At 37.8% G+C, this 72,089-nt stretch overlaps 1 protein-coding gene across 2 annotated transcripts; it reads left to right on the top strand.

The window, feature by feature from the left end:
- The first annotated feature begins 27,095 nt into the window (after positions 1-27,095).
- LOC131067366 (microtubule-associated protein TORTIFOLIA1) lies at positions 27,096-62,698 on the top strand. Of its 2 annotated transcripts, none has more exons than XM_058002333.2 (6): positions 27,096-28,029; positions 46,359-46,550; positions 47,010-47,115; positions 47,209-47,879; positions 59,388-60,293; positions 62,249-62,698. In XM_058002333.2, exons 1-6 carry the CDS (start codon positions 27,328-27,330, stop codon positions 62,447-62,449), a joined length of 2,778 nt encoding a protein of 925 aa, XP_057858316.2. In that variant the 5' UTR covers positions 27,096-27,327; the 3' UTR covers positions 62,450-62,698. The 2 variants fall into 2 exon arrangements, with proteins under 2 accessions (XP_057858316.2, XP_057858317.2); XM_058002334.2 differs by having other exon boundaries at positions 27,097-28,029; positions 47,212-47,879.
- Positions 62,699-72,089: the final 9,391 nt, after the last annotated feature.

Genomic DNA, 72,089 nt, shown 5'->3' with positions numbered 1-72,089 from the left:
TGACTCCTTGCTCAATTAGGACCTTTTTTGTTGCTAAGCCTTTTTCAATGACGTCCTTGAAGGTGGACAAACAAGCTTTCCTTAGATCATAGCCAATGTCTTTGTTAACATTTTGGGTGAACATTTCTACCATTTGTTTTTGTGGAATTTCGCAAGAGCATCTGCTGGCTAGATTTCTCCATCTTTGTAAAAATGATGCAAAAGATTCTCCCTCTTTTTGCTTGGTGTTGCACAAAGTAGTGACTGATATGTCTATCTCTATGTTATAGGAGAAATGTTGAATAAATGCCTCTGCTAAGTCACCCCATGACTTAATACCAGGTGGGAGTTGGGAGAACCATTCCATAGCTTGATCACCTAAGCTTTGTGGGAATAATCTCATCAAATATGTCTCCTCTGAAGCTACTTCAATGCAAGCTGTGAAAAATTGTCTTATCTGTGCCTTAGGATCCCCTTTTTCTCTATACTTGTCAAATTTAGGCATCACAAAGTGTGTAGGAAAAGGAGGCATTGGAATGCTCTTGTCAAATGGATAAGGACATATGTCTCGCATTGTGTAAGTTGGCTTTGGTGTATTTATGTCCTCCATTTTCTTTTGTAAGTCCCTGATTTGTTGCTCCAAACTGCTCTTAGGTGGAGATCAACTCCTTGGACCATATCCTATGTTTGAGGTACCCATTGGAGGAGGTACATGTTGCATATATGGATGATATTGATCATACACATGTTCATATGGAGGAGGTCTATAGTGATGCTGCGTATATGGACCACTTGGTATAGTTTCATGTTGAGGAATACCATATCGATTTTGCGCATGTATACCATATTCTACAGGCATGTCATGTTCTATTGTGTTGCCCCCAAATTTGACATGAGGTTTCCTTGTGTCCAAATTTTGAGCATGCCTTGGAATATCCCATTGCTTTGGTGGTTGTTCCTTAGCATTAGTATGTGATTGAGCATATTTGTCTGTATAAGACTTCCATAATGGTCTACGAAGGTAAGTATCATATGTTTGACCATGTGTATGTGGGACCTCTGGTTTTTGAAGCAAAGCTGATGGTGATTCAGGTACCATGTGTGGTCCTCTATTTCCTCCACTATTAGGTCTCCTTTGATGCATGTTGGAGTGAGGTTGTTGCAAAGGTCTATGTTCCATTATTTGAGACATGTCAAAATCATGAGGTATCTTGGCTCCACTTTGTGCCATCATGTGTAAGAAGTATTGTCTATCCCTCCTCATTATTTCCTCAACCAATCGATTGAAATGGGGATCCATAATGGATTCTTCCACATCTACTGAATGTACTGAAAAATTGTCCATATTGTCATTGTGTGTAGCATTGTTGTTTGTAGTGTCCATGTTCTCAACATTTGGAATGTTTCTATAAGCCTCCATGTCAGGTAATTTAGTGTGATCAGTATTGAAAAATAAATCATTGTCATACTCATAAGAACTCATGTTTGCGGACTCTTGAGCTTCTTTAGTTTCTCTCCTAGATTTTTGAAGACGGGTTTCAACCATGAACTAGGTATTGACCAAGATGTGTGAGACTAGATGAAAAATGGAAAGAGTATGGAAGACCAAGAGTTGGATGAAATGTAAATGAGTCTAAAGTGTACTTGCAATGTCCAAAGTGTAAGACCAAGTATGTATGTAGTAGAGTAGGTGTGACTTCCAAAGAGAGGATAGTTTCTCTTGATGAGGTAAGCTGACCTTGACCCTAAGTAAGACAAATGAGACCCAAAGGTAAGAAACCTTGATGAGGGACCACTTAGCAAAGTGTTGTTGTATGTAGTGTGTTGACAAAGTATGATGAGGACAAGAAAGTGACCTTTTGACTCAAGTTTAGACAAATGTGAATGTAATGTGAGATGTGAAGCAATGATGGACTTTGTGAGACCCAAGGACAGGTTGAATGCTAAATGAAACCTTAGAGAGATGACCTAGAAAGCTCAAGATTTTCGAAACTGACTGTATTTGCTCGCTGGACTGTAACAGTTTTTTTCAATTCTGGACACAGATGCGACTGTATACTTCACAGACGCGGTTTCTTGACATAGACGCTACTCTGTTTAACACAGACGCGCTTCTGAGATTCTCCTGTTTATGTTTGCTGGACTGTAACAGTTTTTCAATTCTGGACACAGAGACGACTGTATACTGCACAGACGCGGTTACCCGACACAAACGTGCTTATATTCAACACAGACGTTGTTATAAACACAGACGCTGTTATAAACATAGACGCTATTCTGCCCTTCACAGACGTGCTTAGACAACACAGACGTGGTTAAAACAGACACAGACGCATTTCTGTAAGTTTTGTGCAATTTTTCCAATCTGTGAAGTTGTTTTGTTGTGACCCAATCTGACTGTTTGACTGATTTTCGTGACAAGAGGACACAATGTTGATGAGGACCCAATGTTTGCAAGTGTTTAGACTGACAATGACTCCAAGAAAAGTGTGTTGTTTGATGTAAAATGTTTTGCATACACTTGAAGACACAAAAGACACAATGTTTTGTTGTTTGGTCTTGAATGTTTTGAATGTTTAACATAAGTCAAGCACAATTCTTATGGCTGGCCAAGACAATAGTTGTTGATCCCACATGGGGTTTTACCCCCGAGGCTACGCTATTCAGAGCGAATACTTAGATGCTTGACCTCACTGGCTCCACCCTCGGCACTCACTTCTTGGGTCGGCCAAGCATCAGTCCCCATGAAAACTCCCCATGGCGAACTTTGTATCTCTACTAAGAACCGTATGTGTGTGGGCCGCTACCAGAGGTCCGACCTCCTGCCCCAACAACTAGAAGGATTTGGGCCTCTAAAACAAAAAGGTGCTAGTAAGGGCATCCGCTTGTGTGGCCATACATGCGGCACTTTCAGCTCTGTAAATACAGAAGGCTCCCAGCCGGTAGGGGTTACGCCCTACAACTGATCAAATAAATTTGATCAAACGGGTTTATGGGGAGACATAGTGTCGGTATGAACTAATCAGCACACGTTATTCATAGTTTTCACCATGAATACATTTGATTATAGTGGTTCGGATGAGGTGGGTTTTCCTCGCTACCACTTGGGTCATCCTCTTCTCACTAGTAGTCCTAATGACCACACGGGAAGACAGGCCCTCTAAAGATTAAACAAAAAGAGCCTATTGCTCAAGACACAAAAGACAATGATTCAATTTTAGTGCACCAATGGAAGTGTTTGCTAGTCTATGAAAACAAGGCACACAATAAAAATCCAAAAAAAAACCTTGCCAAGGACCTGCACCAAAGATTTGTTAGTAGTTTGGGTTGTTTTCAAATGATCACCCCTCCCTGCAAGCACACAAGTTAGGTAAATTTTTAAAACCCAAAAGACTTTGTGAAAATAGGGGCCTTCAACCAAACGATTTTGCTTCCAAGGCAAGCTGCACCAATTTTGTTAGCTAGATCTGAAAATGTTAGTCCAAAAGTAAACCAGATCTGAAACCCTAAATGCAAAATCCGAAAATTGAATCAATAAAATTTTCAAAATTTTGAAACAAGCTATACACAGACACGATTACCTCCTACGCAGACGCGACTCCGAAACAGAAACGCGGTTCTGTGAGACACAGACGCGATTAAAAACAACAGACGCGCTTTCTGCATGCAGACACGGGTGAATACGACACAGACGCACTTATGTAACACAGACACGCTTCTGTAACACAGATGCGGATAAAAAAGACACAGACGCACCTATCCCGGAACCTGCAAAACGAAATATTGACAAAACACAGACGCGCCTGAAAATCAAAAACGCGATCCGAAAGTGCGCAGACGCGAAAATACCAAAAATGCTGCCAAAAATGTCCGATCTGCAACTTCAAAACACAAGATCTGCAACAAGGAGGTTAAATGCAAAGGGACAAGAGTCCCACCGGGCATGCCAAAATGTATATGGTGAAAATGGATAACAATAATAACAATATTGAAAGGCTAAATGAATTCAACCACAAAATCCTAGCCTAACAATCAACAAAGATCCACCATAACATATGAAGATTACCTAAGACAATGCAAATCATATGAAATCACAAAGATTATACCATCACATGTCCAATAGGGTTTTGATCTCCATTCTTCCTATCTCCATTGATCTTGCTTGATATATTTGCTCTCAGATTTTATGTGCACAAGAGCTCAACAAAGAACGGAATGTGGTTGCAAGTAGGATCGAAGTGTAGTCAAGTCCTCCAAATTGTCGATTAGGGTTCATAGAATGGTTAGGGTTTGATAATAAAGGAAGCATCTCTTTATATAGAAGACACTATATGAAATGGAGGGATAAGATTGAGAGGTGTAAAAGGAGGTCGGCTAAGATTAGAGGGTAGGTAGAAGAAATAATAAAATAATGAAAGGGGTAGGTAGTGTATGAATTAAGAGATGAGTGACATGTGTCATGCGTAGAAAAAGCTAATGAATTAATTAAATAAATAAAGATTTATTTAATTAATAGAAGAAGTGGGATCAATTAAATAAATAAGATATTTATTTAATTTAGGAAAAGGATAATTTAAATAAATAAATGTATTTATTTAAATGAGAAATAAGGCTAGAAGAGGATAAATGAATTAATTAAATAAATAAAGATTTATTTAATTAATAGAAGAATTAGGCTTAGATAATTAAATAAATAAAATATTTATTTAATTAGACATGACAATTTTAGGTGTCTACATGTGTATTTGACATTCTTGAGGCTTTCTTATTGTTATAATTTGGCATTTTGAGCTTATGGTTTGGTTCTTGATAAGTGGCTCTTGGATTGCACGTTGATGAGTATCTTTGAGATTCAGTTATATCAATTTTGTAATGAGTATTGGATGCATTTCGTGTTGAGATTTGCGTTGTTATTATGATAAATCTTGTTATGTTTTACCATATGGTTATGGTCCATGGTAGGGAGAGTGGGCTCTTGCATGTGTAGGACCAAGGTCATGAGCATTAGATCTCTAGGAGGGGGTCTAGACCTATGGAGCCATATGAAGAGTTTATGTTATAATTTCAAGTGATGACAATAATAATAATTGGTTAGTGGCTTTGGGTACTTAGTAAATTCACTAAACAAGATAATAACTGGTTTTGTGGCCCCACCTCATAGCCCTAGAAGCAGTGTATGCTCAGGATGAGCTTGGGAAGACCGATGGAGCGGTAAACTGATCTCCCTTGAATGACTCCAAGGTTCGGATGGTTCCACATGTCTATTAGGGTGAGGCTTGGACCCTTCTTTGTGAGGGTAGCATGTGATGACACTCTTTCCCTACATGTGTCCATTATCCATATGCCTTGATTTGTTGATTGTGCCTCTAGAGGTTGATTGTTTGATTTAGCCATGTGATGTGATTTGATGTTGTATTCTTATGTTGGAGTCTTGTGTTGTCATGTTGTATCCTATGGTTTCTAGGTGTCAGCTTAGGTCTTGAGTGTGAGTTGGAACCTTATGTCATCTCCTAGCATAGGGGGTGGTTCCTATTTCATTCCACATAGTCGGGTGGTTTGATGCCTTCTTCCATTGGGATATTTTTCTTGAATGCTGGCATGCGTGGACTGGATTCTTGGATTCCTCATTATGTGGATATTCTATGGAGCTGATTTCTATGTAATTGGACTAGAAAGCAATGTATCATGATATTTGTATATTTAAAAAAGATTATGTATTCTTGAGACATGTATCTTCATGTATTTGTAAATGTAATTGAAAAGGAATATGAGATAGTAGTTTAGGAGTGGTCCTCATTGTACATTCATTGATGTATTGGATATTCGTTATGTAATGTTATATTATAAGTTCTATGTGGATAAGAAAGATTTAGTATGTATGCATTTGTATTACATTGAAATTGTAAGATGGGATTGTATGTATAATATTATGGAAGTTAACTTGGAAGAATAGTAGTCGTTGTTATAGATCTTGTTTAAAAAATGGAAGCATCTAGATGAAATGGATTATGTTACTTAGGTAAATGAGCTAGTTATCTTAAGGAAATGTAAAGGATCTTAAAGGATATTCCATTCTTGTTATTGTGAAATGGTTATATAGAATCTATTATATGATGAATGAAAGAATGGATATTAGGAATATTTGATTTGGTAGTTTCTAAAAGAGTCTAAAGAGTGTGCTATGTGACAAAGTTATACAAATGTGTTAAGGATTTATTATAGTTGTATGGAAGGTAAATGGATAGATGGATGATAGAATATGATGTTTTAAGATGGATATATGATGTGTTAGGATTTTGTCAAGAAATGACGTTGAGATACCATAGGGAATGGATTTACATGGTATGAGTTTATATAGAGATTGTGTTAATGATTAAATGGTCATTCTTCTTGAGTAATATGATTCTATGGATATGTTCATGTTGATTTATGCATTCATGTAAATTGTTAACGGTGCATAGATGAATACTGGTAGGTAGTAATGTTGCATTAATGTAATGTTAGAAATAACATAGAAGAGATAGTTACCTTAAATAAAATAAAAATATCTCCTTTTGTTAGTAGATTTCGGGTGTTCTTAGCAATCTTGCATCAACCAAAAACATTTATTTCTAGTTTGTTTTCTATTTTGTAGTTTCAACATTTATTTCTGTATTTTCTTGCTTTGGCTCACCGGATCTTGCGGAGCTTGAATTTGCTTGTAATTATGATTATCTTCCTTGGTCTTGAACTGTGGAATGTTTTGATCATTTCCGGCAAGTTAGTGCTTATGGATTTCGAAACAGTTTTCTGGTTTAGAACATCGAAACCGCTTGGACCTATTTGCTATTGGCGAATCTTGGGAATCCTTTCCATAGCTTACGGAGCCCCAGTTCATTGTTTCCAACATTCCTTGGTGTGTGGTCATCCTTCCCTCCAATCCACACTTCTTCCTTTGGATTCTTATTGGCGGAGGCCAACAAGGTGGTTTTGCACATTTCATCATGTTCATCATTGTTTGATTCTTTTTTAGATGACCTGGATCTCTCTAGACCATATAAATCAATATAAATTAGTTTGTGGTAATCAGTTTTTAGAACTGGGAAAATCTATCTTGAGGTTAAGAGGTTCGGTATTGACCAAGACTGTAATTGAGCATGTTTGTATCAGGATAGAGAGCTGAATCTTGTAGCCCGCATGTTGTCAGCAGATTGTAAATAATTTTTTTTATATAATCAATCAGTTTTGCATTGCCTCCATCATCTTTTCTTGCTTTCGTTGTGTTTTACTCTTGTTGCATGGTCCAGATAGATCTCATTAAGGTCCCTCCTAACTGTGACTACACCAAGTGGTATCAGAGCGAGGTTTCGTTCTGATTGCATTGTCCTAGAGATTTTCTTGTGGGGTGGCAGATTATGGATCTAACCTCCAGCTAAAGGAATGGCGTAAAGATGGCGCAAAGAGGAAATATGAATGGTGGAGCATGTGGGAAAGTAGACCCTGATGTGATGGAAATGTTGAGAGGAATTGCAGCCCGGTTGGAAGCTATTGAAACAACCCAGAGAAGAGGTCTACATATTGAAGATGTGAGTGAAGATGAAGAAGAAGAAGAACCAGTAGAACAACTAGTAGACCTGCCAATGATCGATCCGGATGAAGAGAGGTTCTTGAGGGTTTTGAGTAGAGCGAACACCAAACCACATTTTATCCCACTGGAGTATGATGGTAAGCTGGATTTAGATGAATTAATGGATTATATCTCGAAGATGGAGAAGTATTTTGATTTTGAGAACACCACAGAAGAAAGAAAGGTGAAATATACCTATACTCGATTGAAAGGTCACGCATCTCTTTGGTGGGAACATTTGGAGGTTGATAGACAGAGAAGAGGTAAAGAGAAGATTAAATCATGGGAGCGGATGGTTGCCAAGTTGAGATCAAAGTTCGTGCTAGTTCATTACCAAGTAAATCTGTTCTAGAAGTTACAGAACTTGAAGCAGAAAGAATCAAGTGTGAAGGAGTATACCGAAACATTCTACAAGTTGAATATCAAATCCAGACATGTCGATGATGAGATTGAACAAGTTGCAATATATTTGAATGGATTATGAATGTCTATACAAGATGAACTCGGTTTTATCAAGTTGCAGAGTGTTGAAGAAGCTTATCAATATGCCTTGAAAGAAGAAGAGAAGTTGAACAAAGGACATGAGCAGAGACAGAGAGATAGAGGTGGAAGGTTTTCCGGAGGAAGATTTCAAGGAGGAAGAGGATATTCTAGAGGAAGAGGAACCTGTACAGATCAGAATAAGGACAAGGAAGTAAGAAAAGATGGTGATTCATACCGGAAGGAGGATATAAATTTATACTAGAGAAGAAAACCTGATAGTTACCAGAATGAAAGTTATGGAAAAGATGACAAAATATAAGATAAGAGAGTATTTAGAGGAACTTTCTTTAAGTGTGGAGGAGAAGGACATCATGCTTTTGAGTGTAAGAAGACATAGAAAACTGGGAGAAGAAAACCCTACTGAATCAGCTAACAAATAGAAAGATGGAGAATTGTTGATGATGAGGAGAGCCTTATGTCATACTGGAGAGGATGAAGAACCCTTGTAGAGGGGAAATTTGTTCAAGACTAGATGTAAGGTATCTGGTAAGTATTATAGAGTAGTTATTGATAGTGGTAGTTCGGATAATCTTGTTTTAGAAGAGATGGTGAATAAATTGAAGTTGAAAACATTGAGACACCCTAAGCCTTATCAGATGGCATGGATTCATGATGATCACAAGTTGTTAGTAAGTGAGCAAAGTTTGGTGAAATTAAAAATTGGGAATTATCATGATGAAGTTTTGTCTGATATTATGCCTATGGATATTTGTCACATCTGGTTGGGTAGACCTTGGCAGTTTGATAGATAGGCAATACATGATGAGAGAAAGAACATATACACTATTGTTGTGAATGGGATGAAGCAAACCTTGTTACCCTTGGAGGATCCCCTGAAGAGTGAAGTTTGTACACATGGTAGAATCTATTTGGTGGATGGAAGGAAATTCCTAGATGGAATGAGACATGAGAATGTGTGTTTTGCCTTAGTTCCTAAAAAGACTGGGAACCTGGAGCATGAATAACAACCGGAATAGATAAAGGAGTTGATGAAAGAGTATGAAGACATCATTTCAGATAATGTGTCTGATGGATTACCACCTATAAGGAGTATCAGTCATTGCATGGACTTGATTCCCGGAGCTAGTTTGCCTAACAAAGTAGCACACCGGATGACACCGACAGAGAATGAAGAGTTGAACAGACAAGTGCAGGAGATATTGAAGAAATGTTTGCTTCGATAAAGTTTGAGTCCTTGTGCAGTACCTTGAAGAAATGTTTGCTTCGATAAAGTTTGAGTCCTTGTGCAGTACCAAGCATGTTACCACCTAAGAAGAATGGAGAATCGAGGATGTGTACCGATTCTAGAGCAATAAACAAGATCACAGTGAAGTACCGGTTTCCTTTGCCTAGGATGGATGACATAATGGATTGCTTGAGTGGAGCCAAATACTACACAAAGATAGACTTGAAGAGTGGATATCATTAGATCAGAATCAGAGAAGGAGATGAGTGGAAGACAACATTCAAGACAAATGAGGGATTGTATAAATGGTTGGTGATGCCTTTTGGATTAGCAAATGCACCAAGTACTTTCATGAGATTGATGAATGAGGTATTGAAGAAATTCTTGGGTAAGTTTATTATTGTATATTTGGATGACATTCTGATTTTCAGTAAGACAAAAGAGGAGCATTTGTTGCATTTAAGACAAGTTTTACAGAGGTTGAGAGAAGAGAAGTTGTTGATAAATCTAAAGAATTGTAGTTTCATGAAGGAAGATTTGGGATTTGTGCTATCTGCAGATGGATTGAAGATAGACCCTAAGAAGGTAAGAGCAATTGTTGAATGGCCTACACCAAAAAGAATTAAAGAGGTAAGATCATTTCATGGATTGGCTAGTTTCTACCAGAAGCTTATTAGAAATTTCACTTCAGTTTGTAGCCCTATGACTGAGATAATGAGAGGAGATAGGAAAGAACTCAAATGGACAATCGGAGAAGATAGGAGTTTTGAATTGCTAAAGCAGAAGGTGACTGCGTAGTCTGTGTTAGCTTTACCGGATTTCAACAAAGTATTTCAAGTAGATTGTGATGCAAGTGGGAATGCAATTGGAGTCGTGTTAAGTTAGGAAGGGAGAGCAGTAGCTTATTTCAATGAGAAGTTGAATGATGCAGGAAGGAGATATTCAGTGTATAATTAGGAATTTTATGTCATAGTTCAAGCCTTGAAGAAGTGGATACATTACCTGTTGCTTAAGGAGTTTGTGTTGTATATTGATCATCAAGCCTTGCAGTATTTGAACAGTCAAAGTAAGTTTAATCAGATACATATGAGATGGGTAGAGTTTTTGCAAAGTTACACCTTTGTGTTGAAGCATAGGAGTGGAAAGTCAAACAAAGTTGTTGATGCATTGAGTAGAAGGAGAAATTTGATGATAACGATGAGAGTGACAATATTAGGATTTGAGGAGTTGAAGACCTTGTATGATGATGACTCAGATTTTGTAGAACCTTGGAAAGCATGTAAAGCACCAATTATGGTAGATAGAAGTAAGTGGTTGGATTATTTCATTAAGGATAGGATGTTATTCAGAGGAGTTTAGTTGTGTATACCTAAGAGTTATGTGAGGGAGAATCTAATAAAGGAGAAGCATAGTGGAGGATTAGCCAAACACTTTGGTATTGACAAAATAGTTGCATTGGTGAGTGAACATTACTTTTGGTCTTAGATTCACAAGGATGTCAGGAAATTTGTGCAGAGCTGTAGAGTTTGTCAGGTTGCAAAATGTAGTAGTCAGAATGTGGGATTGTATAATCCTTTGACAGTACCGAAGAGACCTTGGGAGGAAATAATAATGGATTTCATACTTGGATTGCCTAAGACGTAGAGAGGGAATGGTTTTATATTTGTGTTGGTGGATATATTCTTAAAGATGGCTCATTTCATACCTTGTAAGAAGAGATAAAATGTAGTACATATAGCTGACTTATTTTTCAAGGAAGTGGTGCAATTGCATGGATTACCTAAGAGCATAGTTTCAGACAGGGACACTAAGTTTGTTGGTTATTTTTGGAGAACACTTTGGAAGAAGATGAAGACTAATTTAAAATTCAGTTCTACTTTTCACCCATGGACTGATGGATAGACAAAGGTAGTAAACAAGAGTTTGGGAAATTTGTTTAGATGCTTAGTTGGAAAGAAGACTAGAAGTTGGGATTTGATTCTTGCACAAGCAGAGTTTGCCTACAAGAATTCAGTGAACAAGAGTATCGGAATAACACCTTTTGAGATTGTTACCAGAGCACACCCTACAGATATATCGGAAGTGAGGGATATCAGCAATGAAGATAAGCAGAGTGCAGAAGTAGAAGAATTTACAGATCACATGAAGGCCTTACGTATTCAGGTTAAACAACAATTGGAGGATATGAATAATAAATATAAGGAGAAGGCAGATGAGAAGAGAAGACGTAAGGAATTTGAAGTTGGCGATGAAGTAATGGTGTACCTGAGAAAATAAAGATTTCCAGTTGGAACCTATAACAAGTTACAGATGAAGAAGTTTGGACCCTATAAGATTTTGAGGAAATTCAATTCTGAAAATGCATATGAAGTAGAGTTACTGGATATTTTGGGTATTTCACCTATATTAAACATTATAGATCTATATTAGCATCATGAATTAGAATTCAGTGAAGATAGTATTGCAGACTTGGAGAAGCAAATGCCTCGAAAGAAACCAGATCAGATTAAAGACATTTTGGACAATATGATTGGGCACAACACCCAGAGCAATCAATACAAAGAGTGTCTTGTGAAGTGGAAGAACATACCAATGGACGATTCATCTTGGATTTCTCAGGCAGAGGTAGACCGCCTTAGTTTTCCTCTGACCCCAACAAAGTGAGGGACTCACTTTTTTAACAAATCCGGATGTCTAATGCAAGAGCATCCCAAGTTCTTAGCAATCTTGCATCAACCAAAAACATTTCTTTCTAGTTTGTTTTTTGTTTTGCAGTTTCAACATTTCTTTCTACATTTTCTTGTTTTTTTCTCACTGGATCTTTTGGAGTTGGGTTTTTCTTGTAATCATGATTATCCTCCTTGTTCATGAACTGCAAAATGTTTGGATTTTTTTCCGACAAGTAACCGCTTCCGAATTTCGAGACAATTTTCTGGCTTAGAACACCAGAATCACTTGAACCTATTTGCTATTGGCAAATCTTGCGGATCCTTTACATAGCTTGCACCCCAGTTCATTGTTTCCAACATTCCTTGGCATGTGGCCGTCCTTCCTTCCGATCTGCACTTCTTCCTTTGGATTTTCCGGAGGATTCTTATTGGCGGAGGCTGACATGGTGGTTTTGCACGTTTCATCATGTTCATCTTTGTTTGATTCTTCTTGAGCCAACCCAAATCTCTCTAGACCATATGAATCAACGTAATTTAGCTTGTAGTAATCATTTTTTAGAACTGAGAAGATCTATCTTGAGGTTAAGAGGTTTGGTATTGACTGTCTGTAATTGAGCATGTTTGTATCAAGTTAGTGAGTCGAATCTTGTAGCCCGCAAGTTGTCGGTAGATTGTAAACAGTTTTTTCATGATATAATCAATTAGTTCTACATTATCTCCATCATCTTGTCTTTCTTTCGTTGTGTTTTACTCTTGCTGCACGATTTTGATAGATCTCATTGAGGTCCCTCCTAACCATGACTGCACCAATTTCTCTAGGGTATTTTGGCAGGCATTACACTAATGATGGATGGAACTTGCCCCCAAGTATGGTATGCAAGAAGTCCATAGATTACACATGATGCTTGCTTGCCACGTTTTCATCATGGTACTTTCCCAAGGTGCTTGTTTTCCTAGTTTTCACCAGTGGATGAGTTGCTTTTCTTTACTTTTTTTTTTCTCTTTTTTGCTCTTTTTTTTCTATATTTTTTTACATCTAAGCTAAAAATGGACACATGATAGGGGATGGAAGAAGGACACAAGCATCTTGTTGTTTGGATAGTAGCCTTGAAAAATGCACCATGACTATTAAAAGTATGCTCAAAGACGTTGGTAGGGTAATGACTGGAAATGAAATGGGACTAATGTAAGGATTTATATAAAAGATTGGACCAAACGGATGGAAGGATGGACAATATACATTGGACAATGGACAGGGTATTGGAATAATTGGTCTTGAGTAGAGGAAAATGTTAGCAAGATCAACATTGGCACACACCTTAAGGGGCGATGGACTAATGGAGGAAAAGTGGATTTCAAATTTTGAGATTTGGAAGGAGGAATGGCTAGGGATTTTGAGACATAAGGATCCAAAATGGATGAAGGAAGTGATGGAGGAATATATTTGAAAGGTTTGGATGGAGAATAGCAATTTTGGATGCCGATTTTGATACTTCTTTAGACTGTTGTGCTTCAAGGAGCTGCTTAGGAATCCACATTGTTTTTTATTTTTTATGCTTTTGTGGTTCTTTGGATTGCATTGCTTGCACGAGGGATTTAGGAACCCGGATATATTTTGACTTGCATTTATTTTGAGCAATGGGCCTTTGTGGCCTTTTGGACATTTCTTCTTCTTTTTGGGTCATGTTTTTATTTGTTTTGACGTGTCAATTAGATGGCACATATTGATCCTTGAATACATGTGGATTGTTGGACTTATGAATTTTATGCTTGGAATCCAAATTGCTTGGAGAGGGAAATGAATGTATGGGTGGATAGGAATGAAATGGAGGTCTTTTGGATAGATGGAAGGTGCTAAAATATGTGTGCCTTTTTTGATCCTATATAGGGGATGGAGGGATATAATGACTTGAAAGGGATGAAGGGATAGGCATATATTTGGATTTAGGTTGAATAATACAAACATATTAAGGAATACCATTGAAGCCATGACCATTTATATTTTCTTTTATTTGGAGGGGATCCTTCTTGTGAAGGTATACCCCTTTGCCTTTATAACTATTTTAACTTGTAGGATACTCTTTGCTTCGAGAAGGAGATGCGAGTCCATTATGAGGTGGGTATGATATGGAAGAAATGATGGGATCATGAAGTGGATCAGACTAGACCAAAGTGGATAAACCCATTGTGCATGTAAGGGGTTCATGAACATCTTGTACCAACATGTTAGGATCATGAGGGGGATCAGGATCAATCACAGGCTCTTCATGAGATGGAATGGGAGGAATAATGGGATCATCAAAAGAAATGAGATCTTGGAGTGTATATGGAGGATTATGACATGTAGATGGAGGGATGATAGCATCTTGTGGTGGACATGAAGCTAAAAGGATACTTTGATCTTGAAAAGGAGGAAGATCATTGGATTCCTCTTTAAAGGTGCTTTGCTCTTGACTTTCAATGGGATCATTAGGAAGAATGTAAAGGATTTATTGATCTTTCTCAAGGAATGGAATGCCAATATGACTTGAAAAGGTGTTGTGTTCTTAGATAGAATCGACAAGAATAGGGGGATCATCATGAGTGTCTGGGAAGATGGGATCCTGGTCAATAATTGGATGGAATGATAAGGTGCCAAGATCTTGACCTTGATTCATTTTAGGACTCATTTCTTCATGCTCTAAATTATCCTCTTGACGTGGAGTTGGACTTTGAACATTCATGGGGGATTCTAGTAGGAATCAATGCTTTGAAATGAGGGAGATGGACTTTGAATGGGATCCTTTGCAATAGGTTTGATGGGAACTGAAGAACATAGTGGCATTGGTTCTAGCATTTTTGAAACATGGTAGGGACTTGGATCATGAATTAGATTAGCTTGGCAATCAATCCTGGATAGCCCTTGGGGGATTTCATCCTTAGGTGTATCATTTGATGAGGATGGTATGGAAGGTTCTTGTGAAGATCCAAAAGGTGTAGGAATAGAGGCCACCAGAGAGTCAATTTATTTATGAGGGAATGGTGAGCCATTGCTAGACATGGGTATATGATTTTAATCTTTCTCGGAAGAATCATTTAGGATTCTCTTTAAGAGTTGTATAAAAGAGCTACCTTTCTTTGGAGACACATTTGAATCCTTGCAAGGTTTTGACATGGTTGAGTTTTGATTTTGGATTTGTTTGAAGATGATTTGGTTTTGGTTTGGTTTTGTGTTTTTATTTTGAATTGTGTTTTGGTTGATTTGGTCTGACATGTTTAAAATTTGGCTTGGTGTGTGTTGTAACTTTTGTTTTTGAAAATTTGGTTGTAGTTGTTAATACTAAGTTCGTTGTCAATACTTGATAGTTGGTTGAACCAATTGTTGACATTGTATGGTTGGTTGAGTGTATTGTTGAAATTGCACCATTGATTGTGTTGGTTGGATATGTTGGACCATTGACTGTGTATGTTGGATCATTGGTTGTTATTGGATCGTTGGTTGTTATTGGATCATTGGTTGTTGATTCAAGATTTGATTGAATAGAGTTTGATCGAATGAAGCCTGGTTTGGGACTTGATTAAAAATTGTGTTTGTTTCTTGAAATTATTTCATCATCTATATTTGTGAGATGAGATCTAGTATGTTTGATCATCCAATGAGATATTTTACGTCAACGAGCTCAAGATTTGGATTGGACCTTGAAATTTTTGAAACATTTGCATCATTTGGGATCTAGACTTCTCAGTGTTTTTCACTTTTTGTTCAAAGATCGTTGTTTCTCGAGCTAGTTTCTCCTCTAGTTTTCGTATTTGGATACTTGTCTCATCATAAAAAGTTTGATCCAAGTTTTCAGACATGTATAAATTGGGTTGATATGATCGATTGTTCAATTGCAATGACATGGTCTCATAAGAAACTTGGGATCTCATTTCAACAAACATGTCACTATGCAATACAACTAATGGACTTTGCAAATGCATACTAAAAGGATGACAATGCAACTTTTTTTTTTGGTCTTTTGAGTTTTTGGAATGATAATGAAATGCAACTAAGTGCAACCTTAAAAGATGATCATGAAATATAGGACAAGAATGCAATCTATGTTTTGGGACTTTAGAATTTTTGAAATGACAATGACATGCAACTAAGTGCACCTTAATAGATGATCATGCAATCTAGGACAAGAATGCAATCTATGTTTTTGTTGTTTTTCAAGATTTGGACAAAATTTGAAATGCATCCCTAAAGACGCAACCATGTGAAATTGAAATTAAGCCAAGACCTTATTTGACAAAAGGACAAAGGACAAAATGACAATAGGATGACGTTGCACCTAATGCTTGGTTACTAAGCTAGGTTTGACAAATGATGCTGATAAAGAGACAAATTTTTGGACAAGGTCAAGACTTCCCAACAACAACTTACGGTTTAGTCTAAAGTTTTAATTTTTAGAGATTAACAAACCTAATTTTGAGACTAAATGCAAATTGAAAATGACAATGACAAGGACCTAGGGTATGGACCCAAGATATTATATGATCTAAAAATGCGATGCAACCTTATGTTATGATATGGACAAAAGTTATGATTATGATGCAATGATATGATCTAGGGTTATGATATGACCTAATGGTGTGATATGATGTGAACCAATGATATGAATGCAAATGTATGACAATGCCAACTTAAGACAAGACCTAAGGGTTTGGACTATGCAATGATAAACCTAATGCAACAAAGATATATGCAAGGCAACAAGCTGAGATATGCAAAATGCAACTTAAGGCAAGACCTAATTTTGGTATGATAATGATAATGCAATCAAGACTTAGACAAATGATTCTGAACCTAAGTGCAGGGGGTGATTATGACCATACAATGAACCTAATATGAAAGGAGATGAATGTATACCTTAAGACCAAAGTTTGAACTATTGAAAAGCGAACCCTAAGTGATATGAATTTTGAAACAAGGATATCCAATGTTTTGAAAAGCCATGTTTATGAAATATTTTTGAATGTTGGATGGATGCTTTGAATTTTTTTGGACCAAGTTTGACTTTGCTTGAAATTTGTTTGGACACTTGTTTGAACTTTTTGAAAACTTTGAGAACCAAGGTTGATTATGATTGCTTTTGAAAGTTGTTTTGTTTGTAAATGTTTACTTGTGACGTTGTTTATGTCCTTTGTTTATGATTCACTTTTAACAAGCACGAAGAATAGAATGTTTGTTTGACTTTTGCATAAAAGTAAAACATTCAAGCGCAATCCTAGGGATGGCCAGGACAATACTTGTTGAATCCCCTTGCCTAGAATACCTCATTCAGTTGGATAGTTAGAAGCTTGGTAGCACTAGCTCCCCTCCATGACACTCCCTTCTCGGGCATGCCAAGCATTGAATTTCTAAGGACCCGAATATCTCGAGAAATTAGTGGAGAAATAGTGGGAGAAATTATAGGAATTGGGAAGCATGAAATTAGGGATGACAAATTATGACAAAATTAGGAGAAAATTAAGGGAGAGAAATGAGGGAATAATTAATAACTTTTCATTTATTAATTAGCCCACAAAAGGGAAATTAGCCATTTAAATAAAATGTTTAGTTGTGACACAAGACATAGGGTAAATGAATAAATTCATTTATGCTAAGGAGAATGTTCGAAAGGATTAATAATTAAAGAATTATTAAACCCTAGAAAGGAGAATAGGAATGAAATAGGTCAAAACAATGTCATGACGCAATTAATCTGATAAATGAATGATGACGATCATGATCAAGAAGATAATTGACAAGGAACAAAAGCTTATTAAATTGATAATGACATAGACCAGTGACAAATTGATCAAAATTGACAAGATTGATTTGATAAAGGATGATTGATAAAGGATCGATGACAAATCGATCAAGATTGACAAGGATTGATGGAAATTGACAAAGATTGATAATGATAAATGATGATTGATAATTGATAGGGATTGATGATAAATTGATCAAGATTGATAGGAATTGATAATGATTGAAAATGATAAATGATATCTAATTAACATTAAAAGTTGATCATGATCATGAAATGACAATTGAGAATGACATTGAGAAGACCTAATTCAAATTCGAGAAAACAGGATCGAATAGGAAAAGAATGCAAAAGAATGACACAATGTTAACAAATGATAAAGATCAAATGTGTAACATGGAAGAAATGTTAGTAAGACGTGAAAACCTAAATGAAGGTAACACAAACATGTTAAAGTATGACACCACAAGCATTGACCACTTTTTAGTGCCTACATTATGCAAAGGGCATCTTTGAATTTTTGTCAGGAATTGCCTTGCATTCCCTTTGAGCAAAAATCGACCTCCATATCCAAGACACCATTGTCCATGGTGTAGCCACAACCATTGGAGCCATATATAGTAGTGGGGTTAACATGATAGGGAGAAATTGGAGCACTTGCAATGCTTCGCATTTTGGGAGTTGTTTCGAGCTAATTTATCTATCTATAAAACAAGAAAACACATTTTAGTAAGTTTTCAATAGGCAATACTATTGAATTCATTAAAATCTTAACTAGTTATTAATAAATTGGTTTTCCAAGTCAGTTGCACGATTTTATTTATTTATTTATTTTTTAAATAAATTTTGTAAAGTTAACATGTCAAATTTTTAACTTTATAATTTATAAAAATATTTTTTCTTCGACATGATTAGCTAAAATAATTTGAGTGTTATAGGAGCAAATTTCCAAGAATGATAGATTTTTTTAATTTATTTTTATTTCTTTATATTCAAAAAATAAATGGCTCCTCTATACAAAATTATCCAAACAACATTGAGATCTATGCTAGGAGTAATTGGTTACCCTTAGGATCATACAATGGGAAGAATGCATGGATGGACTAGGTGAGGATAGTTTATAAGATGTGGTTGAGAATGTAGCCTTTTTTGCCAAGCAAGGACTCATCAAAATATTTAGAGGTTTTTGACCGAGCTTGGTGGAGTTACACCAATGGATCTCAAACACATACTGCCCCATTCTAGAGGGTGATCTTCAAATTTACCCTTGTGCATAAAGGTTTTTTCATTGTAGTCTTTGCCAACATTTGAGATTGACACACTATTTTATGTGACTACCATTGTAGTTGTGAATAACATTTGCTTATGCTTAAACCCTGACACCATTCTTTCAAACCAGCTACTAAATCTTTCTTTACGACTCCAATTTGGGTAAGACTTTCAAATCTTCCTTTAAACTTTTGGTTTGAATCCATGTATTGAAGTTAGTACCAACTCAATGGGAAAAAAAATGGGGGTTGACAAGGGTTCTTCAAATTATTTACATACTACTTTTGCTCACATATTGGTGGAGATAAAAATTAACCAAGATATCTTTGTAGATATCTCTCTCAACACTAAAGATGGGTGTTAGAATCATATTTTAGACTATGAGGGTATCCCCTTCCAATGTCATAGATGATTTAATACTTGTCATATTGTTTCCCAATGTGTTAAAAGGAGAAATGATAGCAAAACTACTTGGTAGAAAGATGTCTCCCTCATCATTATTCAGTGGGAAAGGAAAACTTGAGTTTGGAAGAAAATACCATCACTAGGGGCCCTAAGAAATCCAAACGGGAGGTAAATAAAAAGATTTAATCAAGTAAACATAGCTCACACAAAGGACTTTAGTTGAATCTCCTCCTATGGGGAAAGATGACGTGGAGGTTGTAATGGATCCAATAGAGGTGACAACTGAGGAAAAAGAGAGTTTATAATTTTTTCTCTTGGAAGTGAGGAAAAATCAATAGAGAAACTAGATGAGGTTCAAAGGGATGGGTTCTTAGAAGGTAATTGGACAATTGTTCAAAGGAAAATGAATAAAACGAGGTAATGTTCAATATTCACCTTCTCTCCCGTGTCAAATGTGGAACAAAACCTTGGATGTGCAACTTATTGTCATGCCTCCCATAATCTGTATATCGTTTGGGAGAGTTCATGGATTGGATGTAAGGGGTTCAATTTTGTCGGGATTAAGGTGTCTTGACCTTTGCAAGTCCTAACAATGATTTTTTTTTTGATCGGTAAATTGTTATTTTATTTATTATTAAAAAAGTAGACTATTACATCTGCATCATTACACCCATTGCTCTATAGAGAGAAACCAGAGTCCAAAAAAACTAGACATTGCACCACACCTCCATGACCGTCAAAAATGTCGTACTACCATTCCCGACGACAGACGAAAAAACTAACTGAAACCCCCTTTCTAAAAATAACCCTACTATCCTTTGTCCATTGTAATTACAAAAACCGAACTAAATGTTCATACATCCCAGTGATACGCTTTCCACTCAAAAACTAGGAAATCCACAACCACTAGCCAAAAAATAGACCTGGTTGCCTATCAATTTAAACTTTTTACGCATTAACAAGGAAATTTCCCTATTCATAGGGAATAACAAAAAACTGCCATATCAAAATCATATCCTTTTACCTAAAAAGAAGAAACTTTGCATTCTTGACTATAGAGAGTCAAGGTAGGAGCACACCCACCACCTCCCACATCCTCTAGTCGTTAATGCCTACGTGCTCATCCGTGTCAGCGCCTACCTCAACTGATGAGTCTAAACAATGGCTCTACTTTTATAAATTTCTGATATAATACTCCTACTTAGGTCTTATGATTAGATGGCATTTGGATTATAATGTTTTCCTAAGATGATACCTTTCAAGTATTTTTTAAACTGGTTTAACCTATACCTAAGGGTGTCATATAGTGGTTTTAATGATCTATCTATGCAAATATCTAAAGTTAATTATAAATATGGTTTATGTTATATCATGTTAGCATTGGTATATACACATGTTGTTGTGCATGTTAACATCTCGATGTAGGGTCAACAAAGGTGAGGAAAAGATAGATGGCGATTCAAAAGATCATCAAGTGAGTAACCGCAATGCAGACCCAGTCAAGGAAATGCAGTTATGATTAGGATCATTGGATCGGTTTTTCAACAGATTGATTTATGAAAACATTTATAACTGCTCTTAGTGGATCTTAGATCTAGGAGGTGGTCATGCTATATTTTCTTAGCTGCAAGACAGATGTTGTTCTGTTGTCCTGTGCTGACTTCTTCTTCTTCTTTTGTTAAATAAATTTTGTTCACCTATTCCGTAGGGATGTGGGCAGTTAGTTAGAAGTTTGTTATAAAGCTTTCCTATAAATAAAAGGGATCTCTCTCCTCTTGAGGATAGCAGAGAAAAAAGATAGTATTTTGTAATACACAGTTTTCTGGTGTTATGTATGTATTTTCTAGAAAAGATGAAATAAAGATATCAACATAATTTTGGATGATTAGATAGGTGTAATCTAAAGTTCTGGGAATGCTCACTCAAGGGGGGCCACTTGCTGAGTAATCCTTTGTATGTTTTAAGCTAGTTTTCATACTTCTGTAATAATTGTTTATGCAATTGTCTGTTCTTACAACCATAGGAAATAGTTCTTGTGTCTGTTCCTGTAGCCACGACAACAGAGTAGTTCTTGTTGCTCTCCAAAACTTTATCTTTTAACAATAATTATTTAAAGCAATTTCCAGTTGTAAGGTTATATAAAATGGTTGCAATATGAACTTGGTGCACATACAGTGCTGGCCCATTTCAAGTTTACGTCCCTGGTTGATAACTAAATGAGCCTTTGCCACAGGAAAAGTTAGCTATTCAAGGATATCTAATCTTTGAATTGTGTTTTATCACCTAGTTTCCATTCCAGTTGTGAGGACCAACATTGACCACGACCAGCATTTGTGTCCTTGCCGCTAGCATTTTCCACTGGAACCAAAACACCACCACCCGCGGCTAGCCTTTGTTGCAGAAGATTCTTTAGGGAGTCCCACACAAGCACCGCCTCCGCCCTCCGTTCAGCTCGATTGAAACCCGTTGGCTAGCGCATAAAGGAAACCAACTCATGAAGGTCCGCCATCCTTTGATCGGTAAAGCACTCACTAACATCAAACCCAACACCTGGAATTGCCCATTCAAGAATTGAATTGAGACCCAACAACCACTCATCATCCAATATAGCCCGCACAACCCATTCCACATTTTCCGTGGAGTCTCCCAATTCTAAACCCAACACCACCACCATAGTTACCACATCCATGTTCGAGCGATACTTGTGTTTTGCCTCCAGAAACACCTCCCCAAACAACGATTCCATGATTTGGATGAATTCATCATCCTTCACCTTGAACAAACGTTTCATGCGAAGTGACAAAACAAGGCCGAAAAAAGCAGCCTGTGACTTGTCAGTATAAAGAGGGAAGTTAGCCTCCATTCTTGCCAACTACCTCAAATTGATGTCAAAAGAAGAAAGGGAATTAATGCCATCACATCCCCCAGCCGCCAATTTATCAAACGTCCCACATGTGTCGTCTCATCACACAAACACATTCCCTGCCAATTCATAAATGCTTCATAATGAAACAGAGTGCCAATTCAGAACTCCTCGAAAAAATGGTACGCAAATCCTTCACACAAACTTCTCTGATTTTGTTGAAGCCAACTGCCCATTTTGATAGAGTGTCAACCATGTCATTTGCTGACCTACGAACATGACCCACTTTGAAACCTTGGAAATCAACCAACTCATCCCTAATAACGTATTAATTTTCTCAATTTCCATTCCTGACAATCACTCACAATGATAGCATTTACAATTATTAACGAATCCCCTTCAATGTGAATTTTGGAAAAGCCCAAGGATTTAGTGAATTGAATTGTCATTAAAGCTGCCATTCCTTTCGCAGAATTATTAGTTCCATTATCAATTCTCTGAGCTCCAAAAGTTGAAATATCGCTTTTCCAATCCCGAGCCACAAATCCAATCCCTGATGGCCCCAGATTGCCTTTGGAGGCACCGTCAAAATTTATTTTAACCCATCCTTCTTTCGGTTTACACCATTCAACCTTTGCCCTACAATCAAGAATCAGATCCACCCGTCCAAGCCCATTCATGGGCGAGTCCTAACAATGATTTTATTTATTTAATATTTGATTTAATTTTATGAGCCTACTAGACAATTTTGTTTGTATATGCTATTTTGTCATCTTGTGGGAGTTAGCATGTTGACTTGTTATCCTACTAGGAAGGTGCCATGGAGTTTTTGTCATCACATGAGAAAGTAGGCACCCCACTTAGAGGATCTTGTGATTATTGATAGGTAGGTGATGTGCCACGTAACGATAAATTTATGATAGATATTATGACACATTGATCTCTGACAACTTATGACAACTTTATGATAGATTCTATGATAGAATGGACAAGTGCTAGGATACACCTTTGCATGGAGAAGGTGGGAAAGCAAGTTGGGTAATGACAAGCTATAAGAGAATCCGCTATTGATAGTTAATTATGAAAAAATCTCTTATAGTTGTAAGTGCAGCCAATCATGATTATTTTTATGACAATTATAAGATGTGTAAGAGCATTTATCATACCTAAATATAGAAAATTTTGGTTACCTTGAATGAGGAGTCAAAGGATGATGTACACGTGTCATTTGCATGCTTACAAATGGTTGGAAAATGTGCCAAGTGCTTTTTGGATGACCCCTTCTTCTATCTTCATCTAGAAGCTTCCTCCTTTTTTTGTATTTCTCCATAAGGTTGCTTGGAGAGCATTATGCATGTTATGTTTTGCAAGTGAAGTGTTACATTGTCATAATTAATCCAGATTGTGGGTTGTTGGTTGAATATTTCCACTGAAAAAGCCTAGTGCTAATATTATGTTGTAGTTGCAAAGTTTATTGAAAATACAAAGTACTGTGCTTTTGGAGTGTAGGGTTTTTCTTCTGAAAGGGTTTTCCTCACATATCATGTGTTCATTGTGGTATAATATTTGAATGTTTATAATTTCTATTTGAAGGTGTTTCTTATTCTATAATAGTTAAGATTGAGGTTTGTTATCTATTGAGGATTGTCCAAATCTCCTATGAAGGTGGAGGACATGGCCAGTGTACCATATGCAAGTGTTGTTAGTAGTCTTATGTATGATATTGTCTATGCTAGACCAAACATTGCCCAAGTAATGAGAGTCTTGCGTTGATATATGGCTAATCCATGATGGGTGTATTAGGATGCAATTAAGAGAGTGTTTAAATATTTGAAGGGTACTTTGAGTATTCCTTATTTTTTCATGGTTATCCTACTAGACCTTGGCATTCTATGAGTATTCATGGATATATGGGTTTAGATTTGGTAGGTGACATTAACAAAAAAAGATCCATCAATGGTTATATTTTTATTATGTTTATTGGTTCTATTAGTTGGATGAGTAAGCAACAAGTTGCAATCACTTTGTCCATAATACAAGCAAAGTATATGACAAATAATTGTGCTTGTAAGGAATCCATTTGTCTTAGATAGTTGTGTTTAAATATTTGGTTTGATTTAGGATTGATTACTATTTATTGAAATAATTAGAGTGCCATTTTCTTAGCAAATAATATGACTTTCCATGTCAAAACAAAGCACATAGATATTCTCTTTCATTTTGTTTGAGATATGGTAGAGGACGGGAATGCAAAATTAGAGAAGATTGACACATTGACGTATGTTGTAGGTGCATTATCAAAACTTGTGAGCATAACGAAGTTTATATGGTATTCCAGTTCCATGGGCCTCTTGTCTCACTATGGCTGATTGATAGGTTCTTGAAAGGTCTTAGACGAGTGGGAGAACATTTGGATTAAGTTGTCTCAACCTTTGCAAGTCTCAACGTTGGTAATTGGATTTTTTTATTTAATATTCGATTTAATTTTATGAGCCAACTGGACAGTTTTTTTCACACATACTATTTCATCATCTTGTAGGAGTTGGCATGTTGACTTGTCATTCTATTGGAAAGGTGACATGGTGCTTTTGTCCTCACATGAGGAAGTAGGTGTCTCACTTAGAGGATCTTGGATTATTGATATGTAGGTGACATGTGTCATGTAATGAAAAATTCATGACAAAATGTATGACATATATTATGATACACCTACCCATGACAACTTATGCCAATTTTATGGTAGATCATATGACATAATGGAAAAGTGTTAGAAGACACCTTTGCATGGAGAAAGGTGAACGACCAAGTTGGATTAGGACAAGTCATAAGAGAATCCATTATTGATAGATAGTAATGATAGATTCTCTTACAACTACAAGTGTTGTCAGTCACAATTATTTTTAGGACAACTATAAGACGTGTAAAAGCATCTGACACGCCTAAATATAACAAATTTTGGGTACCCAACTTTGGAGGTTTGAATGAGAAGTCAAAGAATGATGTACATGTGTCATATGCATGCTTACATGTGCTTGGAAAATGTGCCAAGTATTTTTTGGATGACCCCCTCTCCTATCTTCATTTAGAAGCTTCCTTATTTGTTGTATTTCTTTATATAAGGTTGCCTTCGAGAGCATTATACATGTTATGTTTTGTAGGGGAAGTGCTATGCTGCCAAAATTAATCTAGATTGTTGGTTGTTGGTTGAATACTTCTATTGAAAAAGTCTAGTGCTAATATATGTATTGTAAGTGCAAAGTTTACTAGAAATACAAAGTACCATGCTTTTGAAGTGTGAAATTTTTCTCTCGAAAGGGTATTTCCCTCATATATCATGTGTTCATTGTGGTAAACTATTTGCATGTTTATTATCTCTGTTTGAATGTGTTTCTTATTCTGTAATAGTTAAGTTTTCTAATTTTTTTTTCAACTATCTCCTCCACTAGATTGGTGTTAGGAAGCGTTTTTTCGCACCTTTGCTTCCTTTCAAATTTGCAGGCTTGAGGTCCCCCTTTTGTGGCCTTACATGGTGCAGTCTAGGCTAAGATTTTCTGTATTTTAATGTGTAGTCCCCTTAAGTTGCATTTATTGAAAGTTTTTATTTATTTATTTATTTTTATTATAATCTTAAAAGCATTATAATTAAGAAATAAACTATAATAAGGAATAAGGTAAGAATTATGGCTAAAACTATTAAAAAATTAAAATAAATTTTAAAAATATATTATTAATAATAATTATTAAAATATGATTAATAGATATAATGCTATCATAGGTTCCAAATCCTATTCTCAATATTAATTCATAGATTTTTGTTGCAATGCCACTCTACAATTCTTTACTAACTAATCATTAGTTCATCAATATTTAACAAATATTCATTCTAATGTAGAGATTTAGTTGTACTTTTGCCTTCTACGAATCAAACTTGAAGCCAACATCACTCAAAAAATTATAATCTTCTAATAATTAATGTCGAGAGGTATTCTACAATGGCAACACGAGGTGGAGTGTGATGGTGTGAGTGTGTTAATGTTAACTTTTACCTTGTAACTTAAATTTTACAACTATTCGCATGTCAAAATATTAATATTAATTATAAAATTAATATTTTTAAAATAAAAAAAAATACCCTCATCAAAATTATAAGTTTTAGATACATATATAAATATAAAATTGAAAAAAAAGATATTTTCTTCTATCTCCTTGGGCCTCGAGTAGATTCGAACCCAAGACCTCCTATGTAGCTACATTGTGGGTCATCCCCATATATTTTATAAATTTTTATTTTTATTAATTTTTTTAATAATAATAAAAAAACTAAAATTAAAATATAAAATATTAGATGTTAATTATGAAATAAAAAAAAATTGTATTAGAGAAAAAATAAACAATATAATTTAAATGTTTGTGTATGTAGTAAATATAATTTAAAGTGAGATAAAATAATTTTAAGATAAATAAAATAATTTCAATTGATATCTCTTGAGATAAATGTATTTAAGATATCTATACTAATTTATTTAAATCAATAATTTATAATACTGAATATGTTAACAACTACTCTTATTTTTTTAACTTAATATAATAGCTAAAACAATAACTGTCAATCTAATTTTATATTTAAGATGAACATATAATTTATTCACATTATAAATAAAATTATTTTTAATAAATATATTTAAAAATTACTCACCTTAATTTTTTTCCCTTAAAATAGGTATCTTTAAGATATGTAAAGGTTATCTAATTTCTTTTTGAATTACTAAAAGGAATTTAATGACTTAAGGCTAACTCCATGAAGCCCCACAAAATGACATTCGATCTTCTGTTGGTGGCATGGCAATCAATAGGTAATGACGAGTCTTTTTTCTCCATTCTCTATTCCAGAACTGCGCGGGGAAAACAAATTTCACTGATTTCATCTCTGGGATTGAGTGGCAAAACAAATGCAACTTATTTCAGGTGGGCATTTTAACACATTTATGAATGCAACCAAGTAAGAAAAGAAGAAGTCGAAAAGAATCCAGAAAATGGCGACAACGCCACAGCAGCAGCAGCCGCCACCACCAGCGAAGCAACCGAAGGGTCGAGGCCCCTCAGTTAGCAGCAGCAGATCTGGAGGTCTAATGACCCACTTCGCCATGACAGAGTTGAAGCAGAGAATCCTCACTTCTCTCAACAAGCTTGCGGATCGAGATACCCAACAAATAGCAATGGAGGACTTGGAAAAAACCATTGAGGGCCTCAGTCCAGAAGGCATCATTGTGTGCCTCAACTGCCTCTATGACACAGATTTCCAGCACAAGGGCATTGTCCGCAAGGAATGTGTTAAGCTGCTGGGTACCATGGCAACTACGCACACTGATTTAATCTCTCCCCATCTGACGAAAATAGTGATCCACATTGTGAAGAGGCTCAAGGACCCTGATTCCAGTGTTCGGGATGCCTGCCATGCCACAATGGGCGTCCTGGCAGCCCACTATCTTCATGCAAACGGAGCGGGCTCTTCCCTCGTTTCCGTGTTTGTGAAGCCCCTGTTTGAGGCTATGGGGGAGCAAACGAAAAGTGTGCAGAGTGGATCTGCAATGTGCCTTGCGAAACTCATTGAAAATGCCAAGGACCCACCTCTTCATGCCTTCCAACGACTGTGTCCTAAAATCTGCAAGCTTTTGAGTAATCCCAACTTCTTGGCCAAGGCGCAGTTGCTCTCTGTCTTTGGAAGTCTTTCACAGGTTCATTTGCTTTTTCTTTACTCTTCTTATCAGGTCTTTTACACAGCCATTTTTTTCTCATACCAATTTACCTTAGAAATATGATAAGACCAATTATCTCCCTATACATAATTCGTATTCGTTATCAATTAACCTTATAGTTGTGTAGCAATAAACTTCTGAGGCTTTGACCAATTCTAAACTTCTTGGTAGTTACCCTCTCTTTTTTCGCCTTAGAAGTGTTTGTGCCTTTCATGGCATCTCTTGGCACTATATTTGTAACTTCTTCTTCAATTCCTCCTTTCATTTGTTATCATCCTGATCATGGATCATGAAGAGTGATCCGATACATTGATGTAAATAATTATAACATAGTTTTCTATTTGTCTGCAATTCCTCTTATCATTTTTTATCATCTTAATGATGAATCAGGAGTACGATCCAAAACATTGATATATACAGAACGAATGCAGTTTTTCCAGAAGCTTTTCTTACTATTCTAATGAACATTGAAAGCGTCATATACACAATATCATACAAGATTTAATTAACATCCACAATTTACTTGGTAGTAGTTTCTAACGGTTAATTGCTGTACCTGTCGACTGACGCTGCCTTCCTGTAGGATTTTATATAGAACACTCACAATTACTGCAATGCGTTGCGATTGAGTTCTTTATAACTGTCTCTTACGCATTGTCTTTGAATTTCACATAGTTTTCCAAGGATCCCATTCTTGTACACCACACATTCACAATGAATATATAGCTTCCAAAAGGGAGTTTTTTATCCTAAATTGGCATTTCGCTTGTCCCTCATCTAAAATTTACCATTTCCTTTATACACATGTATACCGATACATGCACTATGAATATATATCATATATGGTTGTTTGTGTACATAAACATATGTATGTCTAGCGTGTGTGTTTTGTAGTTTGTACAATGCGTAACCATACCAAAAATATGCATTCATATTTGTCTATGTAATAAGCAATTCTACACCCCTGTAAACCATAAATGTATTTGTGTATAAACATATCCCCAACACATACACTATATACAGTATACGTGAATGTATTCAAGGCATACACACACCACTGCACTCTCCCACATACTTAATTGATGTCCAAAATACATCCCTCAATATAATACCCAAAAAGGCACACATGTAACACAATAGTTATGTGTGTATTCAATCGTTTGCTTCTGCACACTGAACTGTATGAGTAAACAAACTATAAGTGTGTGCACGTGTCTGTATCTCTCTATGTTGCTCTAGAAAGAAACTTGGTTCCACCAAAAAACTGTCTCTGAAGAACTTGATCGTAGCTTGTCTCTGGCCAGAACTAAATGGCCAGAGGAATTAGCTACAAAAGGAAAGGGCTTTTAGAAAATCCAAAACTATTTCTGTCCATTATGCAGTAACCATTTTAACATCATTCCTTACTCTGCCTTCTGATCTGTGACCCTGATATTGCCACCGAGATGCATTTCAGTTTAGTGAGTCTCTTGCTTGGGTGTTTCACAGATTTGCTGATGTGTATTATTAATTTCCGAGTGAAGGACGTCATCTGGGGAAATGAATGTATGTGGCAACTGTGAATCTTGTTGTCCTATATGAACACTGTTTGTTTATTAAATTTCAACTTTGAATTGTAACATTATGTATCTTTATACTTGAGAAAATTGAATGACACAAATTATTTTTGTTCAATAATAGTATAGCTCTTACATATCGATAATTCTCAACACTGACACCCAGGAATCCATGCTTTCTAGTTTGAACTTTGAATCAGTTTTCATTTCATTTTGAATATTTTTAACATAGGTTGTATTATTTTATCCATATATACATGGAAAAATTGTGATCCGGGACCTGGAGATTAGGGGAACAACACACTAAAACAGATTTTAAAGTGTCATGTGGAGAAACAATTTGGAAGAGATGGGGTGGAACAAGAATAACAATTAGGGTGCAGAGACAAAGAGAAATCAAAGACAATAGAGCAGCATGCTAGAATTGTGATGCAAGATTGTATCATGCAAAGTTTTGTACAATGATTTGAGTGTTGGGTGAGACTTTTCCATTTGATGTTTATTTGAGGAACATCTATGTGACAATGGTATGCGAGAGGGAGAGAGAGAAGTAACAAAGATTACAAGAAATGGGTAGCCCTTTATCCATACTAATTATTTATTTTGTCATTTTCAGCTCGTGACAGATATGTTGATTAGGGTTGATGCTGTTTGAGTTGTGTGGCATAGAAAATGGAGAATTGTGATATCGTAGTATAACCATGTGTTCTTGGGATGGTCGTGAGGTCTTGAATCTGGAGACGACAATGACATCTAGCTTGAAGCACTACCATTGTATCGTGAGATAATTATGGTCCCAGATCCTCCTAGATAAGCTGCTCCACCCTGAGAAGTAATGATCTCCATTATGGCAAATTGAGAGAAGATGTAAAAAGTGCTTTGCAATTTATATTGTGATTTACCATTTCCCTTGGGAAGGAACTTATTGTTGAGTAAAGAAGAATTTCTGTATTCCTTATGTGTTTGAAACTAACACTGGCATTGATGACTTGATCCAATTATATTGGCATGTATAGTGTGTTTGACAAAGGTGGAAAATAATGGCACAAGACTTTTGCATTGAAAATTAGATGAAGATTGAAATAAGTTGGAAGATTTACCTCAAGTGTTATTTGCAGTCTTCTTTGCAATGGTGTATGGGTCATATTGAAGAGGACAAATCTTATGATAATGTCTCATTAACCTTTTCTTATGCTAAGTTACTGTTTTGGGTTCAGGTATGGTGGTTTGTATACGGATACAGAAAATTTGTTTTGGGGTTGGGTTTGTCCTCATAAAAATACCACATGTGTATGGATATATGTGCAGCTTAAAGTAGGAATTGAGTTAAAAATACCACATATCATCATACAATAAACAAAACCATCATAAAAATTAAAAATACCACTGATCTGGAAAGGATTAGGACTGTTGATTTTATACTTCCAGATTAATGTAAAACTTAGAAATCAGAATTTAGTTTCTAATTAAATTGTTTGTTGTAAAATTTAGAGATTTCTAGATCAAAGCATAGCATAGAAATGAACAAATAAGAACAAAACACAATTACCCTGGGAAAACACAATTACATGGGAGACAGTAGCGAAATTGATATAGGCTGAAATGGAATCAATCCTATAGATTTTGTAACGTCCTTGTCAGGACAGCTAGCTCAAATCCACCCATTTTTGATAATCAACTCAAATCCTAGCTCTTTTTAATTACCAAGATCTTGATATGGGCAAGGTGAAAGCATGCAAAGTTTATAATGAGGACAAGAAATACAACAAGCAACTTATTGGCGGCTAGCCAACTAAATTACAAGCAACTTGTTATAGGGTGGTAAACTAGTGTTCACTTCAGTCGTGAGGGGTCATCAAGTGTATGACTGAAAGCTTTGTGCACTAATACGTGCAATCAAGAAATCGAAACGCTATCTACTAGGTAGGGAGACAATTGTTCACATGGACCATAAGCCATTATAGTATTTGTAGGTTCAAAGCAAGTTTTAGCTGTAATTTTAAACCTTAGGTATGTTAATCAGATTCATATAATTGATTATGCCCTAGGTTGTAATCAGATTTGCAGTATTTTATTAGGTCAACATAAATTAAATATGCCCTAGATTGTAATCAGATTTGCAGTATTTAATAAGCCAACATAAATCAGAAATAAAACAGTAGACAAACAAGCATACCCTGGGAAAACCTCCAAGGAGGAAAAACCCAGCATGAAAGACCCACAGGTCAGATTATATATTCTCCTCTTAAATGCACAATTACAATACTTAGCTTTTCTGTCAGATCTGATCTATTTGTGTAGCAGATGTGGTCTTTCTATGTCCTTCAAGTTGTACAACACCACCTATGTCATCTTGCACAAATTCGCATAAGTCTGGATGAATTCGCCTTCTTCCTTATTAATTCGCACTTGATGAGCAGAGCTGTTTTCTCATTTTCATATAGAAGAATGAATGAATGTGTATTGCCTTGTAAATTGTCACTTATTTATACACATCTTTTACTCCTTGAATGCAAGTCGGCCTCCTTGGGTTTTTGGCGCCAATAATTTAGATGGCGTGTATTTAGCATAGCGTGGTATTGGGTTGTGCATATGATAGGGTCACGTTACCCTAGGATAGGACCCGGTCCTAAAGGGGGTTCGGATGTTGCCTTAAGGCAATCCAAACCCATATAACCCTAGTTACAATCAACATTAGCAGGCATGCTATTACAAGTGGATGCATTTTCTGCAACAGTTCCACTTGGTGGTCAAGTATAAGAACTTAAGTAGGGAAGTACAAATGTAGTGAAATAAATGTTGTCCAGGCTACCAATAATAAAACCCAAATCAAGTCTAGCTACAATCCCACAGCTGGAGCCATTTAATAGAGAGGCCTATGAAGAAGAATATGCGAATGACTCAGGTTTTGGGAAAAAAGTACAAACAGCTCCAAGGACAAGGGATTGCAAAAGAAGGTGAAGATTCTACCTCGAATGGGTTACTTTATAAGTTGGACAAATAATGTGCTTCAAGGGCACATTGTCTTCTACATATGACTGAGGCACATACCTCAAAACAAACAAGCCATTTTGGTGTTGGTAAAATTGTGATTCACTTACAAAGTTATGCATTTGGCCTCAAATGCACATGGAAGTAGCAATAAATGATGTTGCACTTGCAAATCCAAGATGTAGATACAAGGAATGTACACACGTCTATTGGTGCCTACTAGAGTATGGGAAAGTGTTTCCATGGATTTTGTGAGTGGTTTACTAGCTAACATGCATGGGGATAACTACTAATTTGTGGTGGTAAACAGATTTAGTAAGATGTGTATACTATCACCATTTAGGAAAACCATAATCAAGAAGGAGATAGTGGAATTGTTGTTTAACAAACTTTGGGTGCACTATAAGCTACCAAGATCTACATTATTAGATAGAGATGCTCAATTTGTGATTACATTTTGGTCTACTTTGTGGGAGGAGATGGATACAAAACTATAAAAGATTACAAACAAATAACAATCAAGTTATAGCAGCGATTCATTGCATTAATATAAAGTAGATTTGTATACAAGAAAGTGGCCAACTTTATAAGCATCAAGGGAAACGCTTTACAAGCAGCAATTAAAGTGTAAAACATTCTGCATTAGAAAACAAAAACACTTGTTATTGATATACAACAAAAACAGCCGACTACAAGCAATCAATCTCAATAAGTTTATTTGAAGGAAACTATTATGTTTTATAGCAGCAGTTATAAGGCAAAGCAATCACAAGGAGTTTATGATAAACAGCGATGGAACAAACAAAGATTGAAATACATTAATAGCAGTGATTTGGAAGTAGCGACTTTGGTTATTAATCATTGTTAAGAGCAGCGACTCTTGTAAAGACAGCGCTTATTTAAGACTCTATTGACATCGATTTGTGGTTAATAAGTTAAATAATTAATATTTGCAAACATTAAAAAGGCAGCAATGTATATAATGGGTGCAATTTGTTTATTTAGACTTAAGTTAACGAAAAGTGATGTCCCTAAGATAATCACTTCTCTTGGAAGAGACATGTCATAAGGAATACATCCTTTTATAAAAGGACATAAGGAAAGATATAAGATCAAGATAGTTGGAGGAAGTAATGGGCAGGAAGAAGGAGAACCATTCAGCATTCGATTTAATCAGAATTGCAGACTCAGAGTATATATATTAACCAGCAGCTTATATACTTACCTAATAGTGTGGTAGGCATAGTTCCAAGACTCGGACTCGGCATAAAACCAGTTTTTAGTGAGTCTTGCCTAGAGCGAGTTCCTGGAGAGTCTTGAGTCCGTGAGACTCGGCTAGGCTCACTCCTGGTGAGTCTTGGAACTATGGTGGTAGGCATGAGATACTTAATAATATGCAGGAATAATGAGGAATTAACATATATAGATGCATAATTAATGATGATGAAGACTCCTTTAAAAGCTTCTGCCAATCTGCCATCACATTATGGAGGGAAGATATGTGCATACAAGGAGTGCAAGTAGTATAATGGTCCATTCGAGTTGGGTAACCTTGGGTGGGGCTGGGAGGCCAAATGGTGAGTGTCATTTTGTTCTCTTGGGCTTGATGGATAGGTTCAACGCGCCTTGTATGATCTTCCATGGTGCTTCATAATGTGGATAGGTTATTGGGAGAAGCCTTAAGGGAAATCCACATGCACATTATGTAAACTACAATGATGAATAAGATAATGTTCCCATCCCTATTAGGAAAGATTGATGTTATATCTAACATGATCGAGGGGTCCTAGTCAGGATCTAATTAGTAAAGTGATACCCCTAACCATCTTAAATTTTTAATTTGAATGGAATTTGCTACATTAGGGCAAAAACTAAGGGATTTACAAAAGGGTACATTTCAAACTATTTTTGATCTAGGAGGCAATTGAGGAGATTGCATTTGGGCTAGATATCTCACTTTACATGAATATCCATTTTGTGGTGAAATGTAATTATCTCTAGCTATACAAACCTTCTATGTTGGACGAGGAGAAGAAGAATTGGTGCTACTTTTGGTGGAAGATCTCGTATATAATAAGGGGTAGTACTACATGGGGATGTGGTGTTGTAGTAGAAGCAAATTGAGACTAGCAAAGGAGTTCATTGGTCTTGGCAAGTTCGATTCAAAGGATAGACCATGGATCAAGCTACTCCAAGGAGAGGATGTGGGCATTCTTTCGTCATATGCTATTTCTAGAAGTAAGCTTTTGATGAACCAAAAGGCTCTCTATGAAGGGAGTATGATTTGAAAAAGATCGGGTTAGTTTGGGATTTGAGACAAGTTAGCTATCCAAAAAGTTGTCTCTAGGAAACACTTGTTTTGACAATCAAAACTGCTAGTTATATTAGAGAGTGATTTCATAATCAACAAGTGATGAAAATGTTTTAGCTAGAGTGATTATGTAATTATTAGGACAATAGTGAAATCAACAGAGGCCAAAATGAAATTGACACTATAAATGATGAGGAGCTGTTTTGCTATGCTAAGTTAGAAAACTAATAAGGTAAAGAAAAGATCAGACTCTTGAGATTTAAGATTTTTGGGCTACTTTAGTCCATATGAGTAAAGCTTGAAGAGATAGAAAAGAGAAAAGGGAGAACACAATAAATGGCTACTAGATGAATTTAAGACACATGGAGCTATAGAAGTTGTGGACGTTCAACAAATAGTTGAACCTATAGGCATAATAAGAAGAATAAAGAGGTATAAACTTTGTAGTCACTCTTTTTATTCACATGCTATAAATATAATCTGATAGGATTGCAGTTGCACCTATCACTTGGGTTTTTCCTCACAAATTGGGGGTTTCCTAGATGAAAACTTTGTGTAGGGCTTTTGGATATGTGTGTTTTGATTCTGTCTCTAGTAGATTAATATTAACTAGCATGTGATTTTAGTTGTACAATGAATTGGAATTGGACAACTGCATAAATAGTAAATTCGAACTGTTTCATAACCCAAAAGTGTGGGTTGATACGAATTATGAATCAACTATTTCAATGTGGATTTGTCAAACTCAAATGTCATTCATTAATATTAAAATAATAAAATCAGCAAACAGCACCATATAATTCTTTGTAAGGATCACCATCATTGTCAACATTGACATTAGATGATGTAGGTAGATTAGAAGAATCACAAGGAGTGCCATTGACATTCCCACTAAAAGTATGTTGGGAAGTGGAAACATCCAAGCTAGTGTGCTTTGGCTTTACATGCCAAACTTTTGTTGCCACTTCCTTGTAGTCACTTTGTTTGTGTGCAAGAAGTTGCAAGTTGGAATGCACATACACCAACTCCTATGCCTTTTTACATTTCAATTTGTTCTCTGATTTTGTTGAGGTGAAGACGAATTGGTAATCTTTTGAGGCAAAGCTAGAGAGTTAAGAGTTATAAACTTATAAATGAAACTTAAAACTTGATAATGTTTTAGGTAAAAAAATGAAAGACTTGTGATAAAGCTTTGATTGCAAGAGGCTATAGGTGTTGAAATGCTTGGCCGTTGATGTACTGCTAGTTGTGAGCATCCTTCTTAAACTAGTCATGAAGAATAGAAGTACTTTGTTCATTGGAGTGTATAAAATCAGCAAACTCATTCATGACTACATTCTCCAAATTAGGATCGATAAAGAGTCTAGCAAACACTTCCTTGCATTCTTTGTTGGCTTCCAAATCTCTGTATGGTGTAATCTTCATTGGCAAAGAAAAGATTTCAGCATTGTAATAATTTAGAGTCATTGCAAAGGCAAGAATGTTTAGTCGAGTGGCCATTAAGTAGTATTGCTCAACCATAATTTTTTGCACTTGTTTGAAGAAAGCTTCATTAGGATCTTATGACAGTCTTTGTTTTCTCAATCATTGAAGTGCTGTCATCCTATATCTCTTTTGTTTAGTCCTAAATGTATGGTTGGTGAATGAACAGATAACACATAATAGAACAATCATACAACACAACATAAATGACAATGATACTAGTTAGACCAGAAGAGTTATATCTTTATTCCAGTATCCAGAATGTCCATACATAATCTCCCCTGCCGAGGTTCCAACCAAACAATATAAAGACCCGACGGTTGGTCAAGTTGCCAACCGTCACCAACTCCCAACTACCCGACGGGAACCTCTCGGCGACAAACATAAACATAAACACAACATAACACACTTATAAATATTATTCTTACTAACATACGTTATTTACCCCTAACATTAGCCCCCCCAAAAACATAGTCGTCTTCCAGACGACTAAGACAATAAGAGCTGAAATATAAAACATAAGCTAGGACCGAGAAGAGGGAGGAGGCGTCCTTGTAGTGGTCGGAGAAGAAATTTGTTGTTCGGTGTGAAGTCTTAGGTTCTTTTCTGCCAACAGTTGCCGTTCCTGTGCCTTCTTTACCATGTGGGCAGCTTCCAACAATTTCTTATCTTTTTGCTCCATTTGTGAGGTACCGTACTGGCACCTCACATCCCCTGCCTCATCTTTCTCCGTCGGTACTGCACTGACACCTGGCGTACTAGTACATGTTGGTACTGTACCAGTTCCTGCTGGCACAGTACCAGTTCCTACTGGTACCGTACCAATTCCTACTGGTACTGTACCAGTTCCTGCTGGCACAGTACCAGTTCCTGTCGGCACAGTACCAGTTCCTGTCGGCACAGTACCAGTTCCTGTCGGTATCGTACCAATTCTTGTTGGCATAGTACCAGTTCCTGTTGGCACCGTACCAGTACTCGTTGGTACCGTACCAATTCTTGTCGTACCAATTCATGTTGGTACTGTACCAGTACTTGCTGGAGACGTAGCAGTACCTGTTGGAGACGTACCAGTACATGCTGATGTTGTACCAGTACCTACTGGTACCATACCAATGTCTTCCCTACCAGAACCTGGATATGCCGTACCAATTCCTTGCTCGGCCATTATGTCTTTTCTTGGTACGGCCTCCCCTGCCACTATCTGGTCTATCGTACTGGTACCCTCCGTGGTTTCTGACGCAAGTACTGGTTTCTGTGGTAATGATACCCGCCGCTGCGCTGGTGGTTCCCCTTCATTGATTTTTCGGAACAACACCCCTATTGGTCGTACGTCCCCTACAAGGTTGGCCACCGTAAGTGCTTCCTGTGATACCAAGTGTGCCGAAGATAATTTAGAAGGTGTGAACTTTACCCTCGTACTCTTCCATTGTTCCCGTAACCTTTTGTGTTGACCCTCCTCTTCCTCCTCTTATTATTGTTGCAACTTTGCTTCCCCTTCATCATTCGCAACTGTGTGAGGTACCATATGAAACCCCTCATCACCACTTTCGTGCTCTTCAATCTCTTCTGCCTCCACAGAATCCTCTGCGCTGCTGGCATCTTCGACTTCTACAGACATGTCCAACTTTCTTCTCCTTTTGGCTGGCTGCATGGTGTCACCTAGTGTGTCCAGGTGAGTATAGTAATACATGGTAGGTTTATTCGGTTCCATCCGTCCGCGCGGTTCAAAGGTTGCCCACATTTCTGGTGGTACTTGCATGCGTATGGCGTCCAGGAATAGGCTGATAGCATGATGGCACATGTAGAATGTCTTGTGTTCCAGCTTGAAAAAAACATGAATTCGTTCTACCAGAAGTTGTCCTTCTGACCTGGTACCAGTGATCGTCGTACTAGTACCTCAACATGTCGTACTAGCACCTGGTGTACCAGTACCTGCTAGTACCGTACCAGTTCTTGCTGGAATTGTACCAGTTCTTGTTGGAACTGTACCAATACTTGCTGGTACTGTACTAGTGCTCGTCGAACCAGTACCTGAACATGTCGTACTAGTACCAATTCCTTGTATGGCGACCTCGTTTTTCCCTGGTGCGGCCTCCTTTGCCATTGTCTGGTCTGCCATACTGGTACGGACCATTGGACCAATTGCTGCCTATACACCGTACAAATTAACTCGTGCACTTCTGCTCCCTGGTCTTACGGCCTCTTCAACCTGTGCTAACTCTTCACTCAGCTCCACATGGATGGCACAAATCTCTGCACAGATACCCTCAAACTTTTTATATAACTGCTCCTTGCGTGTACAAACGCCGCGAATGAGGGATTGTACGGATCTTGCACGTACGATATGTCTATTTTCTGACCGTATAGTCTTTCTCCTTTATCCGCTGGTAGTCGTACAAGATTGTACGACTTAGTTTCCTGTGGGTGCAATGTTCCGCTGTACGTTATTCCTCCCCTTGTAGGTCGTACATCGTATGGGCTATGCCAGTCTCCGTTCTTTGCCAACCATACGTCGTACAGATAACTCAAACACTGTTAGTCTCCCTTCTTTGTTGACCGTACGCCGTACAGATAACTCAAACACTCCCTCGACTGGCATACGCCGTACATCCCTTTCCTTGTACTTGATGGGTTTGTCTCGTTCAAACTAGTGGGCTGATGTGTCATCCACCCGTGCCATTCCCTCATGGTACCTACCGTACTCTGAGGGAAATGACTGTTCTTCCATACCGCCACTTGATTCCCCAATCTCGCATATTTGCAACATGTGGCACTCTGAGTGGAAGACCTCGTAGTCCTCCATCTGCCAATGGAAGAGTCCAGCCAGCGAACTAGTTCCATCTTCAGAGCATCCATCCAGTTCCAACACTCCTTCGTTGGGTTCCTTCCCTCCTTTGTCTCCTTCGGAACCCCACTCCCATCTATTTGAGTCATCCGAGTCGGAGTCAGATGACGCCAGCTCTTCATTGATTGACTGATTCCTCAGGTCAATTACATACTTATGGCCTTCACTTTCGATTGAGAGTGTATTCTTCTTCCAGTTATGATTGGCTCTAGCCATGATTAGCCACCCCCTTCCCAGGAGGGCGTCATACGCTTTTCTTTCCAGTGGAATGACTACAAAATCCATAATGAATTGTTGTGTCCCGATCACTACCTTTTGTGCCATGAGTGTATCGAGAGGTTTGATACCGTGTTGGTCTGCACCAACGAGATGGAATGTTGGTGGCCAAAGAGTAGGCTTGCCAAGGCTTCTCCATGTTTCCTCCGGTAGTATGTTGACTCCAGACTTGCCATCCACAATGGTGTTTGTGAGCTTTTGTCCCATTATGTCCATCTCCACCACGGTAGGTTTCCGTCCAATGCTTACTGTGAGTAGCATAGGGTCCATGGTGTCCGTACCATGTTCCTTCACCGGAGCCGTACTATGTGGTTCTGTCATCGTCTGGTGTTCTTGGCCAACGATGGTGTCACCGGCTGCATTCGTCAGGGCCATCCTCAACTGTGGCATGGTCTGTAGAAGGTCGGATACCCGTACGGGTATTGTGGTCTGTAACATCTGCTTAATGATAGTTTTCTCCGGTCCTGATCGGAGTGGGGTACTGGCAGCCAGGTGTGAGGCCCTCCGCTCTTCTGCCATCGCCCGCTCGATATCCGCCTTGGCTTCCTGTAGTCTTTCCTTCTCCGTGCAAGGATCAGGGTACATGGCTTTTTTGTTTTGCAATCTTGTGATTGCCAATACGCCTTCCCTCAGTCCTTCCACCTCTAGCATATTCACCCCTTCTTGCCTTGGACAGTCTATGTCCTCATGATTCCGTTGACCGCACCATTTGCATAGCAAACTTCCTGCGTCACCCCCGTTTTGACATTCCCGCGCAAAGTGACCCCATTCGTTGCACTTTCTGCATTGAATCATGGGTCGTCCCTTCGTGTCGTATTGAATTCTACTCCTTGGCGTGTTATTATTGGACCTGTTGTTACCCCGCCGATTGTTCCTGTACCCTCCAAGAGAGGCGTTAGAGTTTGCTGTCGGCTTCGGAGGTGTTGCTGGCGGCATGACTTGGTCAGGTTGGGCGTAGAGCACTTGTGTGCTCCGTGTTTTCAAGTTGTACGGGCATTCCTTAATGGAATGTCCCATTACTTGGCAGATGTCACAGAAGGCTTTGCGGGGACAACTCCCCTTAGTGTGTCCTTCCATCTTGCAGTCGGTGCGCCAAAGCTCCTTCCCTTCCCTGCCACCTTCTTTGTCAGCCTTTAGTTCTTTCATCATTCTCATCATATCCCTTCGTGCTTGCACGGTTTTGGACTCCCCATCACTGTCTTCATCTGTACTATCACCATCACTCACTCATTGCTTCCCTTAGGATGTCTTATTTTCGCTTTCAATATCCATTGCACGGTTGTACGCCTCATCATACGAGGGCGGGGGGACCACCTTCATCTTCCGTCTGAGGGATGGTACCAATCCTTCAACGAACCATCTCTTCTTGAGACCATCAGCCGGTTGGTTCTCCAATTTATTGAGCAGTTCCCTGAGCCTTCTGTTATATGCAGGTACACTTTCATTTTTCCTTGTTTAGTGCTGTAAATCTCTGCCACAATTTCGTTGTCATTTCGTAGGAGTTTGAACTCTTCCTCGAAGGCCTTCTTCAGATTGCTCCAGGACGTTTTATGTTGGGCATCGAGGTCTGTATACTAGTCAATGGCTATTCCTCGCAGAGTGGCTGGGAATGCCTTCAACTAGTAGTCCCGGTCGTCCTGGCCATTTGCTTCCCAGATGGTCACGCATGTCTTACAATGTCGTACGGGGTCCTCTGACCCGTCGCCCATGAATTTTGGGAGTTTTTGCTTCTCCGGGGTGTGTGCCATTGTTCTTTTCTGGATGGTTTTATGCAGTGCTTGGAAATGGCTATATGCCGGGAAGGTATTATGTGTCCGGGAGGTACCGTACGCTCTTGGTCTGGTTGGGCCTTTGTCAGTCGGGCTTTGGTCACCTTCGCTTCTATAGTCCCTCCTTCTCGGGGTTTCTGGATTTGACCCTCCTATTTTGATGCCCTCTGACAAGGACAAATTTTTAATGGCAGATAACGTTGCTTCAAAAATAGTAGCGATTTCCTCGTGCAGGTCGTACTGCCTCCTCTCCTTGTTCAGAATATTCCGACGGGGTGCTTTGCGATTCAGCTCCAGAGTCTTCTTCACTTGACGTCGCTTGTGGGGCTTGGTCGGCGAGATCTTCCTCCGCTACGTCTGGAAGTGGCAGGTTCCTGGCGACCTCGGCCAACTCCTTCCACGTACACGGTTTTTGCCTCTCCCGACTACGACTCCAACTCACACTCTGACTTATGCTGTGTTTCTCCGGACTCTTCGAGTTGGCAACCTCCCTTAGTCGCCGTCTCCTGTCGGCCTGTTCTTTTATGCAGACAAATCTTCGTACAGTTCCCTCGTTTACTCCTTCGGTGGTAGTGGTACTTCTGTCTTTGTTCGGCCGTAGGGGCATCAAGTGCCAGAGGTACGGCGCTGACTAGCCTCCCTCTCCTCTTCCTCCCTACGACTTCGTTCTTTGTACTGTCGGAGAACTTGTTGCCACCGAAGTTCCTTTGCCGTTTCCTCCCTTCGGTCTTGGAGTGCAATCAGATTTCTGGCGAGTAACCTTGGAATACTCTCGAGTAGGTTAAAGACGGGGGTGCTGACGGTGAGTTCACCACGTACCGTGCCTTCCGAGACGACTCTCTCTTGAGCCTCTCGCTGCACGTACTGCGTGATCGACACGTCCCACAACTCCACCAAGTCTGCCGTCAACTGATCCTCTCGTTCTTCTTCCGCGGTACTCTCTTCGTGCGTGTCGCTGTCCACGACAATTAATTGCTGGCTAAATGGCCTGCACATTAATTGCTTCCGCCTACCGCCATAGTTATCTCCAGGTTCGTTCAGGCAACGGCACCAAAATGTTTAGTCCTAAATGTATGGTTGGTGAATGAACAGATAACACATAACAGAACAATCATACAACACAACATAAATGACAATGATACTAGTTAGACCAGAAGAGTTATATCTTTATTCCAGTATCCAGAATGTCCATACATAATCTCCCCTGTCGAGGTTCTAACCAAACAATATAAAGACCCGACGGTTGGTCAAGTTGCTAACCGTCACCAACTCCCATCTACCCGACGGGAACCTGTCGGCAACAAACATAAACATAAACACAACATAACACACTTATAAATATTATTCTTACTAACATACGTTATTTACCCCTAACATCTTCTAAGCATGGCTTATTCATGTTAGTAAGAAGATATTCCACACCACCAAGTGTTATCTAGGATCATTCACTTAATATTTGTTGCCCTTTCATTGTTGGATTGCCTCCATATGGACCAAAGTTGGTTGATGACCATGTTCCAAAGTGCCTCTTGAACCTTCACAAGTTGTCTCAAGATTGCATTGGAGGTGAAATGGGTCTCGACAACCTATTTAAAAAAATAAAATAAAAAACAATAAAAAGAGTTTGAAGTTTTAAATAATAAACTAGTAAGGTGAAGCATTAAATTTTATATTATTTTAGTTGCCTTCAATAGCTCCAATTTTGAGAATGTTTTAAATATGTCCAGCTACATGTGTTTGTTGGTGATGAGCATTTGGATCTCTCATTATTTGTCTTTTTGCTAATATGCCTCATGCCTGCCATTTTCACAACTCCTTGCGTATCATGAAGGATGAAACCAACACTTGCTTCCCTTGGATTTCCTTTTGAGGCACCATCAAATTCAATTTTATACCTATTGTAGGGGTTTCCTCTCTCTATATATATTCCCTCTAAATATTACTTCAGTTTGCTAGACTCTTTACTGATCCTAATTTGGAGAATGTAGTCATGAATGAGTTTGCTGATTTTATACACTCCAATGAACAAAGTACTTCTGCTCTTCATGACAAGTTTAAGAAGGATGCTCACAACTAGCGGTACATCAACAGCCGAGCATTTCAACACCTATAACCTCTTGCAATCAAAGCTTTATCACAAGTTTTTTATTTTTTTACCTAAAACATTATCAAGTTTTAAGTTTCATTAAAAGTTTATAACTCTTAACTATCTAGCTTTGCCTCAAAAGATTACCAATTCTTTTTCATCTCAACAAAATCGGAGAATAAACTCCTTTACCCACTCAATGAACTGCAACCAATTGAAGTAAAAAAAGGCAAAATAATATGTATTGAATGGTCAATGATATTCAATAGTTATGTGGGTTGGAGTTATGTGCAAATAACAAAATAGATTTATCGGTAAATTTAATAACTACAAAGGATGCTTTTATTATGATCAACGCAAAAGGAAATACGATTGTGTTCCTTTTTTTATTTATGATTAAAATTAATTATAAAAAAGCAATAGAATTGTTTTTCTTTGTCTAGATAAGCTAAAATAGTGTTTTAATAGTAGGAAAAGCTTTGTCTTTCCATTAAAGAATTGTTAAGTAAAGGTCAGTATTCAATGAACCCTCTAAGTTGTGTTTTAGGGGAGATGTTGCAGTAATAAAGCTAATCTTTATGGTCTGTTGAGTCAGCAATTATGCAATCACTTAACTTCTCACACTTCAGCTTATGAGCGTCAGCAACAGCTTTAAATTTTGATGCAAACTGAAATTTGAAGGAGGTGGTGGGATGAACGGCTTATGTTCACCAAGCATTGAATCTTCAATTATGCATCTGGACAGGTCCATACTTACCCTTGCTGAAAAAGAAAATTGTTCCACTCCCATATTTGCCAATTTATCTGCAAAACTCTTGCATTCTTTGTAAAAATGGTTGAAGAAAATATTGAGAAAGAACTCCTTCAGCAATACTCCTTCCTCTAATATGCCTTCTATTTTCCAATCTTTACTCTGACCCTGAACACAACGAAAACACCAAAATTATTAACAACACTATTCTGGCAAACAGAAATTTGGAGGAGGTTGGGGGGATGATGTGTCTCCCACCCCCCTGCCCCCCGCTCCCCAAAAAAAACAAAACCCGTGTGTTTTTGGGATGCAGGGACTTGGGGTAAATGTCTCGTCGTTGGGATGCTGCCGAGATGTCAGGGTCCCTGGTACATCCACTCTAGGAGTACCTTGACTGTCCCGAGCACACCTAGAAGTCTCCCATGGCTCCCAATTAGAAACTCCAACCGTAAACAAAAAATGGTTAAAAATTGTGAAAATGACATTCATAATGAAGGTTTGTGAGCTTTTGGAGGCCTTATTTGTGTTTGATGCCCTCAAACTCTGTGAGAGGTGTTGTCCCTCGACCCCATTGGGAGCAAAAAAGTTGTGAAAATGACATTCATAATGAAGGTTTGTGAGGTTTTGGAGGCCTTATTTGTGTTTGCTGCCCCCGAACCCCACGAGAGGTGTTGTCCTTTGACCCCACTGAGGGCTCTGCCTCTAGACCCCCACAAGGGCGTTGCCTCTTGACCCCACTGGGGGCTCTGCCCTAAACGCCCACAAGGGCCCCTTGACCCCAAACGTCCACCCTCCATTCTTATTGTTAATGCAATCATATCTGTGTTTTTTATGTTTATTAGTTTAAACTTAGTATGCCAAAGTTTCATTTGCAATTCTTATACTTATTCTTGGTTCGCTCCCAAAGTTCCAAAACTTTGATCACCATTGTTAATGTTCAAATTTCAATGCTATCATTGTCATGTTATTAATGTTTATTAGTGTAAACTTTACGTAGTGTGGCAAAGTTTCATTTACAGCTCTTATACTTATTCCTTACACATCTCTTTATAACTATTTTTTACAAGTACTATATGTATTTGCGCCACCCCTGCCGCCGTCCATCTGCTGTCCCCAAACTTAGGCCCTTGGTCCCCTTGTCCCCAAAACCCATCCCCTGTTACCTTGTCTCGAAACTCCGTGTAACACTGGTAAGCACTGAATCTTCGATAAGCCATTTGGACAGGTCCATACTAACCCTGGCTGCAAAAGAAAATTGTTCCAGTCCCATATTTACCAATTTATTTGCAAAACTATTGCATTCCTTGTAATAATGGTTGAAGGAAATATTGCGAAAGAACTCCTTGAGCAATAATACTTCCTCTAATATGCTTTCTATTTCCCAATCTTTAATTCGATCCTTAACATGCCGATTATTGATTATTTGAGGGTCCTGTTCAATCTCTAATTTACTATAGTTCATTGCCTTTACATTTTTCAAACCTTACAAAAGCGCAAGTCCTTAAGCTTCATTGTTGGATTTTGACCCAAAGCAGAAGAATCCTTCTTTGACAAACTGATCATTGGAGTCTTGTACCACTGCCCCTGCCCCTGCTGCTCCTGTGTTTCCCTTGCCGCTCCATCAAAATTAAGTTTAAGATATCCCTTCTGAAGAGGGCACCACTTACTGTGAATATGATCTTTCATCTTTTTGATTACTTCTTGAATGGGGAACACTTGTTTGTAACATTGATGAGCATGTTTGAATTCAATAAATATCTAGCCCAGAGAATCAAACTTCAGATTAACCAGTTACCACTGCACTGGTTTATGTCATAGTGAACATTTTTCATAAGCGGAAGCAACTATATATCCAATAAGAAATTGCTTAGTAATTTTTAATAGCTCTTTATTAGCCAGTAAAATAAACGATTCAGCAACCATGTTTATGACTTGATACATTATTTTCCTCTGCCTTCTAAATTCAATATAATAAGATTTACATATAGAAATGAAGAAATATGATATAATATGCTATGGGCTACCTAAACATAATGGGGCATTTCCATGTGGACCTTGGCAAATCTCATTATAGAAAAGACTAAATAGTGTTCTTTTCCTTTATATTATACACACTGAACTTTGTACTGATAGAATGCAATTATATAAGAAGATTTAAGTAAGAGGCTAGAATTTTGATGTCTTCAACTCATGACTATTGATGCTTGGTAACTTAATACAGTAAGTTATTATCTCATGCAGGTTGGAGCGATTTCTCAGCAACATTTGTTGACATTGATGCCATGCATAACTGAATCCCTTGAAAGTACAGACTGGGCCACTCGTAAAGGGGCAGCTGATACCTTGAGCAGGATGGCAACTCATTCAAGCCATATTTTAACAAGTTTCAAGACTTCAACCATTGCATTACTTGAGGCCTGTCGATTTGATAAGGTCTCTGCAGGCTTTGTTTTTCTTAATTTTATGTATAATATAGTTTATGTGTGGATTCAGTTACTTGTTTTTGGGAAGCGTATGATTCCAATCAAATTAGAACAGTCATTTGCCTAAGAGATCTGTGGACCAACTTAGAATTTCTTAAGTTATATTTTTCTAGTAATTATATATCTAGGATGTCCAACAAAACTTATTTTGGGTAAATTTGAATTTATTATGTCTTTATTTAAATCAGGTATATATTCAGACACAAAATCCTCGAGCATGTTAATTTACACTGTATAAAGCTCTAGTGAACTGGGACATGTTATACAAGCCTTTATTAACTTTTTTCTTTCTTGCTTTCTATTTCTGAAGCTGAGCTAGATACTGTGAATGCATATCTATTTATTATCCTTGATTTTGAAGCATTTTGGTCGGTGAACCTCACTGAGCTGTGAAGTTGTGGGTACATAGGTGAAACCAGTAAGAGATAGTATGGTAGAGGCACTACAACTGTGGAAGAATATTCCAGGGCCTGAAGATGAATCAAATTCAGCAGCACCAACATTGCAATCTCTAGGTGAGCAAGATATGCTTCCTCCTTGTGTTTTGTCTTGTTTGGCCCAATTTGCAGTACATGCGGAATAGCTTGACTAGATTTTGTTACATGCAGCAGAAACTCAAACTGCAAAGGTGACTCAGACCTTGGAAAAGGTGGATCTTGAACATTCAAATTCTACAACACAAAAAGTGAATTCACCACACAAAGTTTCATTAGAAGGTCAAAATCTTGGTTCAAACTCTCTTTCCAATTTACAAGGTGGTAACATATCTGAAAAGACAGCAGGATTTTTGAAGAAAAAGGCTCCTGTATTGACTGACAAAGAACTAAATCCTGATTTTTTCCAAAAGCTTGAGAAAAAGGGACCAGATGAATGGCAAGTTGAAGTAGCTGTCTCTCGGGGACGCCCACCATCTGCTCAATCTGAAAATGGACAGATTGAGGCATCAGCTGCAAGCCAAGAAGGTGAAAATTTGGATGTAGTTGGCATGCAAAACACAGGGGATACTTACAATGGGCTTGATAATACAGATGACTTCTCACAAGATCAGTGGATGGAAAGAAGATCTCTAAGAAACAGAGATTCAAAAGCAAGAAATATGGAATTGGATGATTGGAATGATCTTAATCAGAGGGACACTGGTGGTACAAGAACCAATTTTTTGAAAGCTGAAACTTATGGTGATTCCCAAATCACAAGTGGAAAAGGCAACTGGGTAGTCATCCAGCGACAGTTGTCACAAATGGAACGCCAGCAGGCCATGTTGATGGAAATGTTACAGGTTTGTACAAGTGCAGTCAGGGGTTTTTATTATTTTGTCTAATGAGAAATTGTCTTGCAAAGGAGTTATGTATTAATTGTCATACAGCTAGTTGGACTGTGTTGTTACTACCTATAGTTTCCAACTTGCCATAACATGATAACTGCAACACACATATATATTAGGTTTCTAGTATTGGATGCTGGATAAAGTCAATTTCTGTAGACCAAACAGTGTTGACCAGATTTCCACGCTTTGTGCATTCCGACCATGCTGGCCAGCAATGAAATCTGTACACTAGCTTGCCAATAAATGAGGAAAAACAACAACCCTTGAAGGGCAGGCTCACTCAAAGTGCACAGTGGATCTGAAAGAGTCAATATGGAATATTGTGATAAAGCTGCAACCTACCAATCAGAAGACTAGAGAATACATGCACTTACAAAACTTTCATCAACATATGATATGCAAAATACTGAAGCTTGTTCAATCACACCACAACAACACTTACATTCAAATAAGCTGCCTTTGCCCAAAGGGCAAGGGGGCAACTGAACTTTTATACTATTTCCTTTCCTATATGCCTAAACTTGTCACAAATATGGATTATTCTATTCTCTCTTTCATTTATGCTGATATCATTGGAGGCATGCTTTTGTAGACACAGGACCCTCCTGTCATTACAGTAATTGCTTTTCTATCTTTATCTTTAAAGCATACTGCTTCATGTGCAAGCAAGCCTGTGCACATGCCTTTCCTAAACATAGATATTACATTGCTTTATGTGCAAGAAATTCTTATGCATATACATCTTCTAGAATCTAAACATAGGACTTTCACTTAATTAATTGATTAATTAATTAACAATCAATATTCTTAGGACTTAATTAATTAATTAACAATTAATATTCCATATTCCTAATGATAGACACTTCATGTAAATGGTGAATTATGGCTTCAACATTATCCCAGCCCAATTACCTATTCCATCCTTCTAATACTCTACGATAACCACAGACAACTGAGTAAATCCAAATGAAGTGAGCTTACCACCATTGATTGCAGCACCTACTGCTGTGCTTCCTCCGTTGTTCCACCGTTACAATTGGTATATGGTGTGTTTGTGGGGACTGCATGGACCTCCACAACTGGTGTGTATCTTGGCTTTGATCTCTCAATCTTAACCATATCTCACAAGGTAAGCTAAAAATGAATAGCATCAGGCACTGCAAAAACACCAAAAGCTAACAATTTTGGACACTGATCCTTGTATTTGCCATCTATCACTGCCAACACTGATGATCGTGCACATAATCTGCTATTTCTTGTGCACTCACTAAGAACCTTGCACACTTGCATGTATACCTCATAATTATATGTCATAATGTGGCTGTGTAGATAAATTTATCATAGAATGCCTGTATGGTAATCAATCCATCCTACCATCACACAAGGGCGATCAACTGTTGTGCCTGTCAAGTGAGTAGAACTGAATATTGAATATGTAGCTCATTCCAATGAATCTGTAATACAGTGCATATTCTCATATAACCACAATTTTGTGCATGCTTATCAACTTTTGCAGATCCATATGTAATGACCCTTATATTATGTTCATTATATTATATATATATATATATATATATATTTCCCATACACTATTATCATTAAAGATTATTGTATTACTTACAATAACATTCTCCACAATTTATTATTAATATCCTTGATTATCAATGTTTATTATTATTGACCTTGTTTATTAATGTTTATATTTTATATTCTTGTTTAATATAAATATGCACAAGCACCGATTTATATTGAGGAGTAATACGTTTGAAATGGGAGGTGATGTGACCCAAGGGATCGTGTATCTTTGGAAGAGTCACAGTAAATCGATGGTTTTAACTTTTAACTTTTAAATACCATCGCTCCCCCTTCCTCCAACATAATACACACACGGATAGGAAGTAAAGAGGGAAACTAGGGGAAAAGGGAGCATACGGATAGGAGAAAAGAGACGTCAGCAGGTATGGTAATGGATGGTAATATGGTCTGCTGCTAATACAATTTCAACATTGTTAATTCAATCAATAGTTTGGATATAACTTAATATCATTAATACAATTTAATGTAATTAATACTAGTAATTAAAATTAATATGGTTATTACAATTAACACGGCTAATACAAAGTATTCATGACAGTTTAATAAATTAATACATAGCATTCGTACAAAGTTAATTCTCTCAATAATATTAATGCTGGTAATAATAATACAGTTGATACAACTTAAGAATGTAAAATAATATTAATACAATATTTAATAAGACATGTTTTAGATAAGGATAAGTGGTTAACATAATCTAATATAACACTGCTAAACAATACATTACTAGTATAGCATGAATGATATAAGGTTGGTATTAAATATGATATAAGGAGGTTAATGGAATATATCATAATGATGTTAATAAATTTCTGTTTAAGCTTCTAAGAGAGAAGTGGGAAAGCTGTAAGAGGGGAACAGTGTATGAGCATCTGCCTAGATACGTCACCTTGAAGTGGGACAAGATGAGCCCATAGAGGCCAAAGGAGTACAAAGGGTATGGTCTTTGGTCTAGGGGAGATGGTTTCTAAGACACCCTTTGCAATCTCTTCCTCCTGCCCATCATGGCTCATTAATATAAGATCAATCATAAGAGGTGAGAGGTTGATATGATGGAGGGGAGCGGTGTGAAGCCTTCACCAGGTACGCCACCTCATGATGATGGTTAAGGGCCATTGGTTAAGAACCACATGAGGCCACAAAGGATAAGGTCTTGTTGTTGAGCCTAGGGTAGAGGATACTTGGGGCACCTCATCATGTCTTCCAACTCAACCCTCGTTATGGTTGAGTTTCCATGTAATTATTGATATGGCTTTATACATATCCTAACCCTAGAATTGGATGTATTTCATAAGGTAAATCTACATCATTGTCTAATCTCATTGCAGGTTTCAAAAAAATAGGCTTATCTCATCTTATTCTTGAGTGAAGATTATATCTCTAGCCATGTTTTGCCCTTGTTTCATTTTGGATTTGTGAATTTAGGGCAAAGTATAAGGTGATTCCAAAAAGGGACATTACATTCATGATCTCTATATGGGGCAGCTCTAGTGCTACTCTTATTAAGGACCTCCCAACTATAGTACTTGGGGCTCAATGCAAAGGCAAGGAGATGCAAAGGGGTAGTCATTTTGTTCTATCTCTCCACCATGATTTTCTGTAGTTCCTTGAAGAATGTTTCTTCAGGATCTTGCTCTTTCTCATTTATGTTTTTTTAAATATCCTCAATCATGGAGTCAATGCCATCATATACCTCACCCAAGCAAGGCCTATTCATGTTAGTGTATCAGATCATGCTCAGTAAATCTTAGGAGTTACTCAGCACGATCCCACCAAGAGTCATCTAGTATCATTCCCTTAATGGTAGCTACCTTTGTACTACTAGATTGCGTCCATATGCTCCAATTAGCATTGGTTGTTGATTTTATTGTAGTTGTGGTCGGAATCCACAGGCCGACATAGATATCACAAAGGTTGTGATTATATTTATATTATTATTATGAGATATTATAATTCTATTATAATTATAATGTATAACTATTATATTATATGATAATATAATAATTGGTGCTACTTGGAAGAGTGGTGACCCTTGGTGTATAGACATCTCTCACATATACATAATGAGATGTGTGATCTCATTTAGAGGACGGAAATAACAATGGAATACAATTGCAGATTGACATACCAGGAAGCTCGGGGGAGACAATTGTGAATTGTCTATGGTTGGGAGGGCAAATCATTGCCCGTGGTTAAATGAGGATTTAAAATTCAACATGGTATCAGAGAAGATTCTTTCCTGTGCCTGCTCTTTAGTGACAAGATGGGTTCAACTCGAGCACATAATCGACTCCCTGTTTTACAACATCAGCGAACTGTGTAGTAACGACTATGCTTTATATCTCGCAGCAAAGTCATCTTCACATATGATTGCCAGCGATTCAATTTGATTAGCAAATAGTGCTGACTCATGCAATATTTGATCTCTGCAATCTTTAATGAAGGTTTCAGTGAGTTGTGGAAAACGATTTTGTCCTAAGGAGCCACGATTTGTCTTAATGCATGAGTTCTAAGCTTCTGTGACCATAGCAAGTTGTATTAAGGACTAGCGATTTCCTCCTTGGAAGACCACCATTACTTGTTTGCACCAAGATTCAACACACAGCGATTCTGATTCAGCACATAGAAGCAGCAATTTCGACCTTTGATTTGTTAAAGTATACTGCTTAGTGCTTTGTATTGGCAAATACTCCTACCAAAGTGGGGTGACATTATTTATTTCAGAACAGTAAGTGTGGTGGATGGAAGCGATCTGCAAATAATAATTAGACTGTGAAGTGCGATTCTGATTTTACATCAGCTAGCACCATTATTGGTGGTAATTCTAAATTTGATCAAAATTGCATCCAAATTGGTATCCCTAGGAGGCCGATTGTGCCAGAGCAGTTGTGAAAGAAACCCTAGAAATGTTCGACACTTTACTTGCAAGGTTGCCTGAGGATCAGCGAGGTGCTGTGCAGAGATCCATGGGCTTGAAAATGGAATAGCTTAAAGCAGAGTTTGAACAGCTAAATGAGTAAAACTCTATGGCGGGTATCGGGTTTTGCATGGTAAAGTATATACACAGAAAATGGAGTGATTATGAAATGATTAAAGGTATGACTATTGACTATGCGGTGTTAAGCATATAAGGTGCAATTAGAATCCCTTACGAAAATCGTGATTCTTTTCATTACCGTAAATAAAGAAGTTGATTAAAATGGTTAACAAAAGACATAGTCATTACAATCGTTTGGTTGTAGGGATGCAAACTTTTCATGAAAAGCCATATAAGGAAAATAGAATCAATTTGAGGGTTTGTAGTGTGCGTGGACGTGTGTATGGAGTGAGGAGTAATAAAAAATAATGTGTACGCATGAAAGAACAATTCTAAGATCATAACTCAGAAAATAAAGATTTCTCAGTAGTGCGTTGAGTATGAAATTAAAATAATCTCTGAGAAAACAGCAAGTATATGGAATAAAAAGAATATCGAGGTGTGTATAGAGTGTATGTCATATACATGGCATATATATATGAAAAAGAATATACAGGTGTTGATGAAAGGAATATGCTGATATCCTGCAGAAATAAAGGAAAATATTTGTGTGAAAGATAAGGCAGAATTTGTGCAGAAAGAGTATGTGTGTTAAGATTTGAAAAGAAGATTTAGAGCTATTGTGAAGACATTTTAAAGATAGGTGATGAGTGATGGCGAGGTCCGAAGGCCACCCAACCATCAGATCATCATTAGATGTTTCAGTGTTATCAATTCAAATGGATGGAAATTTCAATGCTGAGCGAGTTTAGGAAAGAACGTTGGTAGATTGTGAGGAAGACTAACCAATTAAGAGATAAGTTCTCATGGTTGAATAATGTTCATGAATTTTTCAAATGGTTATTAATTCATGCTATAGCGAACCATATATGATTCCAGCATTGATATTTCTCTTCGAGATAGTCTTGGACCATTATTAATCTCTCTAAATGCCTTCAGGACGGAGATTGCATTCAAGGAAGGAAGAACTTGATATTTGCTGCCATGAAATTGAGTTGGTGGCTGGAGACGTCTCTTCGAAGAGGAAGAATCAACAGTCAGAGGGAGCTTGACATTTCAGCTTCAGAGGGAGCAGCTAAGAGGATGTGCTTTGGTTGACATCCGAGGATCTTGGTCATATTGGTTCAGAGGGAGTGGACCATGTCGAGATGGTTTCTCTAGTGACCAGTCAGAGGATTATGATTCATGGGATGGACATTCTCACCAGGCCTCTCTCCAGAATAAAGTTTGTATACTTTCGAGGTAAGCTTGGTATGGTGGAGAATGAAGCCCTAGCTGAGATTGAGTCTCAGCTTCATTGATTTGTTTATATTTGTTTATATATATACTAATGTATTCTTCTCTTCAAAAGATGTTTAAAGTGTAAACTCTTGTTAATGCATTTCTCTTTGAGAGAGACTTGAGGTGTAAGCCCTTATCTCCACCATCTGATATGGTTCATGGTGGATGTCATGTGTGTGACGCCATGACAACACCATGTGAGAGAGTCCGTGGTGATTTTCTTGTACTTGTGTGTTTACCCTCTGGATGAGCCATGGTGAATATCATTGTGAGGTGACGATCTCACAATGATGAACACTTGTGCATCTTACCATGATTGTGAGGTGACGATCTCACAATAATGGTTGATATCTCGTGAGGTGATATCTATGGATAAGCCATAATGGTGGATATCACGTGAGGTGATATCTATGGATAAGCCATAATGGTGGATATTACGCGAAGAGAGATCTATTTATAGGCCATAATGGTGGATATCACGTGAGGTGATATCTATGGATAAGCCATAATGGTTGATGTCAAGGTGAGGTGATATCTATTCTTTCACCATTCATGGGAGTAGCCATGGTGGTTGTGTTCATTTGTATTTCCATTCATGGGAGTAGCCATGATGGACCCACCCTCTGGGAGTAGCCATGGTGGATGTCATGTGAGAGAGTCCATGACAACATCACTTGTGGCGGTCATGATGAGATGATGACATCACGTTGAGTGACTCCGTGATGGGCACTTGTGTTTATATTCTTTTCATTCATGGGTGTAGCCATGATGGATGTCATCATGTTATGTGCATTCGTGATGAACTCTATTCCACCCTTTGGGAGTAGCCATGGTGGATGTCATTCCATGACTTAGAAATGAGCATGGAGTCCTCCCTAGCCAAGAGGGAGTGTTGATGTTTATAGCTAAAGTTGGATCTTTTTTTGGGCTGACCTAATGAAGAAGTGCTTCATTAATATCGAGTAGGATTCCTCCCTAGCTAAGAGGGGGTGTTGGTTTTATTGTAGCTGTGGTCGGAATCCACAGGCCGACATTGATATCACGACGGTTGTGATTATATTTATATTATTATTATGAGATAATATAATTATATTATTATGTGATAATTTAATATAATTATAATTATAATGTATAATTATTATATTATATGATAATATAATAATTGGTGCCACTTGGAAGAGTGGCGACCTTTGGTGTATTGACATCTCTCACATATACATAATACAATTACAAATTGACATATCAGGATGCTCGGGGGAGACAATTGTGAATTGTCTATGGTTGGGAGGGCAAATCATTGCTTGTGGTTAAATGAGCATTTAAAATTCAACACTGGTTACCATTCTAGACAATGCCTCTTTAACCTTCACAAGACATCTCAAAACATTAGTGTTGGAGGCAAAATGGATCTCAACAACTGATTTCAAAATCAAAACAATAATAAATTAAAAACAAAATTAAAACTAAAAACTTAAAAAGTTTACTAAACTAAAGTCTAAAGCATATTTAAAATTTAAATAATTTCACTTACCTTCAAGAGATTCAATCTTGAGAATTGTCTAAATATGGCTTGCAACATATTGTGGTTCGTGATGAACATTTGGATCTCCTGGGCATCACCATACATTTGTTTGATCCACTCAACTTTATTGCCAATTTTTTTCAGCATTAGGTTGAGTGAGTGGACAAAACAAGGTGTCCAAAAAATGTGTTTATAGTGCTCCTCAACCAATAACCCGACAGCCCTACAATTTTTGGCATTGTCTGTTATCACCTGAACAACATTTTGAGGGCCAACTTGCTCAATGGCTCAGAAAAGAATGTTTGCGATGAATGGACCGTCCTTCACTTGCCCTTCACAATCCACTGCTCTCAAAAACATTGCACCTCTCGTGGACATTGCAATAACATTGACCAAAGGGCGATTTCTTGTATCTTTCCATCCATCTGATACTATGGACACACCTATTTTGATCCATGAATCCCTGATGGGCTTCAAGGAATCCTCTATATGTTTCACCTCTTTGTCTAGTAGTGGTGTGCACCTTCCCATAACCCGGGCCCTTGAACCCCCTTGGAGCTTCATTAATTGATCTCACCATTTTTTTGCCAATACGATGAGCGAACAACATTAAATGCCAATCCATTTGCATAGATGCATCTAGCTATGTCTTGCTCAGCGATGTCTCTAGCCTCATTGTGAAATGACATTTCCAAGGGCCCCTTTGCTCTCTTATTTGTCACCGGTTCTTGAGGAAGATGCAAGAATGGATGGCCCTCTACGGGTTGTTCATTGGAAGTTGAGGCCATAGAGGCCTTTTGCTTTTCTACTTCTAGACCTTTCCAGAGTATGAATAAATTGCATTCCCAGCTGCTTCATCTGCTTGTCTTTGCTCTTCAATATATTTTAGTACAATAGAGTTTGCAAGAAGGGTTTTAGTTGGAGGCTGCCCTGGAACTCTTGGCTTTCTTGGACAAAACTTGATGCCTTTCCGAGGGGTAAAGCACAAATGTGCTTTCACTCTATAAGAGCTTTTATATTCCTCTTTGCAATGGCTGCAAATCCAAATGAAACCTCCTCCACCTAGTAGTTGCTGAACTATTTTCACATATTTACATAGTGGAGAGCCTGGGTCTGTTTTGTACTCGGAGTTCCCAGTGCTAGAAGCACTTGCCATTCTATGAATGATGAATCTATAAATAACATACAAAGCCACAAACCATAATAAAAAAATAAAATAAAATAAAACTAGAGAATTTGTAATGTCCCCACTTTGAAATACAATTTATTGATAAATGATAATAATAAAATTAAAATTAAAATATAAAAGAATACGATTAAATATAATTAAATTTTAATTAAGTTAATGAATGGTCAAAGATATGAAATGAAAAGTTGTGACTCCCTCAAACATGAGATATGAAAGGGAGGAGAACCTCATTTGAAGGGATAATTTGGGGAATCAGAATTGCAGATCTGATATAAATAAGAAGTGCAGATCTGAATGTGAAAGGTTGTGTTCCTTTCAAAAGGCAGAAATAATGAAGAGTTGCACTCTTTCAAAGGGTGCTAATGGTGGAAAGGGTGTGTCTCTTGCCAAAGAGGCATACATGATGAAAAGTTGTGACCTCTCCCTCACATTGGAGGATATAAAAAGGAGAAAGTCTCATTTGAGGAGGACATCCAAGAAGATCAATTTGAAGAATAATTTATTATTCTCAAAGGGCAGCAATGAAGAGTGATGATTCATTTATTATGAAGAGGTGCGACTTCCCACAAATGAAGATATAAAGAAGAGATTAATTTAATTGAGAAGGGGGAATGGGAGGAACCATCCATAAGATCAAAGAAGACAAGAAAGTCAATGGGTTAATATCTAATATCAGAATTAATAAGGGTGAAAATTAGCAGACTTTGATATTTACAAGGGCAAGATTCAGGGCAATCCCAAAAGGGGACATTACAGAATTCATTTCATTTTGTAAAACAAATGCAAAGAAAAATTAAAAAACAAACAAAATCAACAAAAACCTACCTCTTTTGTTGAAATCTTCCTCTTCAATGTCTTTGAGGAGTTCTCAACACTTGCAAGTTGCAACCATGTAGGAATAGCTCACAAACCAGCTTAGAGCATGCAACGATCACCCTTCAACACTCCTTCAGCAATGGCAAGCAAACAAGAAACTTTAGCAATGGAGCCAAGAAGTTTTCTTTTTCATTCATAAATGCACAAATGAGATATGTTTTACCTTTTTGGCCTTTTTAGTGGTCTATTTTAGGGTTGGAGGGTTGATTGACCAAAATAGGCAAAAATAGAACTTAAAAAAATTTAAAAAATGTGTCAAATCACCAAAATTCGGCCTGGGTTCTGCCGCTGGAAGCAAAATTCGCTTGAAATTCGGCTAAATTCGCCCCAGGTCCTTCTCAGCAAACGCACAGGGCAAAATACGGACCCTGGGCGAATTTGCAGAGAATCTGGTCTGAACCAGAATTTCGACAGAATCCAACCAGGACCCAGGGATTTTGTAGAAGAATCTGGTAACTTAGTGTCAAACCTTTCAAAAGAGCAAAGTGAAGACAATGAGAAGCATAGTCTCGAGGAAAAACCTCAGTATGGTGATGAACACTGCATCCCTGTCCTCATACCTACGTCTTCTGGTGACCTTATAGATACTCATATATAATATAGCTGGAACCTTGTTGATTTACTAGTGTACCTGGATTTGAATGGTGCCCTTGCCCCTGTACTTCTGCTTGTACCCCTATGTCTCCTGTTGGCTATGGTGAGAATTCTGGATTATCTCATCCATCGTTTTACCAGCATAAAAAATGGGAACCCATTATCAATTTTTATAGGTCTATTTATATTTATTCAGAATCCTTGGATTACAAATCATATGGAGTGTCTTCACCAAAACCTAATCTACTTTTAAGTTGCCCATCTTCATCTTACTTCCTGTCGCATTTTTGAATGGGAGGTTCTTTGGATGCAGTCTGTCTTCAGTACAGCCCCTTTTCTGTCTTTGGTGTCCACATAATCCAAATTTTTAATCTTTTCTGCTAAGGTCTGTCATCCAAAACCTTGATAGGAAATATTTCAAAAAAAACATTTAGTTATTCTTGTGATGTAAGAAACTTGCTTTTTGTTCTCTCAGCTTCTGGCTATTAGAAGTTCACCCTTTAAATTGATGGAAAAGACACAACCAGTTTATGGTAGGGGATATTACCTACATTCATCTAAATGGCATTTGTCTGCCTATGCATATATTATGTGGAGGACTGGATTCTGGCATCAAGATTTTACATAAAAATAAGAAAAAAATGATAGTCTAGAAAAGTTGTATAAATGATAATTATGATACAAATACAGAAGTTAATGTTTGAATTAAAACTAACAGTTGATCTTCATATCCCATTTCAAGATATCAACAAAATTAATCATTAAGAAAAATTTATCCTGGACAAGAAAGCTTATTTGTAGTTTATAATAGAAAGGATACAAGGATACCGATCCTTTAAGTTCCATATAGGGCTCATTTTATTTTCATTTTAAGATGGTCAATTATGTGCTAGATTTTTGTTCCCTATTGCCTTTCAGACATGTTCAAAGGTTGTCAGTGGCAATTAGTGTTTCTGAAACATTTGAGTAATGCTTGTCTTAGATGCAAATATGAACTTTGATACATACTGTAATAATATCTTAGAGGAAAGCATTCATGCCCAATTATTTTCTTCCAGTTTTAATACTATTTTTTCTATAAAAAAATGTCGAGTAGACTTTCAAAAGGCTGTTTACAAGCATTGAGTTTGAACTTTGTGTTTCTTTGAGATAACTTGGAAGGGCTATCTACTAATACAGTAATACCCATGCAACTTCTCTTGTCCATATTCACTTCCATGATAGTTAGAAGTTTTGTTCAGTTTGTGGCAAACCCATTTTCATTCAGTTGTATCTGGAATCTGGAAATGAAAATTGATGACATTGGAGAACTGGTTATATGTGATTTCAATAGACCATCAGATTTTGATTGCATTTTCTTTTCAGGATTTCATGGGAAACTCTCAGCATAGCATGGTCTCCTTGGAAAACAGGGTGCGGAGTCTTGAGAGGGTTGTTGATGATATGGCTCGAGATTTGGCCTTTTCAGCAGGAAGGCGAGCAGGCAGTCACATGATGGGATATGAAGGTCCAACGAATAGAAATGGGAACAGATATCATGGGGCACCTGATTATCCCGGCCCCAAGTTTTCTAAAGGGAATGATGGGCGGGCTTCTTTTTCTGAATGGTATACTCAACCTGATTCTATTCCATTAGGAGCCAGAGGACCAAGAGAGTCCCAGTGGAGGTCTTCTGATTCTGGTCCTGATATGTGGGACAATTATTCACATGGATCTTTTAGGAATGGTCATTTACCTGAAGGGCAAGTAAGCTCACGGAGAGGTATAGTTGGTATTTCAAATGATGGTAGGTTTTCAAGGCAGGAGCATCAAGATGGGGAGCAAGTTGTTAGCAGAAGAGGTTGGGAGAGGGGATCAGGACCTGTCCGAGAGGGTCCATCTGCAAGAAGTGTTTGGCAGGCTTCAAAAGATGAAGCAACTCTTGCTGCAATTAGAGTAGCTGGAGAAGATGCCCAGACATCTAGGGGTTCCTCAAGAGTGGCTGTTCCTGAATTGGATGGGGAAGTGTTACAGTACAGTAATCCAGGACAAGGGAAGTTGTGGACTGCATGGAACCGTGCACTGGAAAGCCTGCATGTAGGAGATATTGATTTAGCTTATGGTGAGGTACTCATTACAGGAGATGAGCTCTTGCTGGCGAGGCTAATGAGTAAATCGGGTCCAGTTCTTGATCAGCTTTCCACTGGGACAGCAGCTGATGCATTACATGCTATTGGACAATTTTTACAGCAACAAAGCTTCTTTGACTTTGGAATACAATGGATTCAACAGGTATATTAGAGTTTTGTGTAACCTGCTTGGGTACAAGTTATTTTTCAGTTTTAGCTGCTTTCAGTTCAATGTTGTAATGCTTTTTGTTGGTATTTTATTTACTGATTTGTCTTATTAAAAAGTGTAGCATAACACACAAGTAGTCTGTTGATTTAATTCTCCTTTCCACTGTGAGGCAAAATTCTTTAATCACTTGATCTCAATCCCTTAGACACCATATCGAACTTTGGGAAAGAATAACCATCTTTTAATTCCATACTAGAGAAAAAATTATATTGCCATTTAACTCTATTTGGTTAAGTTAGCATCAATGTGGGTGTTAAAATAGGGTAGAAGATGGGATTAATTCATCACTCAACTTACTGGCATTGGAAGGTCTACACATTATTCATCCAAAGTTTGTTCAAAGTTCAAACGTTCCTTTTCTTGCTGTTTTTATAGACCATGATATGATGAAAATTGAAATCAGTTACAGGTAAAGAATTCTCTCCATCTATGATATAGATTCAGCCTGTTGTACCAGCTGGTTCCTACAGAATTATCTTTCATCTTTGGCAATTCTATATAATCCTGTGCTTTGCCTTAGGATTTCTGCTACTGGATAGGTTATTAACTTTGTATTATACTTGTTTGTAAGGATGTGGTCTAGGGTTGTGATGTGGAGTTACCAAGTGAAAGACAGTTTCAAATCCAGATGGAGGTAGAACCCATGTGTGTAGGCATGTTGAGTGTGGGAGTTGACCAATGTAATCTTTAAAAGAAAGGTAAACTCCAATGTTAATCAGTACAAACCACATATGCAGTTCCAGCTAAAGGAAATGGTCAAATAACATCCTTATTTAATAGGCTCCACAAAGGCATGATAACAAATTTGCTTTTAATAAAGTATTCTGCTATCTCTTGTAGTCCTTGCTTGTGCATCAGCACATACACATCAAGTATAGACAGTCCAAAATCGAAATATCAGCAAATGAACATGGAACTGTAATATGTTAAGTAGATATCACTAGGACATCTGGAATGCTTCTAGACAGGCTACAGCTCTTCCTAATGGAAATTGGTTACTGTGAGACTGATGCCATACACCAGCAATAAAATTATTCATAATTGCAAAAAACAGCTTTACTGATACAGATCAATTTCCTAAGGAAAGGGTGTTGTTCATTGTATAAGCTTGTTCCCCAGACATAAATGTGAAGAATGAAACTGTATATATCGAAATTCTTTAACTTGTGGAGAACACAGTACAAAAATTGGTCCTCTTGAAATTTTATAATTAAAAAAGAAATGCTCTTCTTTGGCACAACATCTTGCTGGATTAAATTACTGTTCAAATCATAGAAAAAATGGATTAGTTTTCAGGGAAATACATTTTATCTTTCGAGTCTTTGTTAGCATGAATCATTATATCATTTGCGGTCTACATAAATGACAAGATCCCTCTCTTTTTGGCCCATGTGCCCTAGGGTGCAACAATATCTTTGACTCGATTTCTTCTGCTGGCATCTGACCTGGTTGATAAGTTAATACATCATAGTGATTTCTTGTGCTATGGTCGCTGGTTTCTTGTTGAACAACTTTTTTATTGATGTGCCACAGGACATATCCTAGATCTAGGATCCTGTTAGGAAGGGGTAGGGGAATGAAGTCAGGTCAAAATCCTTATCTAATCTGGCTTTCCACAGAAATGTATTGAATGCTTTCAATATCCAGGAAAGCATGATAATAGGAGATGCCATAGAAACTGGAAAGTTGCTTCTCCTTTGTCAAACTGGACAAGCTAATGGTTTGTTTATAATTAACTCATAGTCTCTTTCACGTAAGAACGTTAGTTACCTACTGGGATACTCGAACTAACATTGGAAAATGTTTCTGTAACAGCATGATAAATGCTTTCTCTATCAACGAAATATTTAGCAAGACAATTTTGTAACTTAAAAGAGTTTTTCCTGCAGCTTGCAGATATGGTTGTTGAAAGTGATCCAGATTGTTTGGGGCTTCCTCTAGATGTGAAGAAAGAGCTTCTTCTGGGTCTGCAAGAATCATCAGGAATGGAATTACCAGAAGATTGGGAGGGTAATACAGTTGATGAAATTTTATTACAGTTAGCAAGTGCATGGTCCATTGACTTGCCTCAAAATGGAGCAAACAATTAACTTGAGTCATGCAATTTGGCTCAATTATCTGATATATATTTGTTGCAAGTTGTACACCCCTAGTATCTGTTCTGATTAAAATGATAACTGAATATATGAGTTTCATATGATCTATGCGTTCATTATCCATCATTGTTTTTGGCTTAATCTCTAAAACATGTCTCGTGTACTTGGATATTGTGCTGCAGCTTGTACAATATGTGTAAATGTATTATTCAATTTGATAATGAAACCTTATAATGTGTCCAATGCCTTCACTTTTTGGGAGCCTTTGGACTGAATCTGCGATTTAATTTTCAAATTTGTGGCAATGGTTCGAGAACTTCAGTGAATGTTGTAGAGTTTGATTTTACTAGCAAAACTTCAGCTGCTACATTTAGCATACTTTCCCTCTGAAATTGAAACTTGGTGAATTTGAAGGTAAGTAAACTGATGTCTAAATTTAGCATTACTGTATTCATTAGTGCATTCTCCACATGGTTTCCCCATCCTCATAAGTTTTTTATTGAAGAAAATATGAAGTTGTTTGATGCTTTTGTAAATTGGTAACCATAGCCACCAGTAGATGGGAGATGTTGCCAGTATGGGGTAGGGGGAATATTTTTCAAACAATAGGATAGGAGAGTACAAGGAAGCGCTATGATACACAACTTTTAAATGTATATGTAACTTTAAACAAAAACTAAGCTACTACATGATTTATAAATCGACATTCTTAATGTTGAAATGATTTATAGATAAGAATACACAATATATGGAAGGTCAAGAGCATAAAAAAAATCAAATAAAAAAATCTTGGAAATTTTTAGAGACAAAATTCTAATGCATAGTTTTAGAAATCATATATCTTGAATTTACTCAAGGCTTTTGTGACATGGGAAAACCTACTGAACCTAAATTGCTAGTAATGGATGAATAATTTTGAAGTCCATTTTGCGAGATCTGATAAGTAAGGAAAATCTCTCCCATATCTGTTGCTTTGAAAAAAGTCATAACTGCAGATTGGGCTGCGCTATAGCCTTGACTCTGCTATATAGAAGTACTGCTCTTTCACACATGGACATCTTAACCACTCTTATTGCTATCTCATCTATCTAGTATCACTTTGGACTTGTATGATAAAATAGTTTGCTGAAAAATATGATCTTACACTCAAAAAAAAATACTGCCTATATTTTTTTCCTCTTAAAACAATTTTTTTAATATTAATTAGTGGGGGATATATTCGGGTCCCTACCCATGACAATCAAGAGTTACAACTGAAATATTGACTACATTGGTTGAAACAAAAATGACGAAAGTGCACCCCATAAACCATTAAGAGATCAACCCAAGAACACCAAACATGATGACACGATTAAACACGGGCACCTGAAGCTCTAACACGACCTGCAGGATCAATGCCCCAACCAGCCATGTCCACCACTATTACCTCTTCTTGACCATCCATATCATTGCTCATTGAAGAGCTCATAAACTTAGGATCCCTTCTCAGAACTTGCACCTGATGACCTTCGTAGGAGACCATAAAATACCCACTTGAAATAATTGTGGGTAACCATTAAATTTATCTGTAACAAAATCTAAACAGAAAGCTGTCACCTATGCTTCCTATACACTATCAATATTTCCTTGACAGCTAGGGAAACATCACCCATTGATGGCACATACCTTAGGCTTCTCCAAACCCCTAGTAGGGACATCCATTTATGCAAGCCATAATCTAAAAATCACTTAAACATCTCTTTGTGACAAGCCTTGCTTTATGTATCTCTTTATGACAAGCCTTGCTTTATATTTGTCAAGCAAGTCATCTACTTTGTACTTTCTTTCAAAAGGCCCATTTGAAGCTAATAGGTTTACAACCAAGTGAAGGATGTACTAACTCCGAAGTTCCATCCTTTTACACCATCCTATTTAATTTTCATTTCTTTTCTCTACACTACCAATTCAAGGTTAGCTTTTCTCTCTTATCTTGAATCTCATCAATGGGATTTTCTTGCTATCTATATTAAAAAGGTAAATCACTTAATAATTAATTAGGACTTATTTACACTAGCATGCTTAAGCTTACTTAGGTTATGTTTTGTATTTTGATCTCAAGTCATAGAATTATGACAAATACCATGATCTTATTTAATTGTGACCTAGGGTTTATTTATCCTTTACCAAGGATAATTTATTATATGTTGTAACAATTTTTTCATCATTACATCAATAGAATAGTTCACAAGGTTGATGTCATCAGTAGTTAATTGTTGTAAATCATCAAAGGTGAAACCATCTCACCATTGTCACTACCTACACTTTTTACCACTTGCTAGCACACAAACATAGCTAGGTTATCCACAAATTCCCTCTATGCAATCTCATAGTCACATTGGTGGTTGGGGGTTACACCCAAGCTCTTAGTTCCTGGCATTTAATGATTAGGCACTTGGGTGAACAAGGGCTAGTTTGCTTGACCCTCTACATGTCCTTTTCAGCCCTAAAAAGTGCAGTTTTATAAAATTGGCCATAACTTGAGCATACAATGCTGAAATTTGAAAAATGAATAGGCATTGGAATGCTGGTTTCATGAATGCAACTATTCATTCCAAATTTTTAGAGTATTCACCAAGTATCTAGTATTTCAATTAGAATTTGGGCTTTCTTTTTTAATTTAATTTTTAATTGTAGAAAAAAGAAAAAAATGAAAGAGGGGATTATTTTCTTATATTATGAGTATATTGTTTTTTATCCTTCCAATTTTTTTATTTTCAAGTAAAAATCACGAATAAACCAAATTGCCCCACTAACCCCATACAACTATTATGGGTGAAAAAAATAGAAAAAAATCTAAAGAAATAAAGGTTATACCAAGCGACAATGGGTATATAACTTGAACCAACAATAGCTACATAAAAGTAAAAGTGGTATAATAGGTGTGATAAAGCCTATAAAAAATTATTCATGTGGATGCCTCCTGATCTCATTTTTTCAGTCTTGGATGATACTAAATTGGATATGGACTTTGTTGAAGAACTTGTTTAGGAAGAAGAATACATTTAAGAGGTTTTTAGTTGGAAAATAAACTTATTGGTTTAAATTTTACATATTCTGATAGCATCCAAGACTTCTTCACAAAACTTAAATCACTTAGTTTGTAATTGACGTAGTGCGGTACATGACACCTAGTTGATTTTTTCCATCATTGTCAAACATGGTCTTGATTATTTAGTTTTTGTTTCTACATTCTATCTACTAGAAAAAAATTTGGTACTACATTTAAGATGCTTTAACATGATAATTTTGCTTCATCACGCAGTAAGGAGCAAAAAAAGTTGGTATAAGTGGTGTTGATGACTGTTTTGACACGCTTGCCAACAGTCAGGTAGTCAATGTGAACACTCACCACCTCTCTTGAAAAGCAATAAGTTCTGGGGAACTAATCACTCCAAGGTCTCTATAGTCGGGTCTCAACGGTGATGGGCAGCCCAATGGTTGCTGCAGTTGTACCTGTTAAGGGGCCTGCTGGTTGAAACTAAATCCCACTAATCGTTAATAACTTAACTTCCTTTTTTTTTTGTATTTTATGATTTCAAGATTCTTCTAGAAATAAATTGCAAGAGATAGGGAAACAAGAAAATAACAACGAAACCAATTTAATGACAACTTAAAACAAACTACTTAATTAGTACTCTGCAATCCAAAAGTCATCAAATATTATCCAAATCAACATTCAACAACGGACCTCCAGTCGGCGGTTCGGAGGTGTCAAATGCTACTGGATCTACCCCTGTTGCTGGTTTTGACAGGTTTGAGGGTGTTGTTCATGTGTCTAGGGAGGTTGTTGGAGCGGTCCCTGTGCCTGCTGTTGTTTCCAGGGGTGTTTCTGACCCAAGTCTTGCTATGCCTGCTGGAGCTTCATTGCTTGCTGGCTATCCCTCAGTTGCTGATTTTCCTGTGTTAAATTCGTTGGAGTGGCAAGATGAGGCTGCTAAAGTTGAAGATTGATGGATAATGGTTAAAGGTAAACGGTCTAAGAGGTCCTCGCCTTCTTTTGACATGACCCTTCGGTCCCACATGAAGGGTCCCAAAGGGAAATCCTAAGTGAAGGGATTGTCCTAACCATTGTGGGCAGTTGTGCTCTGTGTGTTTTGGGTTGCCTATAGTTCCTCAGGCAGTTTGTCTCTTTGGGGTTTCTAACCTTTCTTTATCTGGTACGCCTACTGGTTTTCTATGTCTATTCTTTTTCACAGCTTTTGTTGGAAGCTGTAGAGTCAGTTGTGCTGGTTTTTGGCTGTGGTTTTCATTGTTATTATCTTTGCACAACCTGCTTTGTTGGGTTCTAGATCCTAGTAAAATCTTTTGGGTTTCAGGTCCCTTCAAAACCTGTTGTATGGGGTTTCTGTTCCCCTTAAAACCTGTTTTCCCTTATTCAAAAATGAACCTCCAGTAACCTGCAAAGTGAGCAACCTTACAGACTCATGGAAAGAATATCACCACAATATTGTCTATCCCAATAATTCTCATACACCACTTACGTGCGTAGCATGAGTCATAAAGCAATAAACAGAAGATCTTGCTGATTTTAGACAATAGACATTACCGGATCACAAAGAACAAACTCGTAGAACATATGCATAGATCAGACAATCTATAATCTACTTCTTGTATTAATTTCAAAGAATGGGTAACAAAAACAACTCAAGTTCATAACAATCTGCAAAAATAATCTAAAATTTCTAAGTGGGCCTCAAATCATCAATTTGTGGACCCTTACAAATGAATCAAAACTCCTCAATTTATAGAGTTTTTTGCCCTACTTTTTAGGAAATAAACCTAATCTAAATTAAGAACTCAAAAGCTAGGAGTCACAGTTAACTTGCAAGTTTCTTTCTCTATACTCTAGTTAACTACTACAAAACAGAGGTTAGGTGAGCACTATGAAGACCATGTTGTATGACCTAGGCTTTCGTAGTCATGCAAAATTTAGCTCAAAACTGAAACGTGAGTTGGAGACGTAGTTGGAGTACCAATGGCGAAGTCATGCAAAAACTCCTCTCAAAAGTCCTGCTATCTTTAGTAACTATACGTTTATCTTCTACTTGTTTTTATAGGACTTATAATTGTTGATGATATATGCAACTACCTCGGCAGGAGGATCAACATAATGCTTGATTCTGAATTTATACTTTTTCAAAACTTCCTCTGCATTCTTTCTTTCCTTCTCTAACTCCCCTACTGTCTCTACAACCTCTTGACATTGTGTTATCAAATATGTATACCTGTCCATCAATGTAACAGTAAATTGAGCCGGAGGTCCCAAATGTTGGGCCTCATATGCATCCCACTAGCTGAGTATCCGCTCTTCTTCCATAACTCCCGCATTGGTTATCCCCAGCCCCAAAACTCTGAGTAACTATCTGACAAAATCTTCATACTTTTCTACCATCTTGAGGAGGGGAACTCGAATGTCTACTACATCCTTCACATACTGCTGAAGCATTTCCATCTTCAGCTCCAAAATGTATGTGTAAGACTACAAATTCTTACAATTGTCTCCGCCTAGGAGGTCCTCCTCTATGATTACTTCCTCGCCCAGACACAAAACCTTATTCAATACCCGGAATTGCTTGCTAAACATGTTGAGATTCCACTCCCATTGGTGAGAGCAAGAAGCTAATGCTCCTCCTACCTGTACCGCCTCCTTGTACTCCATGGTATTTTGCAAAAATAGTCTAATTTTGGAGGCATTTATTTGTGCCCATGATTTTGCTGTGGCGGCCACCTGTCTTACCTCAAGCAATGCTTTTACCTCTCCCTCTGGAGTGATGAGGTTGAAGGTAAATTATCATTTTTATAAGTATCTAAAGGCTTGCCCATTTCTACCAACAGTTGCTTGTACTGATCCAACTGTGCTTTGACCTCTGCATGGGAAGTGTATTCCTTCTCCATTCGCCCCCTGACGACGCTGGTGGCCAGTTCCAAAGTATCTAACTCCCCCCACTTCGTCTGCTTACCTAGTTTTACCTGAGACACTTGGTACTTTGGGAAGCTTTGACCTTCTGCCTGCAGAGGAACTGCTACATCTGCAACCACCTCACTAGAACCTATTCCTGACAAATGATGCACAGTCTTAGCTTTCTTAACTTTCCTTGGTTCCTCAGTGATCTCCTGTTGCAGCGTAACCTTTGGTAACACTACTTTCCTTTTCTTTTTCTCGAAGGTGAATTCTAACCATTGTGGCACATCCTTATCTTTATCACCTTCGTGAGGCACTATGTCGGCGGTCACAATGTGCACATCCGACTGTTCCTCTGCTTCATCTTTCTCTTCTTCCTCTGTGTGCTTAGGGCCTTGAGGTGAAGTAATTTGGCGAGTAGGACAAGTTTGGAGAGCAATATCAACATTCAACTGCTGTTGCTTGTGCAACTCTCCTAACCTATCACCGACCTCTTCCACAAATGTCCTGCCATCCTTATCCATTTCTCCTATACCTTGCCCGACATCTATCTCTTTCAGGAGATCTTCTTGGTCTCGAGGAGTTAAGATTAATCTTTTGTTCAACAAATCTTCAGCCTCATTTCATTCTTTCTCTCCTCCACGTGGCTACTGCCCCATAGGTTGTTCCTCCTCTTGGTCAGAGTTTGTTTCAACGTTACAGACAATTACGGTTTCTGTGGTAGGTCTAAATGCCTATGTCCTGAGAGGCACTATTGTTGTATCAACTGGTGGTGGCATAGGGGCATTAGTAACTGGGGCTTGTGCTACAACTATTGATGGAGGCTAAGTGGGTGCACCTTCATCTGTTTTTCCTTGTTCTTCTTCCTCCTGTGTGCCTTCTCCTGGAGTTTGTCCAATTGTTGCTCTCACATGAAGTACCTCTGCTAGTGGCACAACACCCAACCCTTCTCTCACTCCGAAGTCTGCAACCTTTTTCAATAGTTCAGATTTTCTCATTTGCTCCTGAAGCTTCTTCAACAATTCATCGGTACTTTCTTCAGGTTCAATAGCTTCATCCGGGTCAGTGGACGTATTTTTCCAGGAACTAGACCTCGTTTTACGAGCATACTCCTTATAACCCCTTGATTGGGGCACACCTGAGGTAGATTCCTTCTGCTTCCCCTTTGAAGCGCTTGGCCTAACCCCTAAATCGAGCCACTGTCTAGTTCTATTTACAACCGTTTGAGTTATTTGGTCTATATCTGTATCTTCATGTGCATACCACCTTATGGGAGAGAGAGGCTTCTTGTCAACTTCTTGTTCTTTATATACAAAATCTAATAACTCTCCATCATCCCTCAGCTCTTTGGGGAGATTGGTTCCTATTTCAAAATCCTTAATATGAGGTACTGACGATCTATAATAATTATTTTCTCTAACCTCAAAACTGTCTTGGAGGTTTGCCCAAAAGTCCTCCAATCTAGGCTTGTGCCCCTCATATGCTTTAAGCATGGTTTGTTTGAGATTTCCATAGGATCATAATACTCCCTTGCATAATTAAATTCTTTAAGATTTAGATCCTAGAGCTCCTACTCTGTCGTCTTTGCTACCTGAATTTTTGAAGAAGAGAAATAACCAATGGACACTGAGAAATCTATCCTTGCCTTGTGTTTCGAGGACAACAGGGATTGGAGGCCGAGCATCTGCTTGACATATTCTAACAAAATGATGCGATCATTGCAATATCGTGACAATAGCATAGGGTTCCCTGTGAACCCACTGACCTTGATATACGTAGAGCGCTGGTTCTGGATGAACCGGCATGCCCATTCTTGGATGATCGCCATTGCTTCAGGGCTTATACTATAACCTGTATCACCTGTGAGTTTGATGATAACAGGGAAGAGGAAGGCATCGTTGATTCTCTTTAAGTGAGCCTTTGCATTGTCTAGAGGGAGTTGTGAGTAATACTTCCAAATTTTCTTTTGCCCTTCCTCATCTCCCAACTGGCCCTCTATCTGTAATCCCGAGAATTTACTTGCTCGAGAAGCCACCCAGATAACACAGGAAGTGAAAAATAACTTCTTCGTTTGATGTACTTCCTTCATCTGCTTATGGATGTTGTCGGAGAGGATTTGAGCCCAGTCGAAGTATTGTTTCCCTATAAGGATAGTTGTCATGAAGTGGAACATCCAGGGATGAAAATGCCTGCAATCTGGCTTGCCGAAGGTCTTGCTCAACATGATGATCAAATCTCGTTACGGCTCCTTAAAGTCTGCCCTCAAAACATCTGTGGCTTTTAGCCCTGTTTTTCTCTCCTCTAACCAATTCTCATTCATGTGTCTCTTATTTGGAGCAATATTGCTATTCCATACTCCAAAGGCTTCTTCTTCAGTAGTTAGGAGTACTTCATCCCTCACAAAGATGCCAAACACAAATCCCAGCATATCTGCAGACAAGTCAATTACCGTCCTACCCTGACCATCCGTGCACTTTCTTGTATCTGCATTGTAAAATTGTGCAACTGTCGTGATGAATTCAGGAGCTTGGACTGATTGTGGGAAAATGGTTGCCTCTACCAGGCTTGATCTCTTAATCCTCCTTAGCGGAGCCTCTGGCCTTGGTTGGTCCAATTGTGTTTTAATATCCTCCAACTTGATGTGTCCTACCTTTGTGTCTGTCGCCCATTTAATCTGGTCATCCAGCTTTGAAACATACAACTATCCTTGATATTGATATTTCATGGTCACGGGAAGTTTGTCTAACTCCTTGCCTCTCTTGCTGGAAGTTGGGTCCATCTAAACGCTCTGATTTATAAGAAAGAATCAAGAATTAATCCATTGCATAGATAAAAAATATCAATAACATCATCCACCTCGGGACTCTGGGGTTTCGGGGTTGATTACTCCCTTTTAAAACAACTGACCTCGGAACTCCGGGGTGAATGGGCTTGAAAAAGAAACTTCGGAACTCCGAGGTTCTAGGGTAGATACAATGAATAGAGTCCGAAACTCCGGGGTTCCGGGATGGATGAGACAAATGGACTCCGGAACTCCGGGAAAGGTTAACTTCGGGACCTCAGGGTTACGGGGTCTCGGGGTAAATCAACAGGGCATCAAGAAGATATTTTGGAAGTCCGGGGATCTGGGGTTAAAACAGTAGCCCAATATGAAAGGACCTTGAGACTCTGGGGTTCCGAGATCTGGGGTAGTTCACTTCTTAAGGAGAATTACAAGAAGATCCGGAACTCCGGGGTTCCAGGGTAAATAGGCATGACCAAAGGAACCAACCTCAGGGCTTTGGGGTTCCGGGGTTCCGAGGTGAAGAAAACTACCCAGCCCGGAACTCCGGGGTTTCGGGGTAAATAGGCATGACCAAAGGAACCAACCTCAGGACTCCGAGGTTCCGAGGTGAAGAAAATTACCCAGCCTGGAACTCCGGGTTGGGAAAACTAGGGCACACGAAAAACGAAAAAAATAAAAAAGGAAAAATCTAAACAAAGTTAAAAGAAACCAAAAAGATCCAACACAGAAACACAAGGAGGGAGAAAAATCCACCAACCTGGTGAGAAAAACTGGCAAAAAGCTTGGCAACATGAGGGCGCGAAGTCGGGAGATCGCAACTAGGAGCTATGAAAAACTTGAGTGCACAAATGAACTTAGAAAAGTTCATTCCTCTAATTTATAACCCCTCGAACTTCGTCTGTACGATT

The sequence above is a fragment of the Cryptomeria japonica genome, chromosome 6 (genome assembly GCF_030272615.1).
Source record: "Cryptomeria japonica chromosome 6, Sugi_1.0, whole genome shotgun sequence".
NCBI classification, from domain to species: domain Eukaryota; kingdom Viridiplantae; phylum Streptophyta; class Pinopsida; order Cupressales; family Cupressaceae; genus Cryptomeria; species Cryptomeria japonica.
Note: the sequence above shows the minus strand (reverse complement) of the source record. Positions and strands in the feature narration are given on the sequence as shown.

Bases quoted from the DNA above. Each gene is read 5' to 3' on its own strand.
- LOC131067366 (XM_058002333.2), top strand. From the start codon at position 27,328: ATGGCGACAACGCCACAGCAGCAGCAGCCGCCACCACCAGCGAAGCAA. The intron at 28,030-46,358 runs GTTCATTTGCTT...TATCTCATGCAG, and splicing joins TCTTTGGAAGTCTTTCACAG to GTTGGAGCGATTTCTCAGCA. The intron at 46,551-47,009 runs GTCTCTGCAGGC...GTGGGTACATAG, and splicing joins AGGCCTGTCGATTTGATAAG to GTGAAACCAGTAAGAGATAG.